General features: G+C 45.2%; 1 protein-coding gene across 3 annotated transcripts; it reads left to right on the top strand.

Annotated features, from left to right (window-relative positions):
* The first annotated feature begins 27,466 nt into the window (after positions 1–27,466).
* Positions 27,467–37,689, top strand: KLF10 (KLF transcription factor 10). Of its 3 annotated transcripts, none has more exons than XM_077270983.1 (4): positions 27,467–27,887; positions 32,715–32,948; positions 33,329–34,166; positions 35,267–37,689. In XM_077270983.1, the coding sequence occupies exons 2-4, from the start codon at positions 32,715–32,717 to the stop codon at positions 35,524–35,526; spliced, it is 1,332 nt and encodes a 443-aa protein (XP_077127098.1). In that variant the 5' UTR covers positions 27,467–27,887; the 3' UTR covers positions 35,527–37,689. The 3 variants fall into 3 exon arrangements, with proteins under 3 accessions (XP_077127098.1, XP_077127096.1, XP_077127097.1); XM_077270981.1 differs by lacking the exon at positions 27,467–27,887 and adding an exon at positions 29,390–29,814; XM_077270982.1 differs by lacking the exon at positions 27,467–27,887 and adding an exon at positions 29,443–29,493.
* Positions 37,690–72,089: the final 34,400 nt, after the last annotated feature.

The raw sequence follows: 72,089 nt of genomic DNA, 5'->3' as shown, positions 1-72,089 counted from the left end.
TGGATTCTACAAATGGATAATGATCCTAAACACACATCAAAATCCACAATAGACTACCTGAAAAGGCGCAAGCTGAAGGTTTTACAATGGCCCTCACAGTCCCCTGGTCTGAACATCATTGAAAATCTGTGGCTAGACCTCAAAATAGCAGAGGATGCAAGACAACTGGGGAATCTCACAGAACTAGAAACATTTTCCATGGGAGAATGGATGAAAGTCCCAAACTTTTGCATTTGACCATTTTCCTTTTTTTGTAATTTTTAAAATGTAAAAGATGAAAATATGCACATTTTTTGCCTAAAATACAAAGGAAATGTGTCATCTGTAATGTTAGGCCTTTTAGAGATCATGTCATCTTCAACTTGCTTAACTGTTCACAATAAGTCATTTCGACCAAAGGTGCCCAAACTTTTACATGCCCCTGTATATATAATTACTGGTGTCACCATTTTCTGAGACCCGTAACCTCTTCATTTTTCAGTCAATATAACTGTGCGAAGACTTCCTTTTTTACATTGTGGTGAGTTGGCATTGTTTATGCAATTTTTTCTCTTTTTATTCCTTTTTTTTTTGTTGCTAAATTGCGGCTACCTAAAAACCACAATTTTAGTGTTTTGATTTTTCTCATTATGTCGTTTACTTATAGTTTGAAAGATCAGACATTTGTGGACGTGGCCATACCTAGTATGTACATTTTTTGTATTTATTTATAAAGTGGGAAAAATGAGAATTATAATTTTTATGTTTTTTATTTTTTTTTTACTTTATTTTGTAGTCCCCTTAAGGCACTTGATCCTGCGATGATCTGATTGCTTGGGGCAGAGACAGACTGACGTATTTCTCGTGCGAGAATCGCATCGTAAACCTTTTACTGGCTGTCGGTTCTCTTGACCTGAGCTTGACCACTGCATAGCAATCCATCACTCTTTCTTGCTCAGGTCAGGAGAGGTGCCAGGCCAGTCCGTACAGTGCGATGCAATTCTCGCACGAGAAATACGGCAGTCTGTCTCTGCCCTTATACAATTTGTATTCCATTGTGCAGCAAAAATCGGTCTCCTAATCCTCAATGAGCACAATCCTGGCAAGTGTGGGGGGCTTCATAGCAACTCATTGGAACCTGCACTCATGTCGCAGGAGCTGGGGGGAGGCGATGGGAGCATGGAGCTGCTTTTCCCCAGATTCACGGGTGTTAAATGCCGCTGCCAAGAGACTGACAGCGGCATTTACGTAGTTGACAGCGGCATATAAGTTAACAGCGGTGAGAGGAGAGGCAGATCCTCCCAGTGTATCACAGTCAGCATCTTCCGGGACCGATGTAGGTTGAGCTCCTGAGATACGTTATACCAAAGCTAAGGATCCAACATAAGACGCAATAGTATGTAATATGTCGGAAAGGCGTTAAGCATCTATGGAGGAAAAAAAAACACTATATTGCACATACATTAAAGAGAACCTGTCACAACCGAAAGCTGCCGATATGAGGTTAATTTGCAGGAAGATAGCATTACATTGCTGTCCCGCAGCTGTACTGAAATTGCAGCTACCAGGAGAAAATTAACCTATTTCCTCCTGGAAGCTGCCGGTTTTCACTTTGAGTTGTGGGATGTGCTTACAGCTGCCACTCACAGTATGGACGCAGTCAAATGGCTGGATAACACGGACGATGACCGCATCGCAATGCTCGGACTGGCCAGCGGCTATCCTGAACTGTGCGTGAAAAATGCATAGAAATATACGTGGTCATGCTTGGGTAAGGAGAGCTGCCGGCCAGTCCGAGCACTGCGATGCGATTGCCGTCCCTGTTATACGGCCATCTGACTGCGCCCTATAGTTTATTTTCTCCCGGTAATCATCCTTTCGGTAAGGCAGCGGTGTAACGCTATTTACCTGCCGATGCACCGCATTATCCGAAGTAACAGGTTCCGTTTAAATTTTTAATTCTGCAATTTTCCTAGCCTAGTGGAGAAAAATGGCTATAAACTGTAAACGCCTTAGACATTAAGCAGCTGTGTGTAGAGTGTTCAGCTGATCTTACTAGATGCCGACAGGACAGGATCTTTCTGAATTCCCCGGTCTGAGCTCCTGGCTGATGTCATGTTTATACTTATACATACAGTAATGAGCATTGTCTGGAGCCGGGCGGCTCTTTCCTGAGATCATCACTAAAGTCTGCGTCATTGTGTTATTTGAAGCCATTACTGTGTCCAAGTATCTTGCACATGTGAGCCGGAGAAGGGACGATACGGTTGCTTCTTATTGCATCAGGTGTGCATGACACCTCACTTCACCTGTAATGAATATGCTCCTGTGTTATCTCCTTAAGGCATGCGTGCTCTTCCACAGTCCTCCTTCATACTTACATAGGTGTCATATGGCTCTACAGAAGCTCAGACTGTTCCTCCTCAGTATACAGCCATTTATATAAGGACGCTCAGTAATTATTTATGTCGTTTGACCTTTTTGTTTAAATGGATTGGTCAGGGACAGACAGCAATGTCTTATAGACGCCTCTCCATTTCTAAGCCATGGGCCTGATATCACCAGGCAATAGAAAGGTGACATCAACCCCACAAATATGAACCCCATTTGTCACCGCCACAGAGCAAGTGGGAAGAGCAAAGCAAAGTGCCAGAATTGGTGCATCTAATAGATGCGCCTTTTCTGGGGTGCAGCAAACTGCTATTTTTGGCTGTGTGGGCCCAATATCCATGGCCTCTTACTGGCCAGAGAACACCAGTCCACAGCTGTCTGCTTTAGCTTGGCTGGTTGTAAAAAATGGGGGGGACCCCGTGCTGTTTTTGTTATTATTTATTTTATTACTTAAAAAATACTCTTTAGTCTTGATAACCAGCCTTACTAAAGCTGACAGCTGAGGGTTGCATCCCACAGCTGTCAGTTTTGATTGATTGGTTATGAAAAATACAGGAGAATTCCACGTAATTTTAAAAAAAAATTTATTTATAGCTCAGGCGGCTGATGAATACTCCCATCAGCCGCTGCCTGATCTTGCTGTTAACAGTTGAATACAACTCTCAACATGATCCCCCGCTCACGTGATCAGCGATGAGAGCTGTCTTCAGCACCTGGCGGCGGGGAACAGAGCTAACTGCACCACTGCTTCCCAGGCACAGGTGCGTGTCACACTGACGACGCACGAATGTCATCCGTGTATCATCAGTGTGCGGAACGTTTTGAGGCCCGTGCAGCTGTTAAAAAATAGACATGTCAGCGTGTTTTGCCCATGGACACATGGTCCGTGGAAACACACTAATGTGCTCTGACCCATTCACTTGAATGTGTCTATGTGTGTAAGTGTCTCCAGTATGTGTGAAAACTGTCACCACACGTACCGGACACACTGAGGCCGGTTTCACACGTCAGTGATTCCGGTACGTGAGGTGACAGTTTCCTCACGTACCGGAGACACTGACACACGTAGACCCATAAAAATCAATGCATCTGTTCAGATGTCATTGATTTTTTGCGGACCGTGTCTCCGTGTGCCAAACACGGAGACATGTCAGTGTTCGTGGGAGCGCACGTTTTACACGGACCCAATAGAGTCAATGGGTCCGCGTAAAACACGGACCTCACACGGACATTCTCCGTCTGGGGTCCGTGTGCGTGCAGGAGACAGCGCTACAGTAAGCGCTGTCCCCCCCACATGGTGCTGAAGCCGGTATTCATATCTTCCCTGCAGCAGCGTTTGCTGTAGAGAAAATATGAAGAATAGTGTTAAAAATAAAGATTTAGGTGTCCGCCGCCCCCCCACCCCCTGTGCGCCCCCCCGCTGGTCAGAAAATACTTACCCGCTCCCACGCTCCTTCCTGGTCTGGCCGCGCCTCCTACTGTATGCGGTCACGTGGGGCCGATCATTTACAATCATGAATAGTTGGCTCCGCCCCTATGGGAGGTGGAGCCACATATTCATGACTGTAAATGATCGGCCCCACGTGGCCGCATGCAGGAGAAGCCGCGGCCAGACCAGGAAGCAGCGAGGGAGCGGGTAAGTATTTTCTGAACAGCGGGGGGGGGGCGCACAGGGGGTGGGGGGGCGGCGGACACATGGATCTTTATTTTAAACACTATTCTTCATATTTTCTCTGCAGCAAACGCTGCTGCAGGGAAGATATGAATCGCAGCTTCAGCACCATGCAGAGTGGGTACCACACGCTCCGTGTGGTACCCACTCGCCATACGGGCGGCACACGTGTGCCGCACGTATGGCCTCCGTGAGTTCCCAGGCACACGGACACGGATAACTCCGGTACCGATTTATTCCGGTACCGGAATTATCTGGACGTGTGGGACAGCCCTGAGAGAGAAAGAGCCCTTAGGGATTGTATTTGCCGAGAGGACACCACATGGTAGTCAGCCTTTGGTATTATATACACCACCCCATCAGTATGGTCATAGGCTTTCATCTAACAAAATACCCAGTAGAAGCACTTCTTATTAAAGGAAATCTGGCAGCAGGTTTTTGCTATATAATCTCAGAGCAGCATGATGTAGGGACAGAGACCCTAATTCTAGTGTTTGGGCTGTGTTTTGCTGTTTCAATACAATCAGTGGTTTCTCAGCAGGAGATTATCACTACAGGACTAGGTATTACATGCCTCCTAGTCCAACCACACTACCACCATTGATTGGTAGCACAGTGTACACAGAAAGCTGCCAATCAGTGGTGTGGGCGGGGCTATACAGGGCTCAGCATTCAGAGCTCTGCTAGATCTACAGCAGAGGAAACTGTGATTCTATCACAACTGCTGCACTCCCTACATTGTACTGCTGTCAGAGTACATATAAAAAAACCCTTATGACGGATTCCCAGTAGGGATACTGAATGTGATATAACACAAAAAAACTCCTTACCCCCTCCACAAAAAAGTTTTCAGAAGTACTAATCTGAATGCATTACTATATGGTCTTCGAAAGGCTCACTGATGCTTCACAGGGGACCTCTCAAACATGGCAACATGGCTGCAGTCTTTATTCATTTCTTAAGTCGCTTACGTTGTGTGCCAACTGAGGGATTTTTTGGAGGTTTTTGGAGCAGAAACTCTCCAAATCCTCCTCAAAAACTTGGAGGCTATGCTCATATTCATAGATAACAGCGTGCGAGCAGGGCCCTCCTTCCTTTTAGTATTCGATTTATATGTTGCTCAGTAATGACTTTCTTGTCTGTACAACTTCCCTCTAAAATGTAAAGTGCTGTGGAATATGTTGGAGCTACAGAAATAAAATTATTATTAATATTATTTTCTGCTCCAACTCTGCAAAAAGACTCTGCGAGCAGCACGCTGCCTTGGATTTAGCATAAAAACCACATCCTTTGCAATTCGTTGCGCAAACCCATTATTGTTCACGAGTAAAGCAGAAATGAGCTGGAAATTGGCATCCAATTGGTAGGAACTGCTGAACTCAGGCATTATCTGATCACAAGTTTCTCTAAGTCACATTGGAATTTGACTTCGTCTCAAAAAACATCTTTGGACAAACAAATTTAGTCTTGACCACACTGACAAGAAAAAAAAAGTCACCACTATACCAGTAAGGAAGAGAAGTGCAGCTTCTCGCTGACATTGCATGTTCACAAGACATTGTATGACATCGGGACCCTATGACCCTGTAGAAAAGGAACGTATCAACAAAAATATATATATATAAAAATGATTCTCAAAATTATTTATATGCTATGTGAGGTATTTTGTGATTGATCTTTAACATCTTCATAACAGGAGCTACAACGTTGTGCCAGTCCCACCGTACGCTGCACCCTCTTGACTTCCAATACGTGTTCTCCGGTTTCTCGCCAAGTAAAGCTCAAGTAGTCTGATCCTAGTTTCCTACTATTTTGTGTCTATTCGAGGGGTGTTTAATAATTTTTTCTACCTGAATATGAAAGCACAATTTTCCTAGAAAATGGAACTTATTAGTTTTCAATGTAATCTCCCTTGACTTCAACGCACTTATTCCACTTTGCCCCAGAATAGGAGACTTCTTGCTGCTGCACGAACCCTGTTGCTGCCTCTTTAACTGCATCATCATCAGGAAATCGTTGCTTGTGTGAAAAAAATGTCAGGTTCTGAATAAAAAAGTCATCACTGGGAGCAAAGTCTGGATTGGAGGGTGGATGGTTGAAGCTCCACAAAGCCATATTCCCCAATAGTAGCTTGTGATTTCCGAGACTTGTGAGCTGATGCATTGTCGTGAAGCAGCAACACATTTGCTGACACCTTCCCACAGAAGTATAGGTGTCTTCAGTAATTGTTTTCTTGTGTGGCATGAATTCTAATAAATAAATAAAAAGATGCCTTCTGTATCACAAAAAAACTTGCCATGATCTTTCCAGCTGACTGCTAGACACAAAATTTCTTTGGAGTTGGTGACACCTTGTGCTTCCATTACATGGACTCTTGCTTGGTCTCAGGATCATGATGGTGGACCCATGTTTTATCACCCGTAATAATTAGAGATTAGACGTCTCCTGGGTTCTCTGTAAGCATGCCTAAATTATGTTGGCTAAATTGCGGACCACACGTTGTTTGTTCAAGCATCAACATTCATGGCACCCATCAGGAACTTACCATTGACATAATCAAAACATCATGAATGATACTGGAGACCGTGCCAACTGAAATACCTAATTCATGAGCTATAACACTGACTTTGACCCGACGACAGGGCCGGACTGGCCATCTGGCAAATGCCAGAAGGGCCCGTCTGGTCATGGGCCGCCTTGTCTGCTATGTTGTTAACAGAATCGGTGTCCTCAAGACACTCATACTGTTAAGAGTTGTGACGGAGCACAAAGTCGCTGACTCCGTCACTTACCCCAGGAGGCCACGGGTATCATTAGAAATATTGGTGTTGTAGTAAATCTTCCTTTCCTCCATCCAGGGTAATACTAGTAATATATCCCATCTGGTTCATGGGCACGGGGACAACATTGGACCTGTGTGATTTCAAATGCCAGGACTGAATTTCAGCCCCAGTCCATACCTGCCCGACAATCTTCCAAAATCATGGCCTCGGCTTTAAGACATATTTCCTTTGAAAATGCTTCAATAGGTCGCCCACAACGGGGTCATCTTTTCAAGGATTTCTTTAGGCTTCTTTTTTTCTTTGCAAGGAACTTAATCATGGAAGGAGCCTCCAAACCCTTCACTTTCTTTGTAGAGCCGCACTGTTCTGCACTTGCCATCCTGTCACTTCTAGTGCTTTCATCAGACTTAAAAGGAACCTATTACCATTGCAGGGCACAAAATGAACTTTCTTCTCCCCAGCAGCATTCCCGTTTCAGTCACGGGGGATGGTGCTGGTTCAGTCACCACTCTGAGTATAGAAAGCGACGGCTGTAACTGCTCCCCCATTTCTGACTGACGGATGGCCATAATGAAGAGCCAGTGTCAGTCAGGGCCGGGGGTGCGGTTTCAGTCACGGGGGAGGTACTGGTTCAGTCACCACTCTGAGAATGCAGAGTGGCGGCTGTAACCGCGCCCTCGGCATTAGGGCTGGCAGTCAACGTCGGAAGTGCGGTTACAGCCGCCACTCTAGACTCAGAGCGGTGGCTGAACCAACGCCGGCACCACCCCGTAATTGAAATGGGAACGCTGCTGGGGAGAAAAAAAATAAGCGTTAGGCAAGTTACTTCACTTTACATTTTAGTATACTTGGAGCAACTTACAAAAACAGTGTGCACAAACCCTAAACAGCAAATCTTGAGAAAACGCATTGTGAGGAATAGCATTTGGCTTTCTGCTCTGTACATTTTTCTGCTCACATTGACCCTATGTTTCTCTCCACACTCTTTGCCAGTGAATGAGATCACTATCACTATTGTTGTGAATTCTGTTTTTGGGCTCCCTCTGGTGGTTACTGGTGGTACTGGCTGACTTTTGTCTTGCACCTGTTCCCATCAGGAAACTGGGAGTTTCCTATTTAGTCTGGCTTCTCAGTCATTCTAGTGCCGGCAATCATTGTTACCAGAGCACCTCTGTTGCTTGCTACCTGCTCCAAGTCTGCAATTCAGCTAAGTTGGATCTTTGGCATTTTTTGTGTTTGTTTGTCCAGCATGCATTTATATTTCTCTTGCTGCTGGAAGCTCTAGTGATCTGAAATTACTACTCCGGTGTCATGAGTTGATAACGGAGTTAAAGTAATTTCAGGATGGCTGTTTAGGGTTTTGAGGTGACCGCGAAGTCCTCTTTTGTATTTTCTGCTATCTAGTCAGAGGGCCTCTCTTTGCTGAATCTATATTCATACTGCGTACGTGTTTTCCTCTTACCTAACCGTTATTATATGTGGGGGGCTACTATCACTTTTGGGGTTTCCCTGGAGGCAAGCCAGGTCTGTGTATTCCTCTACTAGGGGGTAACTAGATCTCCGGCTGGTGCGAGGTGTCTAGGGATAATCGTAGGCACACCCCCTGGCTACTATTAGTTGCGTGTTAGGTTCAGCGTCGCGGTCATCTGAGATTCCATCATTCCTAGAGCTAGTCCGTTTTTGCCTGAGTCCCTGCCATTGGGAACCATGACAGTATTGCCGGCCGCAAATGTATTAAAGGTATTGGCTGAAGAAAGAGAGAAAAGAAGAAGTTTCTGACACTTTTTTTTTTTTTTTACTCAGAAGTTCTGTCTAGCCATAATTGCAATCTGCTGCTTTTTTCTCTCCTCTTAACCCCTGAATGGCTCAGATCTCAGCTGTTGAGAAATGGATATCCAGAGTTTAGCTACAGGCCTGAGTGCTCTGGCTTCTAAGGTTCAAAATATCCAAGACTATGTTATACATGCTCCTATGTCAGAACCCAAGATTCCTATACCTGAGTTCTTTTCTGGAGATAGATCTCGTTTTTTGAATTTTAAGCACAATTGTAAATTGTATCTTTCTCTGAGATCTCGCTCCGCTGGTGACTCCGCTCAGCAGGTTAAAATTGTGATTTCCTTGTTGCGGGGTGACCCCCAGAATTGGGCATTTGCATTGGCACCAGGGGATCCTGCGCTGCTCAATGTGGATGCGTTTTTTCTGGCACTGGGGTTGCTCTATGAGGAACCTAATTTGGAGATTCAGGCTGAAAAGGCCTTGATAGCCCTCTCTCAAGGGCATGATGAAGCTGAAATATATTGTCAAAAATTTCGAAAATGGTCTGTGCTTACTCAGTGGAATGAGTGCGCCCTGGCGGCGAATTTCAGTGAAGGTCAATCTGACGCCGTTAAAGATGTCATGGTGGGGTTTCCTACGCCCACAGGTCTGAATGAATCCATGACTATGGCTATTCAGATTGATCGGCGTTTACGGGAGCGCAAACCTGTGCACCATTTGGCGGTGTCTTCTGAGCAGACACCGGAGATTATGCAATGTGATAGAATTCTGTCCAGAAGTGAACGGCAGAATTATAGGCGTAAAAATGGGTTGTGCTTCTACTGTGGTGATTCTGCTCATGTTATATCAGCATGCTCTAAACGCACAAAAAAGGTTGATAAGTCTTTTGCAATTGGCACTTTACAGTCTAAGTTTATTTTGTCTGTAACTTTGATCTGTTCATTATCATCTATTACTGTGGATGCCTATGTGGATTCTGGCGCTTCCTTGAGTCTTATGGATTTGTCCTTTGCCAGACGCTGTGGGTTTAGCCTAGAGCCTTTGGAAGTTCCTATCCCTCTGAAGGGTATCGACTCCACACCATTGGCTAGGAATAAACCACAATACTGGACACAAGTGACTATGTGTATGACTCCTGACCATCGGGAGGTGATTCGCTTCCTTGTGTTGCATAACTTGCATGATGTCTTAGTGCTTGGATTGCCATGGTTGCAAACTCATAATCCAGTCCTTGACTGGAAAACAATATCTGTGTTAAGCTGGGGATGTCAGGGGGCTCATGGGGAAGTACCTTTGGTTTCCATTGCTTCATCTACTCCCTCTGAAATTCCGGCATTTTTGTCTGACTATTGTGATGTTTTTGAGGAGCCCAAACTTAGTTCTCTCCCCCCTCACAGGCATTGTGATTGTGCTATAGACTTGATTCCGGGCAGCAAGTTTCCCAAGGGTCGTTTGTTTAATCTGTCTGTGCCTGAGCATGCTGCTATGCGGGAGTATATTAAGGAGTCCTTGGAAAAGGGACATATCCGTCCATCCTCATCCCCTTTAGGAGCAGGGTTTTTTTTCGTGGGTAAAAAAGATGGCTCCCTGAGGCCCTGTATTGATTATCGCCTGTTGAATAAGATTACAGTCAAATACCAGTATCCTTTGCCACTATTGACTGATTTATTTGCTCGTATTAAAGGGGCAAAGTGGTTCTCTAAGATTGATCTTCGGGGTGCGTATAATTTGGTGCGGATTAAGCAGGGAGATGAGTGGAAAACTGCATTTAATACGCCCGAGGGCCATTTTGAGTATTTGGTAATGCCTTTTCGTCTTTCTAATGCTCCTTCAGTCTTTCAGTCCTTTATGCACGATATTTTCCGTAAATACCTGGATAAATTTATGATTGTGTATTTGGATGATATTTTGATTTTTTCGGATGACTGGGAGTCGCATGTTCAACAGGTTAGGAAGGTTTTTCAGGTTTTGCGGGCCAATTCTTTGTTTGTAAAGGGTTCAAAGTGTATTTTTGGGGTTCAGAAGATCTCCTTTTTGGGGTATATTTTTTCCCCTTCTTCTGTTGAGATGGATCCTGTCAAGGTTCGGGCTATTTGTGATTGGACGCAGCCTACTTCCCTGAAGAGTCTTCAGAAGTTCTTGGGCTTTGCTAATTTCTATCGTCGATTTATAACTGGGTTTTCAAGTGTTGCTAAACCTCTGACTGATTTGACTAAGAAGGGTGCTGATGTTGCCAATTGGTCCTCTGCGGCTGTGGAGGCCTTTCGGGAGCTTAAGCGCCGCTTTTCTTCCGCCCCTGTGTTGCGCCAGCCTGATGTTTCGCTCCCTTTTCAGGTCGAGGTTGATGCTTCCGAGATTGGAGCGGGGGGCGGTTTTGTCGCAGAGAAGTCCCGATTGCTCAGTGATGAGACCATGTGCATTCTTCTCTCGAAAGTTTTCGCCCGCCGAGCGAAATTATGATGTCGGTAATCGGGAGCTCTTGGCTATGAAGTGGGCATTTGAGGAGTGGCGTCATTGGCTTGAGGGTGCTAGACATCAGGTGGTGGTCTTGACTGATCACAAGAATCTGATTTACCTTGAGTCTGGCAGGCGTCTGAATCCTAGACAGGCGCGCTGGTCGTTGTTTTTCTCCCGGTTTAATTTTGTGGTTTCATACTTGCCGGGTTCAAAAAATGTGAAGGCAGATGCCCTTTCTAGGAGTTTTGAGCCTGACTCCTCTGGTGATTCTGAGCCTACGGGTATCCTTAAGGATGGGGTGATTTTGTCTGCTGTCTCCCCAGACTTGCGACGTGCTTTGCAGGAGTTTCAGACTGATAGGCCGGATCGTTGTCCGCCTGGGAGACTGTTTGTTCCAGATGAATGGACCAGTAGAGTCATCTCGGAGGTTCATTCTTCTGTGTTGGCAGGTCACCCTGGAATTTTTGGTACCAGAGATTTGGTGGCCAGGTCCTTCTGGTGGCCTTCCCTGTCTCGGGATGTGCGTGCCTTTGTACAGTCTTGTGATGTTTGTGCTCGGGCCAAGCCTTGCTGTTCTCGGGCTAGTGGATTGTTGTTGTCCTTGCCTATTCCGAAGAGGCCGTGGACGCACATCTCTATGGACTTTATCTCGGACCTCCCGGTTTCTCAGAAAATGTCCGTCATTTGGGTGGTGTGTGACCGTTTTTCTAAGATGGTTCATTTGGTACCCTTGCCCAAATTGCCTTCTTCATCTGAGTTGGTTCCTTTATTTTTTCAGAATGTGGTTCGTTTACATGGTATCCCGGAAAACATCGTTTCTGACAGGGGGTCTCAATTTGTGTCTAGGTTCTGGCGAGCGTTCTGTGCCAGGATGGGCATTGATTTGTCTTTTTCGTCTGCATTCCATCCTCAGACTAATGGCCAGACGGAGCGAACTAATCAGACCTTGGAGACTTATTTGAGGTGTTTTGTGTCTGCTGATCAGGATGATTGGGTCGCCTTTTTGCCGTTGGCAGAGTTTGCCCTCAATAATCGGGCCAGTTCTGCCACTCTGGTTTCTCCTTTCTTTTGCAATTCAGGGTTTCACCCTCGTTTTTCATCTGGCCAGGTGGAATCTTCGGATTGCCCTGGAGTGGACACGGTGGTGGATAGACTGCACCGGATTTGGAGTCATGTGGTGGACAATTTGAAGTTGTCTCAGGAGAAGACTCAGCAGTTTGCTAATCGTCATCATCGTGTGAGTCATCATCTCCGCGTTGGGGACTTGGTGTGGTTATCTTCTCGTTTTGTCCCTATGAAGGTCTCTTCTCCTAAGTTTAAACCTCGGTTCATAGGTCCTTATAAGATTTTGGAGATTCTTAATCCTGTATCTTTTCGTTTGGACCTACCAGCATCTTTCACCATTCATAATGTCTTCCATCGGTCGTTGTTGCGGAGGTACGAGGTACCGGTTGTTCCTTCTGTTGAGCCTCCTGCTCCTGTGCTGGTGGAGGGTGAATTGGAGTATGTTGTGGAGAAGATTTTGGACTCTCGCGTTTCCAGACGGAGACTTCAATATTTGGTTAAATGGAAGGGATACGGTCAGGAGGATAATTCTTGGGTGATTGCCTCCGATGTTCATGCTTCTGATTTGGTTCGCTGTTGTGATTTTGCTTTTTGCTCCCTCTAGTGGTCATTAGTGATTTGACTCTGGAGCTACTGTCTTTTCCTATATCCTCACCTGGGCCGTTAGTTCAGGGGCGTTGCTATATAAGCTCCCTGGACCTTCAATTCAATGCCTGGCATCGTTGAAATCAGAGCTAATCTGTTGTGCTCTTGTCCTATGATCCTGGTTTCTGTATTTCAAGCTAAGTCTTCTTCCTTGCTTTTTGCTTTTGTTTTGTTTGGTATTTTTGTCCAGCTTGTTCCAATCTGTATCCTGACCTTTGCTGGAAGCTCTAGGGGGCTGGTGTTCTCCCCCCGGACCGTTAGACGGTTCGGGGGTTCTTGAATCTCCAGCGTGGATTTTTATAGGGTTTTTGTTGACCAGATAAGTTATCTTGCTATATTCTGCTATTAGTAAGCTGGCCTCTCTTTGCTGAACCTGGTTCATTTCTGTGTTTGTCATTTCCTCTTACCTCACCGTTATTATTTGTGGGGGGCTTGTATCTTGCTTTGGGGTCCCTTTCTCTGGAGGCAAGAGAGGTCTTTGTTTTCTTCTCCTAGGGGTAGTTAGATTCTCCGGCTGGCGCGAGTCATCTAGCGATCACCGTAGGCATGATCCCCGGCTACTTCTAGTGTTGGCGTTAGGAGTAGCTATTTGGTCAACCCAGTTACCACAGCCCTATGAGCTGGATTTTTGAATCTCGCAGACTTACACGTTCCTCTGAGACCCTGTCCACTGGGGTCATAACAGTATGCCAGGCCAGTATTAAATGTTTAATGCATTGCAGAAGTGGGATTATAAGAAAGAAAATTTTGAGGTTTTTTTTTCCCTCTCTCATTTTTTTTTTTTTCTTTTCCCCTTTACCTCAGAGTGGCTTAAGCTTGCTGCAGACATGAATGTCCAGACCTTGATTACAAGTGTGGACCAGCTTGCCGCTCGTGTGCAGGGTATACAAGATTATGTTACCAGAAATCCTAGGTCTGAACCCAAGATTCCGATTCCTGAACTGTTTTCAGGAGACCGATTTAAGTTTAGGAATTTCAGGAATAATTGTAAATTGTTTTTGTCCCTGAAACCTTGTTCGTCTGGAGACTCTGCTCAACAAGTAAAAATTGTTATTTCATTCTTACGGGGTGACCCTCAAGATTGGGCTTTTTCGTTGGCGCCAGGAGATCCGGCATTGGCTGATATTGATGCGTTTTTTCTGGCGCTCGGTTTACTTTATGAGGAACCCAATCTTGAGATTCAGGCAGAGAAAGCCTTGCTGGCTATGTCTCAGGGCCAGGACGAGGCTGAGGTGTATTGCCAAAAATTTCGGAAATGGTCCGTGCTGACACATTGGAACGAGTGTGCACTGGCCGCTAATTTTAGAAATGGCCTTTCTGAGGCCATTAAGAATGTTATGGTGGGTTTTCCCATTCCCACAGGTCTTAATGATACCATGTCCCTGGCTATTCAAATTGACAGGCGGTTGCGGGAGCGCAAAACCGCAAATTCCCTCATGTTGTTGTCTGAACAGACACCTGATGTGATGCAATGTGATAGAAAAACCGCAAATTCCCTCATGGTGTTGTCTGAACGGACACCTGATTTGATGCAATGTGATAGAATCCTGACTAGAAATGAGAGGAAAATTCATAGACGCCGGAATGGCTTGTGCTACTACTGTGGTGATTCTACACATGTTATCTCAGCATGCTCTAAACGTATATCTAAGGTTGTTAGTCCTGTCACCGTTGGTAATTTGCATCCTAAGTTTATTCTGTCTGTAACTTTGATTTGCTCACTGTCATCTTATCCTGTCATGGCGTTTGTAGATTCAGGTGCTGCCCTGAGTCTTATGGATCTCTCATTTGCTAAGCGCTGTGGTTTTATTCTTGAACCATTAGAAAATCCTATCCCTCTTAGGGGTATTGATGCTACGCCATTAGCAGAAAATAAACCGCAGTATTGGACACAGGTTACCATGTGCATGACTCCTGAACACCGCGAGGCGATACGTTTTCTCGTTCTACATAAAATGCATGATTTGGTTGTTTTGGGGCTGCCATGGTTACAGACCCATAATCCAGTCCTTGACTGGAAGGCTATGTCAGTGTCTAGTTGGGGCTGTCGTGGTATTCATGAGGATTCCCTGCCTGTGTCTATTGCTTCTTCTACGCCTTCGGAAGTTCCGGAGTATTTGTCTGACTATCAGGATGTCTTTAGCGAGTCCAGGTCCAGTGCATTGCCTCCTCATAGGGAATGTGACTGTGCAATAGATTTGATTCCAGGCAGTAAATTTCCTAAGGGAAGACTGTTTAATCTGTCGATACCTGAACATACCGCTATGCGTTCATATATCAAGGAGTCTCTGGAGAAAGGACACATCCGTCCGTCTTCTTCCCCTCTTGGTGCGGGATTCTTTTTTGTGGCTAAAAAGGACGGATCTTTGAGGCCTTGTATTGACTATCGGCTTTTAAATAAGATCACTGTCAAATTTCAGTATCCTTTGCCGCTGTTGTCTGACTTGTTTGCCCGGATTAAAGGTGCCAAGTGGTTTACCAAGATAGACCTTCGTGGTGCGTACAACCTTGTGCGCATTAAGCAAGGGGATGAATGGAAAACCGCATTCAATACGCCCGAAGGTCATTTTGAGTACTTGGTGATGCCTTTTGGGCTCTCTAATGCCCCTTCAGTTTTTCAGTCCTTTATGCATGACATTTTCCGGAACTATCTGGATAAATTTTTGATCGTTTATCTGGATGATATTCTGTTTTTTTCTGATAATTGGGACTCGCATGTGGAGCAGGTCAGGATGGTCTTTAAAATTTTGCGTGAAAATTCTTTGTTTGTCAAGGGCTCAAAGTGTCTTTTTGGTGTACAGAAGGTTCCCTTTTTGGGGTTCATTTTTTCCCCTTCTGCTGTGGAGATGGACCCAGTCAAGGTCCGAGCTATTCTTGATTGGACTCAGCCCTCGTCAGTTAAGAGTCTTCAGAAGTTCTTGGGTTTCGCTAACTTCTACCGTCGTTTTATCGCTAACTTTTCTAGCATTGTGAAACCTTTGACGGATATGACCAAGAAGGGCTCCGATGTGGTTAATTGGGCTCCTGCTGCCGTGGAGGCTTTCCAGGAGTTGAAACGTCGGTTTACTTCGGCGCCTGTTTTGTGCCAGCCTGATGTCTCGCTTCCTTTTCAGGTTGAGGTGGATGCTTCAGAGATTGGAGCAGGGGCCGTTTTGTCGCAGAGAGGCCCTGGTTGCTCTGTTATGAGACCTTGTGCCTTTTTCTCTAGGAAGTTTTCGCCTGCGGAGCGAAATTATGATGTGGGCAATCGGGAGTTGTTGGCCATGAAATGGGCATTTGAGGAGTGGCGTCATTGGCTCGAGGGTGCTAAGCATCGTGTGGTGGTCTTGACTGATCACAAAAATCTGATGTATCTCGAGTCTGCTAAACGCCTGAATCCTAGACAGGCCCGCTGGTCATTGTTTTTCTCCCGTTTTGACTTTGTTGTCTCGTATTTACCAGGTTCAAAAAATGTGAAGGCCGATGCTCTTTCCAGGAGCTTTGTGCCTGATGCTCCTGGAGTCGCTGAACCTGTTGGTATTCTTAAGGATGGTATTATCTTGTCAGCTATTTCTCCAGATCTGCGACGTGTGTTGCAGAGATTTCAGGCTGATAGGCCTGATTCTTGTCCACCTGACAGACTGTTTGTGCCTGATAAGTGGACCAGCAGAGTCATTTCCGAGGTTCATTCCTCGGTGTTGGCAGGTCACCCAGGAATTTTTGGCACCAGAGATCTGGTGGCCAGATCCTTTTGGTGGCCTTCCTTGTCTAGGGATGTGCGGTCATTTGTACAGTCCTGTGGGACTTGTGCTCGAGCTAAGCCTTGCTGTTCTCGTGCCAGCGGGTTGCTCTTGCCCTTGCCTGTCCCTAAGAGACCTTGGACACATATCTCCATGGATTTCATTTCTGATCTTCCGGTGTCTCAAGGCATGTCTGTTATCTGGGTGATATGTGATCGCTTCTCCAAGATGGTCCATTTGGTTCCTTTGCCTAAGCTGCCTTCCTCTTCCGATCTGGTTCCTGTGTTTTTCCAGAACGTGGTTCGTTTGCACGGCATCCCTGAGAATATTGTGTCAGACAGAGGATCCCAGTTCGTTTCCAGATTCTGGCGATCCTTTTGTAGTAGGATGGGCATTGACTTGTCGTTTTCGTCTGCTTTCCATCCTCAGACTAATGGACAGACGGAGCGAACTAATCAGACTTTGGAGGCTTATTTGAGGTGTTTTGTCTCTGCTGATCAGGACGATTGGGTGACCTTCTTGCCGTTGGCTGAGTTTGCCCTTAATAATCGGGCTAGTTCCGCCACCTTGGTTTCGCCGTTTTTCTGCAACTCTGGTTTCCACCCTCGTTTTTCTTCGGGTCATGTGGAACCTTCTGACTGCCCTGGGGTGGTTTCTGTGGTGGATAGGTTGCAGCGGATCTGGAATCTTGTGGTGGACAACTTGAAGTTGTCACAGGAGAGGGCTCAGCGCTTTGCAAACCGCCGCCGCGGTGTGGGTCCCCGACTACGTGTTGGGGATTTGGTGTGGCTTTCTTCCCGCTTTGTTCCTATGAAGGTTTCCTCTCCCAAATTTAAACCTCGTTTTATTGGTCCTTACAAGATACTGGAAATCCTTAATCCTGTATCCTTTCGCCTGGATCTTCCTGTGTCGTTTGCTATCCACAACGTGTTTCATAGGTCCTTGTTGCGGCGGTACGTTGTGCCTGTGGTTCCTTCTGCTGAGCCTCCTGCTCCGGTGTTGGTCGAGGGCGAGTTGGAGTACGTGGTGGAGAAGATCTTGGATTCTCGTCTCTCCAGGCGGAGGCTTCAGTACCTGGTCAAGTGGAAGGGCTATGGTCAGGAAGATAATTCCTGGGTGGTCGCCTCTGATGTTCATGCGGCCGATTTAGTTCGTGCCTTTCACGCCGCTCGTCCTGATCGCCCTGGTGGTCGTGGTGAGGGTTCGGTGACCCCTCACTAAGGGGGGGGTACTGTTGTGATTTTGCTTTTTGCTCCCTCTAGTGGTCATTAGTGATTTGACTCTGGAGCTTCTGTCTTTTCCTATATCCTCACCTGGGCCGTTAGTTCAGGGGCGTTGCTATATAAGCTCCCTGGACCTTCAATTCAATGCCTGGCATCGTTGAAATCAGAGCTAATCTGTTGTGCTCTTGTCCTATGATCCTGGTTCCTGTATTTCAAGCTAAGTCTTCTTCCTTGCTTTTTGCTTTTGTTTTGTTTGGTATTTTTGTCCAGCTTGTTCCAATCTGTATCCTGACCTTTGCTGGAAGCTCTAGGGGGCTGGTGTTCTCCCCCCGGACCGTTAGACGGTTCGGGGGTTCTTGAATCTCCAGCGTGGATTTTTATAGGGTTTTTGTTGACCAGATAAGTTATCTTGCTATATTCTGCTATTAGTAAGCTGGCCTCTCTTTGCTGAACCTGGTTCATTTCTGTGTTTGTCATTTCCTCTTACCTCACCGTTATTATTTGTGGGGGGCTTGTATCTTGCTTTGGGGTCCCTTTCTCTGGAGGCAAGAGAGGTCTTTGTTTTCTTCTCCTAGGGGTAGTTAGATTCTCCGGCTGGCGCGAGTCATCTAGCGATCACCGTAGGCATGATCCCCGGCTACTTCTAGTGTTGGCGTTAGGAGTAGCTATTTGGTCAACCCAGTTACCACAGCCCTATGAGCTGGATTTTTGAATCTCGCAGACTTACACGTTCCTCTGAGACCCTGTCCACTGGGGTCATAACAGTTCGCGCCTTTCATAGGGCGCATCCAGATCGCCCTGGTGGTTCTCATGAGGGTTCGGTGCCCCCTCCTTAAGGGGGGGGTACTGTTGTGAATTCTGTTTTTGGGCTCCCTCTGGTGGTTACTGGTGGTACTGGCTGACTTTTGTCTTGCACCTGTTCCCATCAGGAAACTGGGAGTTTCCTATTTAGTCTGGCTTCTCAGTCATTCTAGTGCCGGCAATCAATGTTACCAGAGCACCTCTGTTGCTTGCTACCTGCTCCAAGTCTGCAATTCAGCTAAGTTGGATCTTTGGCATTTTTTGTGTTTGTTTGTCCAGCATGCATTTATATTTCTCTTGCTGCTGGAAGCTCTAGTGATCTGAAATTACTACTCCGGTGTCATGAGTTGATAACGGAGTTAAAGTAATTTCAGGATGGCTGTTTAGGGTTTTGAGGTGACCGCGAAGTCCTCTTTTGTATTTTCTGCTATCTAGTCAGAGGGCCTCTCTTTGCTGAATCTATATTCATACTGCGTACGTGTTTTCCTCTTACCTAACCGTTATTATATGTGGGGGGCTACTATCACTTTTGGGGTTTCCCTGGAGGCAAGCCAGGTCTGTGTATTCCTCTACTAGGGGGTAACTAGATCTCCGGCTGGTGCGAGGTGTCTAGGGATAATCGTAGGCACACCCCCTGGCTACTATTAGTTGCATGTTAGGTTCAGCGTCGCGGTCATCTGAGATTCCATCATTCCTAGAGCTAGTCCGTTTTTGCCTGAGTCCCTGCCATTGGGAACCATGACACACTATACCCAGTTTTCATGTTTGTCAGCTGTGAGTGGGAGCGCCCCACACGAAATACATAGCACTGAGTAGGATGGACATTTCTGCAATGCAGAGCACCAGAGTATTGCAACAAAGTCCTGAATTACTGGGCAAGAAGTAACTCTACAGGCCGCCTACTCGCTCTATAGTGAATGTATTTAGGAAAACTCAACTAGCAGTAATACAGGGGGTGTGAGCACTTCTGCAATCTAATCTGTAAATGAAAAATCTAATATTATTTTCCAATTGGGAGGCAAAAGGTAAAGTCTTCAGGATGTACAAAGCAACAATATGGTTCCTAAAGAAGAGAATTTGCTGACACCAGTCAAGTTTTAAACAGCAGATTGCTATTGCGTATTTTGTTGCCGGCCCCTGCAAAAAAAAACAAAGAAAAATGCATTTTGAGAACACGGACAAAAGATTCTTATTGCCATACAGCAAGGAGAGATTATGACGTTGGTAGCAAAAGTCTTTATCATTTCTTTGCTGAAACTGTAACACTCCTTTCACCGGTTATTCTCATGATTGCTCTTGCTTCCAACATGCTTATTGGGTGGTGGTGTGTTCTTGATAAATGACAGTTCAGACAAGTGCAATTGTTGTTGGCCGAACAGTGCAATCTCTGACGCTGAAAGAAGGGACAGTGGCTTTGCCTCGGCAGCATCGAAAGAGCGCAGGGGAAATTGAAAGTGGCCAGATCCAGGGATTCTGTCCAGCTTCAGAGTAGCAAAGCGCTTGTAAGCGCTGAGCTCTCTGCTTACAAGAACAGCCACCTCTGCTAGACTGCAGAAGTAGCTGGTAAACTAGGCAACAAGCTGTAAACTATAGAATAAAAAAAAAATTATGCAGAAAAAATCCCCTTTATGGCATTTTTGCTACAATTGGAAACTTATTCCAATAAGGACATAAACAGGACATAAAAAGGGAAAGGGATTCATTGAAGACTTTTCATCATACAAGTGAAATGCACACTATGATTGCAGATGATTGCGATTCTGTTTCTCAGTCATCTTGAGATATTTATATGTTGAATAACATTTCCGAGAAAAAAAGGCACCTTGGACAGTTTATTCTGCAATGGACCCCACCATGCCACCATTACAGGTGTCCGGTAAACATGTAATGGTCACAAGTTTTTCCCAGAATCATTTGCACAACACAGTAACACAAGATCCAGTTGTCCGCTTCTCCCGCCAAACCGATCCGGGTTCTCCTTATAAATACCGTACTTCTTGTTTTTGTCTTGTTCCTTCAGTATTACAGCAGTGTTCTCTCCTCTGTGGAAAACACGTCTCCCCAGACATTCATTTACTCTCAGTGTAGGGTTTGCTGAACATTACATAAGCCAGGCATTCATCCCGCTCCGCCTCTGCATGTCCCCTCGCACACCACCTCTGCACACCCCCTCGCACACCACCTCTGCACACCCCTTCGCACACCCATCCCCTCCCACATGCACTGGCTTACTGCAACCTTACAAAAATGCCACTTTATTTTCTTTGTAACCCGAGAAAAGCTAAACTGAGCTAAAATAGTTGTAAAGATTCTAAGCCGATAATAACGCCACATCACACTCCATGTATCGAGCTCTGTGCACATCTGCCATTTTGCTGTGTTTTCACGCCGCAGTTTTGCCGCAGCAAGGAATACTTCAACTGGGGTTAATCAGTCCGACCTTACCAGTTTGCACGCACAGATAGTATGTTAATATAGGACTAATTGTCATCCCCCTAATCATTAACGATCATCCAAAAATAAACACTTTTTTTATGCCTTTAATATCTACAACGAAGGAACTCCAGAGAGGCAAATCTGCACCTAATCATGAGGATCTTGCTGATGATTACCCTGCGGACTTTGGCAGCAAACAAAGTAAAACAAAACCTTTTTTTTTCACAGATTGTGGAACTATTGCTATTATTCATACATGCCATTCTTCCCTTGATAAATCCCTAGTCGCCGGCTACCTTCCCACACGCAATCTGTGGTCCTCTCAAGACCTCCCTCTCTCATCCACACTTACAGGTCCTTCTCAAAAAATTAGCATATAGTGTTAAATTTCATTATTTACCATAATGTAATGATTACAATTAAACTTTCATATATTATAGATTCATTATCCACCAACTGAAATTTGTCAGGTCTTTTATTGTTTTAATACTGATGATTTTGGCCTACAACTCCTGATAACCCAAAAAACCTGTCTCAATAAATTAGCATATTTCAACCGTCCAATCAAATAAAAGTGTTTTTTAATAACAAACAAAAAACCATCAAATAATAATGTTCAGTTATGTACTCAATACTTGGTCGGGAATCCTTTGGCAGAAATGACTGCTTCAATGCGGCGTGGCATGGAGGCAATCAGCCTGTGACACTGCTGAGATGTTATGGAGGCCCAGGATGCTTCAATAGCGGCCTTAAGCTCATCCAGAGTGTTGGGTCTTGCGTCTCTCAACTTTCTCTTCACAATATCCCACAGATTCTCTATGGGGTTCAGGTCAGGAGAGTTGGCAGGCCAATTGAGCACAGTAATACCATGGTCAGTAAACCATTTACCAGTGGTTTTGGCACTGTGAGCAGGTGCCAGGAAGCATGAAGTGCTCCAAAATCTCCTGATAGCTAGCTGCATTGACCCTGCCCTTGATGAAACACAGTGGACCAACACCAGCAGCTGACATGGCACCCCACACCATCACTGACTGGGTACTTGACACTGGACTTCAGGCATTTTGGCATTTCCTTCTCCCCAGTCTTCCTCCAGACTCTGGCACCTTGATTTCCGAATGACATGCAAAATTTGCTTTCATCAGAAAAAAGTACTTGGGACCACTTAGCAACAGTCCAGTGCTGCTTCTCTGTAGCCCAGGTCAGGCGCTTCTGCCGCTGTTTATGGTTCAAAAGTGGCTTTACCTGGGGAATGCGGCACCTGTAGCCCATTTCCTGCACACGCCTGTGCACGGTGGCTCTGGATGTTTCCACACCAGACTCAGTCCACTGCTTCCTCAGGTTCCCCAAGGTCTGGAATCGGTCCTTCTCCACAATCTTCCTCAGGGTCCGGTCACCTCTTCTCGTTGTACAGCGTTTTCTGCCACATTGTTTCCTTCCAACAGACTTACCATTGAGGTGCCTTGATACAGCACTCTGGGAACAGCCTATTTGTTGAGAAATTTCTTTCTGGGTCTTACCCTCTTGCTTGAGGGTGTCAATGATGGCCTTCTTGACATCTGTCAGGTCGCTAGTCTTACCCATTATGGGGGTTTTGAGTAATGAACCAGGCAGGGAGTTTTTAAAAGCCTCAGGTATCTTTTGCATGTGTTTAGAGTTAATTAGTTGATTCAGAAGATTAGGGTAATAGGTCGTTTAGAGAACCTTTTCTTGATATGCTAATTTATTGAGACAGGTTTTTTGGGTTATCAGGAGTTGTAGGCCAAAATCATCAGTATTAAAACAATAAAAGACCTGACAAATTTCAGTTGGTGGATGATGAATCTATAATATATGAAAGTTTAATTGTAATCATTACATTATGGTAAATAATGAAATTTAACACTATATGCTAATTTTTTGAGAAGGACCTGTATTTGTTCCTCACCCAATCCCCTCCAAGACGTCTCCCCCGAGTGTTCCTCATCCTCTGGAACTCTGTGCCCCAACACGTCCAATTATCAGCCAGTTCCGGAACTTTCAGATGGAACTTGAAAATGCATCTCGTCAAGAAAGCTTACAGCCTGCAATCACCATGCTGCCCCTTCACCACCACGAGCTGTCGCAAAGCCTCCAACCTACTGTCTCCTTCCCCATCATCCTGTAGAATGTAAGCCCGCAAGGGCAGGGTCCTCGCCCCTATCAGTCTACCATTGTTAGTTTGCTCACTGTAATTTATATCTGTATTTTGTATGTAACCCCTTCTACAGTACAGCACCATGGAATCAATGGTGCTATATAAATAAATAATAATGGGGTAACGTTTTGCCCCGTGTGACTGCTACGGCCTCCAATTGGCATAGAAACAGTAATAAAAATAGCAAAAATGGTCTAAGGTTTTTTTTTAACTTCGACCTTACAGAAGTGTCAGAGATTTATATACTTTGCTGCTACTGTAAACTGCTGCAGAATTTTTCTTCCAAACAATCCAGATGGAAAATCCAGAGTGATTCTGAAACGTGGGTGGGTGGGTTCTAAAAGTGACAAAATGTACAATTTGTGGAGAAAGGTTGAACTTGATGGACCTAGGTCTTTTTTCAAACTGTGTAACAACTATGGACGTACCTCAAGACTGATTTCGATCAAATAAATTGACCATTTATGCACAATTTGTTCCGATATTGGGTTGAATGGTCAGATAAGTGTAGGTAAAGGCACCATATTTCACGGTCAGGGTATAGACAGTCCTCGGACCGACTTCACTTTCAGGACAGAATAGAATCGCTCTACGCTATTCTCTGAATCCGATGAGACCATGAGGGCTACACCATAAAGAGGCCTTCACAAGTGAATGGGACGCCAGACCTACTCCCAGGATAATGGTTTGTGATGGCATAATGTAGAGTAGTCGGACCCCTCTACTCTTCATTCCAGGTACACTAACCACTTGGCGTTACATTGATTTTGTCATGGAACCGGTGGTACGGCAATTTCTCCAAAGTGTCCCAGGAGCCATTTTTCGCATGTTGGTAATGCTACTGTGAGCAGCCTGCATGGCCTACACATACTACCACTGTCTGCGGCATCTCTGGACTTGTTTCCCAGGTCTGCGATGTCATTGGTCGGCAATTGCACAGGAAGCTGCCAGCAGCAGATCTTGATGATTTTACGAATTCCTCATTCATAGCAGACTAGGCTGTAAGTGCGGGGATTCCTGCACGCATTGCTCATACTTGATGCTGAATAAATCGAGATGTATCTAAAATTTAATTTCCACATTTTTCACCATTTGCATGTCAGTAACTTGCCTATCCGTCTTGTGATTCGGATAATTCTACAACTTTTCCTTCTTGGTGATGCAATTTCATCACTGTAAATGCCTTTAGAAAAATTGATCTATGCTAAAAAAAAATGGCTGTCCACAAAGGGTTAGTTAGCACTGATAGATTTATTATACTGTTTCCGAGAATTAGATCCTTTTTGAGCAAAGGCAGCTGAAGCACAATTTTTATCCTGCCCTAGACTTTAGATTTTCAGCTCTTACTACGCAGATTCCAAGCAGCAATCATTCTGCTGTGTGGTCAGCACTATGGGTATGTTGAGATTTTTTTTTTTTTTTTATAGTTTTTGAGTATGGTTGTGCTCAGCATTGGAGCCGAGTCCTATTTACTCCAATGGGACTGAGCTGCAGTAACGGCACCTAGCAAATGCACACAAAGGCAGACAGGGGGGCGAGCACTTGCTGAAATAATGCATCCTCTTCACTCTGCTCCTTGATGGAGGTGCCAAGGAGTGAACCCCCCGATCTGATATTGATGACCAGGACTATAAACAGTCCATCAATGTAACAGACCTGGAAAACTCCTTTCCTCACTTGCTCCGGTGCTCAGGATTCTTGGGAGTGTAGTATTTACATCATTTAATATCCAATAAATGCAGTAAAAATACGCTGCAAGACGACACGTGGACACTTACAAGAAAACTGGTGGTGGCCCGTCCATGCTGATGATTTCTGTTACTTTCCTAGGAATTCAGTGTTTGCGCCAATTTATTCCCCGGTAATTGTCAGGTCGGCGGTTTCTTTCCAGTTTTTACATGGCCTTCCACAAATCATTTTATCTCATGGACATCAGAGGCAAAATGTGTCCTCGTCCATACACTGATACGAGGGGTCACAGGGGGCAGGAACATTTTCTTCCGCGTCTCCATTACTCCATGGACAGCCAGGGTCATTTTGGAAAATGTTTAAAACAGCAAATAAAATACGGTAAGTAGAGAAAATATACATTAGTATTTGCCATCGATGGATTTGTATGAGGACTTGTTTTCTGTGTAGTTTATATACTTTTTTTTTGGGGGGGGGAGAGAGGTACATACAATGTTTTCATCACTTTATTGCATTTTTCTGTGGGAGGAACAGTGACTGAAAAATTGCAGTTCTAGCGCTGACATTTTTTTGTTTTTGCTTTCCGGTGCTCATCTCACAGGTTAATTAAAGGGAACAAGTCATTACATTCATGCTGCCTGAACCATAGGGACAGTAGGGAATCGGAGTTTCAGAGAAAACATGGTAATGAAAAGCCATCCAGGTATGATAGGAGAGCTCTGATTAGTCTGATGCAGCCCCCTAGCCGGCTTCTCTCCACCCTGCTCAAGTTGATTGACAGCTCTCTCCTGTGTGAGCATAAATGGGAGAGACCTGTCAATCAACAGGCCACGGACGGAAATAGTCACGCCCACACTGGACTACTCAGATCTCTCCCTATTGTCCCCAAAGGACGCTCACTGATTCCGATATGGACGTCCAAACAACCCCTTTAAAAATTAATGGATCTTTCCAAAAAAGTAAAAAAATATAAATATATTTTTTTACATATGTTATGGTATAAAATAGCAAAAATTCTTTAAGCAGTTTTGATATTTTCTGCTTACATCACGCTGAACACCCAATGCATGGTTAGCTCGCATTACGGCTGCAGTAAATGTGGGCGGGGCCTGCTCGTGTGTGACATCACTCCTCCCCTCCCCCTCTGGGAGTTCCTAAAAGGATAAGGGAGGACAAAGTTTAGGATCACAGCTTAGGAGATATGTTTGTTGATGACTTCAATAGGCTGCAGGCGACGATTTGTGCTTTCCTGCTGAGCAGAAAATTTAAATGGTGACCTCCCCACCGTGCCATAAAAAAAACATGCAGTGAATAAATGCAATTCATCATTTTTGTGTGTGTGTGGGGGGGTATAGTGGAAGGTGGTAATTTACGCCATTCATTGTATGACAACAATGAAATGGTTATGGAAACATGATTTCCAGGGTCAGTGTGATTCCAGTGATGCCAAATGTGAAAAAAGTAAATAAAAAAAAAAAAAAAATGCTTTTGTGCACTATTTTTGGAACGCTATAATTATTTTTCTATCGACATAGATATGATTAGTCTTTTGGGTTTTTTTAGCTGGTGTTTTTATTAATACTATTTTGGCGTACATAGAATAGATTTTTTTTTTAAAGATGACATTGATAATTATTTTCCCATTTATAGCATTTACTGTATTGGTTAATGTTATATTTTGATAGACCGGACTTTTATGGAAGCGGCGATATCAATTTTTTTTTTTTAATTTAAAATGGTGAAGAAGGAGCAAGGGGTCATTCAAAACTTGCACAGCACATCCGGACATCAGGCCGGCTTCTGATCAGCGCTGTATTGGAGCCTTAGGCTATGTGCACACAATGAGCTTTTACCGCGTTTTAGACAAAAAAAAAACGCAGCGTCTTACAGTTCAGCAAAGTGGATGGGATTTATAGCGCTCTCCTCACCGCTGCGTAAACCCACCAGCCGGGCGGTTTTTACGTCCGCAGCACCAGGGCGGTGGAGACGGAGCCATGGAAATGTCGGAGTCGGAGGTTTGGCTCACCGACTCCACAGCCCTGCGCAGCACGGCAATTTCTCTTGAGGGTACGTGGAGTTTTCTATGCAGATTTTCACCATAGACTTCACATAAGATACGGAAAATCAGTAGATAAAAAAAACCCGCACGTGTCGTTAGTGCATTTCCGCAGCAGAAATTGATCAGAAACACAAGTAATCCGCCCGTACGTATGTCAATAGAGTTCAGTGAAATCAAAATACCACAAAGATTCAAAAACAAAGCAGCTTTATTAAAAAAATTACACAAAGACACAAACCGCAGGGCAAAAAATGCGATAGAAACACATAGTAAGAAAACCCACTGTAATGAAAAACGTGAGTAATAAAGGCAGAAATTCTACATCAAAAGCTCCTCTTGGGCACATGGCCTTATAAGTGCTGCGCTCCACTGCTGAGGAAACACCACTGCTAATAAAGTGGCCGGTCACCTAGGCAACAAGCGGCAAGCAACAGGATTTGTCCTTTTTGACAAGTAAATGGCAGTTATTAATTTTGACAACTATTTTGCGCTTGTACGCACTGAATATTAATGAGATTAACCCCTTATGGAATGCCAGGTGAAAGCACAACAATCCCAGGTCTGTGTATCATCATGTCCCATCGCCCTTGATGCCCCCGGAGAACAAAGGCTGCAGGGCCGGCGATCACACAGCGAGTCCTGGCTTGGTGGGAGGGAGGGGGAAGGGAATGGGACTGAGCAGTATTGAGACGTGACGATTAGTCACGCTGCCTCCCCGCCCGTCCCCTCCTCCCGGCCTGGATGAGTGCGGAGATGCCGGGGATGCTGCATCACTATGGGACTTCCCGGCCGCGCTGCTGCTGCTGGACCACGCACTGACTACAGGGCTACCACGCCGCTTGGCAGCAGCTGATCACGTGCGGACTGCATTCTGATTGGCTGCCGCTTTACACACCTTTGTCGCTGATTGGCTGAGGCTTTCCCCCGCCCGGGTCTACGTTCCATGAGCAGTAGCAGTGGTGAATGGAGCAGCTGTGTACAGACAGAGCAGCACCGAGCACACTGCCCATCACACCGAGGTGAGTGCCGGCACCGGCTGTACCGGGGCGCGCAGGAGGCCTGGGAGACAGTCTATGAGCTATCCCCTGCTCCAAATGCATCTCAATGTGAGGGGCTCCTGGTCCCTGGGGTGGGCTCCGGGTCACTGGGGTGGGCTCCAGACCGAGCACACTGCCTGCATGAGGAACTAAACATTGGGACAGTGAGATTGTTAGGGGGGCACTTATAATGAACCATCCACAGTGCCTGGGCAGCCTCCATGTCATATGCTGGGAGTTGTAGTCCTCCCAGAGACTCCTGGGGTGGGGTAAAGTGATGATGGCGGTGAGAGTGCAAAGGGGGGGGGGGGGGGTCACTTATGATACTAATAAACACTGCACTCATTGGATCTGATGTTTTGAAAACTCCTAGACATGCTGGGAGTTGTAGTTCTTGCCCTAGGATTATTAGAGATTGTGATGGTGCTATTGTGAGGTGAAAGGGGGGGGGGGGGGGCACTTATTTATGATACTAGTAACTAGTGCATGGATTGGATCTGGTATTTTGCAAACTTCTGGACATGCTGGGAGTTGTAGTTCTTGCCCTAGTAGGATTATTAGAGATTGTGATGGTGCTATTGTGAGGTGAAGGGGGTGGGGGGGGCACTTACTTATGATACTAGTAACTAGTGCATGGATCTGGACTGGTATTTTCTATTTTGCAAGCTTCAGGGCATGCTGGGAGTTGTAGTCCTGCCACCGCATCCTAGGATGGGCCAATGGTTATTGTGCTTTTGGAAGGGGGGGCACTTACTTATGACACTAGTGAATATTGCCTGCATTTGCATTTTAGTTGGTTGATGGTTTGCAGCTTGCTGGGAGTTGTAGTCCTGTCCCAGCCTCCTGGGGTGGGTGATGATAGGTGTCGGGGAGGGGGCACTTACTTATACTGTCAGTAAATAGTGCATGCTTTGGATGTGATGGTTTGCCATCTCCAGGGCATGCTGGGAGTTGTGGTCCTGCCAGACACTTGGGGTGAGGTGCTTCTTCTAATACTAGATGGCGAGGACATGCTGGGCCTTGTAGTGTCACAGCCCTGGGTTGCTAATAATGCCGTTTTTGCAGCCAGTCCGGTGATCACGTGACGTATCATGCACACTAGTCCCCGCTGGCCACTATACAGGGCAGTGTGGCCACTGCTGCTGTGCGGTTATTCCTCATTACTGCGCACATTACCTGTGATAACAGCGCTGCCCGGTGCACACGGTCGGCGGCGCGCCAGCCTGTGTGTGTACCGCGTGCACGTGCGGCGGGGACGCGCCCTGACAGAAACTGGGTGAAAGGTGACTGAGCGGCGGGTGCCGGAGTTCACGCTTCCTGAGGGTTGTAAAGCAGCAGCTGATCACGCTTGCTTCACGTGTACGCCCCGGAGACCGCTGGCCAATCGCAGTGCGACCTAGTAGACTTTTGTAGCCAATGGGCGTCGTCGAGGGCGTTGATTGGCTGCGGCTGTGTGTTTGTGTAACTGAGGGGGAGAGGAAGGCGTGTGTGTGTGTGAGAACAACACAAAGGCTGACGTGCCGTCACCGCTGGATGGCGGGTCCTCACACACATGACCAGGGCTGGCCGCTCGCCCACTAGGCCGGGGGTAGGGGTGAAAAAGCCCTGTAATAATAACGGAGCACATAAAAAGTGCTCATAGAAACCCTCACAAAGGGTCAGCAGGGCGTAGGCAAAGGCAAAACTACAAGTCCCAGCATGCCCTGCCAGGAATGAGCCCTGTGCAGCTGCAGTATGAGGTGTATGTGGCAGACGTGTAATGTGAACAGTCCCAATACCGCACACTGTGAGGCAACTCATCTACGCTCAGCGAGTGCGCCGCGCCTGGTGTAATAATGCACGGCGTACTTGGCGTTGGACGATTACCATGGTAACAGCACCGGCCGGCGGGCACAGCTGGCTGTCCACGGTGTGTATTTAGGGCAAAAATTATATTTTTTGGCCTTTGGGTTTTATTTAATATTTTGCCCCGTTTTTGGCTTTTCCAGGTTCTTTGTTTCCTGGCCCATTATACACTACTGACAAAATGTTCTGGATATTTGTTTTTCGGGTGACATTTCAGGATTACCCTAAAGTCCCCTCTAGCCCTTTCAGGTGGACTTAATGTGACCTTCTCTAAACTTTTGGATGCACCCGTCCAACTGTTCAATATTTCAGTACGATTTTTGCACAACTTGCTGTTCTCTAACACGGAGCTTAAAGCAAACCTGTCACCCCCAAAATCGATGGTGAGGTAAGCTCACCGGCATCAGGGGCCTATCTACAGCATTCTGTAATGTTGTAGATAAGCCGCCGATGTTACCTGAAAGAGGGGAAAAAGACGTTAGATTATACTCACCCAGGGGCGGTCCCGCTCCGATGGGCGTCTCAGGTCCGGTACAGTGCCTCCCATCTTCATTCCATGGTGTCCTCTTCTGGTCTTCACGCTGCTGCTCCGGCGCAGGCGTACTTTGCCCTGTTGAGGGCAGAGCAAAGTACTGCAGTGCGCAGGCGCCGGTAAGGTCAGAGAGGCCCAGCGCCTGCGCACTGCAGTACTTTGCTCTGCCCTCAACAGGACAGACAAAGTACGCCTGCGCCGGAGCCGCGGCGCAGAGACCAGAAGAGGACGTCATGGAATGAAGATAGGAGGCGCCGGAGCGGACCTGAGACACCCATTTGACGGGACCGCACCTGAGTGAGTATATTATAACCTCTTTTTCTCCTCTTTCAGGTAACATCGGGGGCTTATCTACAGCGGGGGCTTATCTACAGCGTTACAGAATGCTGTAGATAAGCCCCTGATGACAGTGAGCTTACCTCACCATCAATTTTGGGGGTGACAGGTTCCCTTTAATGGCAAAATTCACAACAGGCATTTGATCCATGGATTAGCCAATACATTTCGGGGTTCAGTTAGAATTGGTATTACACAGTCCTCATTGTCACATTCTGACACCATGAGACCAAGACGACCCCTAACAATTGATCAGCAGGACCTCGCCATTGTGAGGCTTCAGGGAGGACGATCTCAGGCGGAAGCGACCACTGAGCTCAGTCATCAGCAGGAGGCAACAGAGATGGAGGAAGAGTCACAGAAAGGCAGAGAAGTGGACGTCCTCTGCCACATCCCACACTGATGACTGCTGAACAAAGCCCTTCAGAACCAGATGATGAAAGTCACACAACTCCAGGCACATGTAAGGGAGGTGAGAGGCCCCCAAGTGTCACGTCAGACCATTCAAAACCATTTACATCAGCGTGGTCTGTGTGCTAGACGACCTACAAGTGTACCTGACCCCACTATCAGGCACAGGAGTCATCGTCTTGGATGGGCCAGGGAGCATCTACGCTAAAAGAGGGCCAGGAGGCCTCAGTGCTGTTCACCGATCAAAGGTGATTCACTCTGAGCAGAAATTATGTCCGCCAACTATGTATGGGAGCGCTATGCATCAGCCACTGTTGTCACCAGACGAGCCTTTGGCGGTGATGTTAGTGTGGGCCGATGTGTCTGGTCAATACAGGATTCCTACACTTGGTGAATGGTACAGTAACAAGCCCCTACTACTTGGATAACGTCATTCATCCAGTCATTGTGTCTCTGCACGAACACAGGTCTAATTTGATCTTCATGGAGGACAATGCTCCAGCTCATCGAGGTCTCATCATTAGGGAACGGCTGCTGGACACTGGGGGACCTCAAATTCAGTGGAATGCACTTTCTCCAGACCTGAATCCCATAGAAAACCAGTGGGATCAGCCGAGTCCCCGTGTACAGGCTCGTAACGCTGCACCCCAGAACCTCAATGACCTGAGGACCGCCCTGAGATGAGAGGGACGCCATGTCTCAGCAGACAATGACTCCACTTGTGAACAGCAGGAGACGTCGCTGTCAGCTGTAATTGATGCTCAAGGCCACACGACAAGTGAGACAGTGACATTTTTGTTAGGAGTGTACCAGCCCTGTTATTGGCTATTTGTGTTAATAAATAGATTGAGAGGAGGAAATCACCATCGCTGCTTCTACGTGAATACCCTACTATCATTATACTTTTTCTGCTTTCCATAAATTGTGCACGAAAGCTAAATATCCCTAACTTTTTGTGAGTAGTGTAGTTTGATGTGATATGAGGCCACTCAGAAAGTGTCAGAAGGAGCTCACTGACTGACTCCCAGATAGCTCTCTGCAGCCAGTAATAGAGCAACACAGAGGTTGGAGGAAGCAAGTTTTAATGAAACCCAATTGCAAAAATGATGGTCCTGTATTGTACGTTTTGTCCCATGTGTTCTGTATTCACACAAGAGTTGTTGTTTTTTTTTGTTTGGTTGTATTTTGTAGTGTTCAGGAAACTTTTTTTTCTTGGACAGTTGTTTTCTTTTTCTGAAAAGTATATTCCTGCTGCCTTTTTTCAGCCTATTGATTGGACGGTGTCCAGTTTTGAGTGGATACCATGAGGATCCGCTTCAAAGAAATTACATCCCTTTTGTTTTTCCAATATTTTTTTTTTCTTTTTTTACACAAGACATGTATCAAAATCTCTTCAGGTTGAAAAAGAATGCCCCAAAAACTCCTTATATGAATAGAAAAGTGAAACTCTAGGACAGCCACTGTGGGGAGGAGTTGTCCGGATTGTATAGAAACAATTGCATTTCTTTGCAAATTTCACAATAAAATGCCAAAACCACAACATATCACCGCACTGTGTGAACACAGCCTAAGCAGAAATAGCGGCGTGAGCGTGGCCATGTGACAGAACCCTCATTTAAAAACACCATGATTGATATTAAAGCTGTAATCATATGAGTAAATATGACTTTTTCTCTTTCTAACAGATGGATAAAATGGAAGTTCTTGTAAATTATCCCTATGGTAGCTCTTCCTGGAAATCTGCTCCAGAAAAGGATGACTTTGAAGCTGTGGAGGCTCTTATGTACATGAGCAACCGCTGGAAGTCGGCGTCTAAAATTTACACTGATTTAAGACCGATCACCCCGGCATCTGACCTCTCGGAGGGAGAAGATAACCTGACCACAGCGGAGTTCAGCAGCGGCGTCATGCCGGCCTTTGTAAGTGTGCAGAAATGTGATTGTGAGACCATACAGATATAGGGCCGTGAGTCATCAACTTATTTTTCATTTTTCCTTTTTTTTTTTTTTTGCGTTGTACTATTGATATTTTTTAAGATGTCTATTACAGCATTTTTTATTTACCAAAAATGTATGTTTTTGTGAGCATTTTCCACTAATCATTTTAGCCATACATAAAATCAAACATTTCTGCAAAATTTTTGCAAGCTTATAACAAACAGTTGAGCTCACACATAAAATAGATAAAAAAAAAAAAAATTGTGAAAATTTCTGATTAAATGTAAAAATTCTTTATTTTGTGAATTACGCATTTTTTGGACTTGTCAGATGCACTTACTGTCCCTCTTGTGCCTTTTCAGTGCCTCACCCCACCGTACAGCCCTTCTGAGTTCGAAATGTCTCATTCCCCCGGCATCACCTCTCCGTATTCAGTACCGACTACTGAGATAATCAGGTCTACAGCTGACATGGGCCAAAGTAATTCAGGCCCAACCCAACCGAAAGCCCAGGTGACTAGCGTCATCCGCCACACTGCGGATGCTCAGCTCTACGATCAACATCCAGTTTCGCCAAAGAATTGTGAACGTCCAAAGTGCAATATTCAGCCGAAAGCTTCGCCTGGCATTGTAGTGCCAATCGGTGAAAAGTCTGAGCAGATCAAGTCTGAAACGCAGACAGAACCCTTTGTCTTTGCTGCACACAAAAACTCTCCGAACAGCGCCCTAAATTGCGCTGGCAAAGCAAATTCTGATGCCCGCTTTATTCCAATGCAAATGCCATCCCCACCGCTGCTTGTGTCCACGCCATTACCTGCCAATGCCATGTCACAGGTGCCCGTCTTGTGTCAAATGGTTCCCTTCTCTTCTAGCAACTCCATGGTGACGACAGTAGTCGCAAACACCCCTGCCCAGTCTCCGGCAGTCATGCAACCTTTGTTTTACATGGGAGCGCAAGTGCCAAAAGGGGCAGTGATGTTTGTAATGCCCCAGCCTATAGTGCAGGGTACAAAGACTGTAGTGTCCAGTGGTCATCGACTGTCGCCAATTGCACCAGCGCCAGGCATTGCACCTTCAGACGGAAAGGCCTCCTTGCACCTCGACACCTCTCGAATTAGAAGTCATATCTGCAGCCAGTCCGGGTGCGGCAAGACTTACTTCAAGAGCTCACATCTGAAGGCACATATGAGAACGCACACAGGTAAGATGCCAGCCTCACGTGTCCTCCATCTCCGGTGGCTACTTTACTATGGTCACTAACTTTTTTTGTTTGTGGACGTTGATAGGTGTAGGTTACCAAAATTACTATAGTGCTCACTGCAGCACATAGTATTTCAGGAAGCAACAACAAAAAGAAAAAATAGTCTGTGGTGTGGCGATTGCACTACTTAGTTGTACAAATAAAAAAAAAATAAAAAAAAAAATAAATATATATATATATATATATATATATATATATATATATATATATATATATATATATATATATATAAAATTTCAGTTTCCAGATGTACTAAATTTCTAAACTGAAGGAAAAAATTGTCATTCACTGAAAAATATAAATGTAGTATTTTTTATTTTTATACCACCGTGTTAGAGGGGCTGTCCATGATTAGAAAAACATGGCTGCTTTCTTTCCCTTGAAGTGAATGGAGCTGAGCTGCCATACCATGCACAACCCATCGAGCCTGGCACTGTTTCTGTAAGAAAGCAGCAAATTTATTTATTTTTTTTTAATCCAGGGAAACTCCCTTTTAAATGGGTTGTCCCCTCCGAACCCCCTGTCAATGAGTTGTTATCGCTGTAGGAAATAGCCGTTGACTGCTTTTTACTCCTACAGCGGCCTCTACAGGAGAATTGAGACATTACAGGACACCAATACATACGAATGTGAAACCATGTAGTGTACAGACGCACCGAGTCCTCCTGAGGGAACTGTTCTTTGCAGCGACTCGCCACTTTTTTCTTTGGCCGTACCGCACTGCCTAGATTGACCACATATGAGGCTGTATATTTAGTTCGGGAGACCCTCGGTCATTTCGGACATTGCTGACTGTGAAATAAGCTTGTCTGAACCTGGCCACTGGCCGCGAGGATGTATAACTCATACATACTCTCCATTCTCAGGTCTGAAACCAGCGAATCCCCGCAGCGCAGTCTGCAGTCACTCAGAATGACTGCAGACGCATTGACTTGAACCAGACAACCCCTTTAAGATTTTAATTTTATTGTGCATGTGTTAAAAATCTCTGCTCTTCCATGTATTCAGCTTGTTTAATTCTCTTCTTTATTTTCTCACAGGAGAAAAACCCTTCAGCTGTAGTTGGGAAGGCTGCGAGAGAAAGTTTGCCCGCTCGGATGAACTATCTCGGCACCGTCGAACGCACACGGGAGAGAAGAAGTTCGCGTGTCCAAAGTGCGACCGTCGGTTCATGCGCAGCGATCACCTGACCAAGCACACACGGCGCCATCTCTCAACAAAAAAACTTCCTACCTGGCAGATGGAAGTGAGCAGGCTGAGCGACGTGGCCGTGCCGCAGGCCTCAGCGCCTGTCCAGTGAAGGCACCCGCAGAGCTTGCATCTCTCGGGGGTAAAAGTGGTCATGGTGTCAACCATGATGAAAGATTACGTCCTCGCCGTTATGGATGTTGAGTCTGGGTCGAACCACCTTTCTCCAGAAGGAAAGCACGGTCCGTGAAAGAATGGTAGACTTTGACGAGGACTCTGGTTCCTATATTTGTCTTTTTCTGCATTGTTTAAAATATGTCCAAGTGCAGATAGTTTTGTGCAGAGCTATCGAGAACACAATGTAACCAGGAAGATACCAGGCGTAAATATGTATACTGCTTGCAACGTTGTGTTAGCTCGGAGAAGATTACTTACCCTGACATAACGCACTGGTTACTCATCTGCCGACATAACACAGGGCTACCCAGAGCCCACACTGACTAGTAACCAGTGCCCGACTTACTAACACTTCTAGTTAAATAGAAAACCTAGTTAATACGCATCGGATATACTAAAAAGATAATGACGCTATTCCTAGGTATTAGTAGAGACCGTAGTGATGAAAACACAAAATATACTTTTCATTGTGTTTAACGGTTATTCTCAGGAATGATACATATTTTACAAGATCTCCAGTTTACCAAAAAAAAAGGATATTTTACGGAGAGCTCTATTTCTATTGTGTGTGTTTGCATAGTTTTGCCTCTTTTGGCAGTGCAGGAATAGGATTTATGTCCTCCTGTTTCATGACTTTAACCCAAGTTCACGGGTATCTTGATGCCATTCCAATCAGATAACTATGCACTAAGGTGAAGATCCCGGGAAGGTGAAGTGTTTTTTTTTTTTTTAGATTGACCGGTCTAGTCTGACAAAGCAGATCTGGATCTGTTCCGAGGTGAGCGAAAATAATATGCATGATCCTGATCCATCATTCACGTCGTTACTAGAGCAGATCCGGGGCGACTCCTGTGATGTACTAGGCCCCCATGATGTCACGTCCATTCACCAAGTCTGAAACGCGTCAAGATGCAACGTCATGACATTGCAAGGGTCTAGTAATCTCAGGAAGTTGGCACTCGATGTTTGCAGTTCTGGTACCGATGGGTCTTAGTACTGCAAATCTTATCTGCTCAACTCTAGTCGGTAGTTAGTTTGAAAGACGGTAAAGTCGTAAGGAATTGTTTAAAGTTAGAATTTAGAAAAAAAGAAATAGCGCCACTCTTGTACATGGGCTTTGTGTGGTATCACACTTGGCCTCATTCACTTGTGGCTTCTGTTTCCGAAGTAAAAACAAATCTATAAAATTCTTTTTACAGGATGTGAGATTTTTTATTTTTTTGCACTCTTGCTATAGTGCAATTCCCCAATGTGTTGCTCACATTTGACTGGAGCTACATGCGAGCTGTATGAATCCACTCCCTTCATATAAGTGCATTGCATCTGGCACCCAGGGGAGTTTGTCCAGATCCAGTTTCTCCATCCTATACCTATATATGTGTGTGAACACTGGATTTTTTTGCCTCCGTCAAGGGATACCTGATGCAAAACAAAATCCCTGACTATGCACAACGTCGGGCAATTTTGAGTTCTGTTACTTTTATGTAGCATTATTTGCATATATGTAGTATATCAGAAATACATGCGTGTGAGCCTACATGTGCTTATTGTCACTGACAGCATAACTTCATGTCAGGATTTATGGCTCTGACATCCTTTTTGGGGCATAGGTAACATTTTCAGACCCTCTAAAATGTTTATTAAATCCTTTACTACTTAATTTGATGTACTAGGTTAAGAGCAAAAGCTGCAGGTTTCAGTTGCTTACGGTGCATCTTTTTTTTTTTTTTTTCACTTGTCTGTTTTTTGTTTTTTTTATAACTGCACTTTGGTCACAAATGTCTGTAAAGATGCGGACGTAGCTTTGTACAGAGGTAATATTTAATAATGTGTATTAAGACCTTCATAATTCCGCATGTTCATGTACCTATTTTCTACATCTAATGGCATCCAGTGGGCTATATACCAAAAAAACAATTGCCACCTACGATTGCTGTAGGTACAGAGAGCAGTGACGATTTCTCAGATATTACACTGCAAAGCTCTAATTTACTGTACGACCAGAGGGGGCATTTCTGTGACTATTTCATATTTTTGCACAGTATTTCATATGTTGTACTTTATACACTTTTAAGAAATAAAGAACAATTTTGTATTATTGGTGATCGGACAGCATTTTTTATTACCACACGTGTACTAAATGTATATAATTTTCCAGTGACATAGTAAGTCCCTTTCCATATTGGTTTTGTTTTGTTTTTTTGGTCTTAGTTAGTTTTTTTTTTTTCTTTTTGCACCAGGTGCTTCAAAATACGCACGCCATTCATGAATTTGGCGCAAAGTAAAACATTTTTTTTCCGTTCTCGAATTGTTCAATGAAAAAACATTGCACGTTGCGCCAAAATAATGGCTTATTCAAAAAATATATAGGAAAGGAGGAGGACTGCAGTCGAGTTGTGCCAGATTTCACGACCTTTTAAAATTGTCAGCCGTGATCGGCCTCACACTCTCTTCCGAGCTAAGCTCCCCTAACTTTGAAAAACGTTGCTGGTTCTGAACGGGAAAGGCGTAAAACTTTCGAAGAGCAGCGCAAAAATTTTACAACATGTCAATCTGATAAATCGACAGAAATTGGATTGAATGAGTTAATTCTGCGCTGCCGGTAAATGATGATGGAAGCGGAAGGAGAAATACAAGAATGGGGGTTTTTTTTGTCTACGTCTTTCGAGGATCGCACTTCTTCTTGAGGACAACCTGAAGGGTTTCTTTAATTTCATATGGGCTAAAGAGAGAGAGAATAAGGTCAGTTCAGATGAGCCCATAATCGCAAGATCAGTTCGTTACCATTCGTTTTTTTATCTGCTCATATAAGCAGGTCGGTAAACGAACATTGTGATAACGGTACCGATAGACTCCTATGCAGTCGATGAGTTCTGGTAAATTCTGTTTGGGTCCTTCATACAGATAGGAGGGAGTTGGATGAGTCGCGAGAGATTACAGAAGTGTCACCGATAAACCGTGGAAAAGGAAGTGGCGTATTATCATATGGTCGGCCATAGCGCCCTCAATCAGGCACTGTGCCAGTAATACCTCATCATCCTCGCTTCTGACCTGACGCTGATGGTGTCCAGAGCTGAATAAGAGGCTTGGAGCAAGGAGGATGAGTATAATGCCCGGTGGGGACTATGCAGCTGATATGCCTGGCACTTATATGGGTGCAATGTCACTAGTAGTGATGAGTGAACGTGCTCAGATAAGGCGTTATCTGAGCATGCTTTTGTGCTAACCGAGTGTCTTTGGCGTGCTTGAAAAATATGTTTGAGTCCCTGCGGCTGCATTTCTCATGGCTGTGGGACAGCCACAACACATCAGGGATTCCCTGTTTGTTAGGTAATCCATACAAGTGTTGCGGATGTCAAACATCGGCGAGACATGCAGCCGCAGGGACTTGAACATATTTATTGAGCACGCCAAAGACCCTCGTGTAGCACCCGAGCATGGCAGATAACACCTTATCTGAGCACGTTCGCTCATGACTAGTAATTATTGGGGCACAAAGGCGTTATGTTCTTATAGGGGTGCTGATCAGTACTACCCTGTTACGGTAGGTGAAATGCCCTGTAAGAACACATTCCTGCATACATCATATAGTACAAGAACAATTCGCATATCCACGGATGGTTTCCGGCTGTCAGATGTTGGCAGGCACATCTGCACCTAATGCCGCTCGCTATTAATGTCCGCGCTGCACAACATGTCCTAATTATAGACACATTGCCTCAATCATTGTACAGGGCACCGCGGGCACGTACACCCAGCAATTCACTATCAAATGTAAACAAATGGCAGAACATTGCTCACAATCCGGTCATCCAGTCTCTGCGCGCCGGGCGCTACTGCAGCCACAAATCAAAACAGATGATGCAATGAAAGAAGCTAGGATTATCGTCTGTTTCTAAAACTTTCTGTACTTTAAAAATATCGTGATTTTGGGCTTCAAGGGATTGTTGTTTTTTTTTATTTATAAAATGCATTTATTTTTGGCTACAAAAAAATATATTTTTGTAATTTGGATTACGTTAAAATTGTTGCTCTGATTGCCTTCTGTAGCCTCAGTGTTGCACTAGTTATCACTGGCTGCAGAATGAGTTGACTGAGATCCATCAGTGAGCTCATTCTGACAGTTCAATGGGATAATTTCTAAGGGTAGGCTCACATGAGCATATAAAAAAATCATTCACAGTTTCATGCAGAAAACTCAAGAGTATTTCTTTACAGCAGTAGCTATTAATCATTTTTCTATGTTACAGAATTGCAATGTATCCATAAAAAAAAAAAAATGGATGCTGGACTGTGGCATCCAATTTTTTTTACTCACCCATTGAATTGGATGGGTGAGTCTCATCCGACATACGGAAGAAACTAGCGGTTTTATGTCTACAGATCGCATCAAGCTTGAATGTGCAGGAACATAGGGAGCCTTTATAAGTATTTCAGAGGAAAACATGCTTTAAAAGCTGCCGGTGACGAGCCACACTGGGGACTAGTCAGACAGGCGGGTCCCCAGCAGCTTCTCCCCGCCTGCTGCTATTGATAGGCCAGCCGAGCTTGGTATTACCCAATGTGATCAGTGATATTTATTGTTACAGCCATGACCAACGCTAAGACTTATCACTGGAATACACACCAGGAAGACCTTTGACACAGTTGTCTGCTCTTTGCTAAGGTTGTGTTCAGACATCCTCTTTCTCTGTTCCAGACGTATGGATGGGATAAGAGATCTGTTACATCAGAGGGGCCTATTGATTATTATGGGGTCTGTTTAGGTTCAGTTTTTTTTAGAACAGGAGAAAAAGTTCTGCATACCAAATGGAACAAATATCAGAACAAAACGCTCAAAATATTGAAAAAAATATTCAATGACTAGGAATGGGTGTTTCAGCTCTGTTTTCAGCGATACTTAATTTATTTTTTAATAGCAGATCTGCTCCTAAAAACTCATGTATGCTCATATTCTAAAGGCCCCAGAAATCTAAATGTTCAAGTCCATAACAGTAAAGTTAGAAAAACACTAACAAGTATGGCTTGTTTGGAGACGTTAGAAGCCTCTAAAGAACAAGACATGATGCCTAAAATGTGCAAAACTTCTTCTGGACAAATCACAAGACTTTTGGAATAATGTCCTCTGGACAGAAGTGACCAGAAGAGGCGTTTGGCTATAATACCCTATGCTATATTGGCAAAAACCTAACACTGTATATCAGCGTAAACAGGGGTGATGGGGATCAAGTATGGACTGGGGCTGAAATTCAGTCCTGGCATTTGAAATCACACAGGCCCATGATGTCCCCGTCCCCATGAACCAAATGGGATATATTACTAATATTACCCTGGATGGAGGAAAGGAAGATTTACTACAAGACCAATAGTTCTAATGATACCCGTGGCCTGCTGGGGTAAGTGACGGAGTCAGCGACTTTGTGCTCCGTAACAACTCTTAACAGTATGGGTATCTTGAGAACAACATGACCAGTCCGGCCCTTCGGGCATTTGCCAGATGGCCAGTCCGGCCCTGACAGGGATGATTTAGGTTTGTATTGCAGCAACAGAACCTGTGCATCTTGCAGATGTCAAGCCAGCCATAAACTCCTCTGTATCCCAAAGTGTTCTAGAGTCAAATGCGAGGCCATCAATCCAAAAGCTAAAGCTTGGCCAAAAGCTGCGTCATCCAACAGGACGATGATCCTGAGCGCAGCGGCAAATCTACATGAGAATGGATGAAAAACAAAAGAATCAAGGTGTTACAATGGCCGATTCACAGTCCTGACCTTAACCCAATAGAAATGCTATGTCGGGTCCTGTGCATAAATTAGAGCCAACAGACCTCAATGACCTTAAAGGGATCAAGTCAGCTCGTTAATGCTGCCCAAACCACAGGCTGGCTGCAGCGTCTCAAATAAAAATGATGGACACATGATGTAGCCAAGGACCATAGACAAAATGAGTCACTCCGTCTCTACCCCTGGCCGGTTTTTCCCATACCACTCCAGGTGATTGATAGTTCTCTCCCATCACAAGAGACCTGTCAATCACCTGGAACGTGCTAGGAAAAGCAGGCCGAGGCGGCCCTAAACTACTCTATGAGGCTGCCAAGTGCATGTTGTGAGACATGAGGCCGGTCCGTGAATCACTGAGGCTTCCAGTGGTCATGTGATAAGACAATGTAGTGGACAACCCCTTTAAGAAGAACATTTTATGGCCCAAGTTAAAAAGTGAGAGAGATCATGAGCGTAAGTGTATTCCATCTTCACCCAAACTGACTGACATCTCAGCATCAGGAAGGAGTTACACGGAGGAGCTGCCAATCAGACTACGCGGGCAGGGATTGAGTCTAAATCTGCAACCATTCTGACATGGATTCTAAATATAAAAACATCTGCTTCATCAGGTCTCACAGATCTATTCAATAACGTGTGCTGTTTGTATTGTGATATCTACTGACAGATCCACTTTAAGGGTTGAGCCATAAAATATGGGCAAGGGCTATTGGTGGCGTTTTATTAAAAGTAGACTAGTATGACGAGACTTACTGTACTTACACTGTACATATCGCTCATGGACTATGGGGACAAGGAAATTACAAAGCTCTTCAGTGACTATTTTTCTCTTTAATTCAGACTTTTAAACTCCAACCAAAATCACCATGTGGTTTCCAAATCTGCGAAACTTGCAGCTTTTCTGAAACTCAGCGAGTAATGAATCATCAACAGTTCAGGAGCTGATCCTTGCAGACCAGACAAACATTACACTCAGACGATCCAAAATAGCGATGCTGACGAGATGAATTCTTATCCCTCCAGCTTTCTGGGAGACTCATTCTGTCATGGTTTCACCGGTGATAATCTTCATTGTCAGGGTAGGTTCTCACGACCTTTTTCTTTCCATCCAAGTAAAACGGATCCAATTATGTTAATCACACCCTGATCAGAGTTTTATCCGAGTGGGATCCATTTTTCTCTGTCAAAACCACAGATAGCACTTGTCCATTGTAAACAGAAGTCACAGTAACAATATATATTGTAATCTGCATGTGACTTGTAACCTGCAGCCATAAATCCGGCAAGTTTAGGGTATGTGCACATGTTGCAGATTTGCCTGTGGAATTTTCTGCTCAGATTCTGCATATCTTGGCAGAAAACGCAGGTAAAAATTCACGCAGATTTGATGCGTTTTTATGCTGATTTTCATGCGTTTTTTTTCATGCGGATTTGTATGCGTTTTTGCAAGCTAAATAAAGATCTATTAATTAACAAACAAAAAAAAAGAATTGTGATGTAATTTCTTGTCCAACCTCTTCCTTTACCTACTCCATTGAAGAATAATGTTTACACACACAGGTAGATAGAGAGATAGATAGATCTATAGATCGATCTATCAATCTATAGATCTATCTATCTATAGATCTATCATCTATCTATCAATATATCTATCTATAGATATATCTAACTATCTATCTATAGATATATCTATCTATAGATCTATCATCTATCTATAGATCTATAATCTATCTATCAATAAAGTCTCCAAGCTCCTCTCCTCTGCTCGTCCGACTACATGCACCACCGACCCCATTCCCTCACACCTCCTCCAGTCTCTCTCTCCAGTCGTCACAACTCACCTAACTACAATTTTTAATCTCTCCCTTACCTCTGGCATTTTTCCCTCCTCCTTCAAACACTCTATCATTACTCCATTACTAAAAAAAACCACCCTTGACCCATCATGCACAAATAACTACAGACCAGTCTCCAATCTCCCCTTCATCTCAAAACTCCTGGAGCGCCTAGTCTACTCCCGCCTTACCAGTTACCTCTCCACCCATTCCCTTCTAGACCCTTCACAGTCTGGTTTCCGCGCCCTACATTCGACAGAAACTGCACTCATCAAGGTGACCAATGACCTTCTGACAGCAAAATGTAACGGTGACCACTCTCTGCTCATTCTCCTCGATCTTTCTGCAGCTTTCGACACTGTTGACCACCCTCTCCTACTCTCTAGGCTCCAGTCACTAGGCATTAAGGACACTGCTCTCTCCTGGTTCTCTTCCTATCTTTCTGAACGCTCCTTCAGTGTTCTGTTCTCTGGCTCCACTTCATCTCCTCTTCCTCTCACTGTCGGGGTACCTCAGGGCTCAGTCCTTGGCCCCCTTCTCTTCTCCCTCTACACGGCCCCAATTGGACAGACCATCAGCAGATTTGGTTTTCAGTACCATCTTTATGCTGATGACACACAACTATACACGTCATCCCCTGACCTTACCCCCGCTGTACTACAGAACGCCACTGACTGTCTGTCTGCAGTCTCCAACATCATGTCCGCTCTCTATCTGAAACTCAACCTCTCCAAAACTGAACTTCTTCTGCTCCCGCCTTCTACTGACCTCCCTAAATCTGACATTTCCCTCTCCATGGGTGGCACCATCATAACACCCCGGCAGCAGGCACGCTGTCTGGGTGTTATGTTTGACTCCGATCTCTCCTTCACCTCCCACATACAATGTCTTGCCCGCTCGTGCCGCTTACACCTAAAGAACATCTCTAGAATCCGCCCTTTTCTCACCATGGAGACAACAAAAACTCTCACTGTCGCCCTAATCCACTCCCGTCTGGACTACTGTAACGCTCTATTAATTGGCCTCCCCCTCACTCGACTTTCCCCTCTCCAGTCTATCCTTAATGCAGCAGCCAGGGTCGTCCATCTGGCTAATCGTTACTCGGACGTGTCCGCTCTTCGCCAGTCGTTACACTGGCTGCCCATTCATTACAGGATACAATTCAAAGTACTTGTTCTCACCCACAAAGCTCTCCATAGTGCGGCACCCCCTTACATCTCCTCCCTCATTTCTGTCTATCGGCCTAACCGACCTCTGCGCTCTGCAAATGACTTTCGACTAACCTCTGCACTAATCCGTACCTCCCACTCCCGACTCCAAGACTTCTCCCGTGCTGCGCCAATTCTCTGGAATGCTCTACCCCAAGACATTAGGACCATCCACAACTTGCATAGCTTTAGGCGCTCGCTCAAAACACATTTGTTCAGAGCGGCCTATCACGTTCCCTAATCAAACTCATTTTATGTTTTTGTGCGTGTGTAGCCCATTCGCTATCTCCATCTACCCCCACCCCCGGAAGATGGCTGGACCATCACTGTAAATACACCATTGTAAATACACACCTGTACTTTGTATCTCCCCACCTCATTGTAGATTGTAAGCTCTCACGAGCAGGGTCGTCTTATTTTGTCTTATTTTTGCTTTATTACTGTATTGTTAACGTTGTTACCTATGACTGTTGTGTTTGAAACTGTTAAACTGTAAAGCGCTGCGGAATATGTTGGCGCTATATAAATAAAGATTATTATTATTATTATTATTATTAATATATCTAAAACTTTTTTTTTGTGCTGCTTTCCTTTTTTTGATTATATCATTGGAGACCATTGGATTGCTGGTTGGGAGAGCTTTGCATGATATTTGAGGTATTTTTTGGATGCTGTTCCAATTTTTTCTATATCAATATATCTAACTATCTTTCTATAGATATATCTATCTATATATAAGTAGAAAAAAAAGAATTTAAGCACAGCACAGCCAATGCTGCAAAGTCTCATAGGCATATACCAAACCTTATAAGTATAACCAAAAATCTGGCGACGTTACGGTCCTGGATGCAGGCTTCAGAAAGGTCTGCATCCAGGACCAAAACGTCGCCACATGGGCCAATAAAGAGCACCTTATAATTGCAATATGGAGTGCTGTTTCAACTTTTTTGATTCTATCTATAGATATATCTATCTATAGATAGATAGATTTATCTATAGATAGATATATCTATAGATAGATGGATCTCTACATCGTCCCCCAGCACCTCCTTCCTCCCCTCTCATTTCTGCTGAAGACTTTGCCTCTTTCTTTAAACAGAAGATTGATACGATCAGAGAAAGCTTTGGCCCGCAGCGCCCAATGCCCCTCTTAGCTGCTCAACCCTGTTCCTCAAAAACCAGCTTCTCCACCATGACAGAAGATCAGCTCTCCACACTCCTGTCTAGATCACATCTCACCACTTGCTCATTTGATCCGCTCCTGTCCCACCTCATCCCTAAGCTCGCCACAGTCTTCATCCTAACCCTAACACACCTCTTCAACCTCTCACTCACAAGTGATGTCTTCCCCTCATCTTTCAAACATGCCTCAATCACACCCATCCTCAAAAAGCCCTCCCTCGACCCATACTCTGTGTCTAGCTATCACCTGATATCTCTTCTCCCTTATGCCTGAAAACTACTGGAACAGCATGACCATCTTGAACTGTCCTCCCACCTCTCCCCCTGCTCTCTCTTTGACCGGTTACAATCTGGCTTTCGTCCCCATCACTCAACTGAACCTGCCCTAACTAAAGTCACCAATGACCTACTAACCACCAAGAGCAAGCAACACTACTCTGTCCTCTTTCTCCTGGACCTGTCTTCTGCCTTTGACACTGTGGACCATTCCCTCCTGCTACAGATTTTATCATCTCTTGGCATCACAGACTTGGCCCTATCCTAGATCTCATCATATCTAACAGACCGAACTTTCAGTGTCTCCCTCTCCCACACCACCTCCTCACCTCGCCCCTTGTCTGTCGGTGTCCCTCAAGGCTCAGTTCTAGGACCCCTACTCTTCTCCATCTACACCTTCGGCCTGTGACAGCTCATAGAATCCCACAGTTTGCAGTATCACCTCTACGCTGATGACTTGCAGATCTACCTATCTGGACCTGACCTCACCTCCTTACTCACCAAAATCCCACAATGTCTGTCTGCTATTTCAGCTTTCTTTTCTGCTTGCTTTCTAAAACTGAACATGGACAAAACAGAATTCATCATCTTTCCCCCATCTCACTCTACCCCTCCACCAGACCTATCCATCAAGGTCAATGGCTGCTCACTTTCCCCAGTCCCGCATGCTCGGTGCCTCAGAGTGATCCTCGACTCTGCCCTCTCTTTCAAGCCACATATCCAAGCCATTGTCTCCTCCTATCATCTCAAACTCAAAAATATTTCCCGGATCCGCGCATTTCTTGACCGCAACACCACAAAAACACTAGTGCACGCCCTTATCTCCCGCCTTGACTACTGCAACCTCCTACTCTCTGGCCTCCCCTCTAGCACTTTGGCACCACTCCAATCCATCCTACACTCTGCTGCCCAACTAATCCACCTGTCTCCCCGCTACTCCCCAGCCTCTCCCCTATGCCAAGCCCTTCACTGTCTTCCTATCGTTCAGAGACTCCAGTTCAAAACCCTTACTATGACATACAAAGCCATCCACAACCTGTCTCCTCCATACATCTGTGACATGGTCTCCCGGTACTTACCTACACGCAACCTTCAATCCTCTTAAGATCTTCTTCTCTACTCCCCTCTTATCTCTTCTTCCCACTACCGCATCCAAGACTTCTCCCGTGCTTCCCCCATACTCTGGAACTCTCTACCCCAACACATCAGACTCTCGCCTACCATAGAAACCTTCAAAAAGAACCTGAAGACTCACCTCTGCTGACAAGCCTACAGCCTGCAGTGATCCTCAACTTACTGAACTGCCGCACAACCAGCTCTACCCTCTCCTCACTCATCCCCTGCAGACTGTCAGCCCTCGTGGGCAGGGTCCTCCTTCCTTCTGTACCTGTGTGTCTTGTTTTTTGCTCATGTTTAATGTATTTGTCTATATTTGCCCTTTTCACATGTAAAGCGGCATGGAATAAATGGAGCTATAAAAATGTATAATAATAATAACAATATATCTATAGATAGATAGATAGATCTATAGATACTGTAGATATATAATACCAAGCCCGATGTTTAGTAATAAACATAATAAAATGGTACATAGTTAAATAAAGACACATACACACACACAAAATCTGCGTTAGGCCGGGGTCACACTTGCGAGAAACTCACACGAGTCTCGCACCTCAGTACCAGGCACTGCAGCCGGCACTCGGACTGGAGCATTCAGCTGCGTAGAAATACATGCAGCTGCACACTCCGGTCCCGAGTGCCGGCGGCAGTGCCGAGTATTGAGGTGCGAGACTCGTGTGAGTTTCTCACAAGTGTGACCTGTTGTGAAATTGGATTCTGGGCTCCCCCTGTGGCCACTTGGGGAATTTAACTTGTGTGCATCATCCCCTCTGTTCACCTGCTCCTATCAGGATGTGGGAGTCGCTATATAACCTTGCTCCTCTGTCAGTTTCATGCCGGTCAACAATGTAATCAGTAGCCTTTCTGTGCATGTTCCTGCTACTAGACAACTCCCAGCTAAGTTGGACTTTTGTCCTTGTGTGTTTTTGCATTTTGTTCCTGTTCACAGCTGCTGTTTCGTTACTGTGTCTGGAAAGCTCTTGTGAGCGGAAATTGCCACTCTGGTGTTATGAGTTAATGCTAGAGTCTTAAAGTAATTTCTGGATGGTGTTTTGATAGGGTTTTCTGCTGACCATGAAAGTGCCCTTTCTGTCTTCATGCTATCTAGTAAGCGGACCTCGATTTTGCTAGACCTATTTTCATACTACGTTTGTCATTTCATCTTAAATCACCGCCAATATATGTGGGGGCCTCTGTCTGCCTTTTGGGAAAATTTCTCTAGAGGTGAGCCAGGACTGTCTTTTCCTCTGCTAGGATTAGGTAGTTCTCCGGCTGGCGCTGGGCATCTAGGGATAAAAAAACGTAGGCATGCTACCCGGCCACTTCTAGTTGTGCGGCAGGTTTAGTTCATGGTCAGTATAGTTTCCATCTTCCAAGAGCTAGTTCTCATATATGCTGGGCTATGTTCTCTCGCCATTGAGAATCATGACAGTTTGACCGGCCCCAAAAAAGGGTTAAATTTCTGGCTGAGAAAGGAGAGAAAAAAGAAGTCTGCTACAATTTTTTTTTTTTTTTTTTTTCCCTCTAGTTCTGAGTGTGCTCTTAATTGAATCACTTGCTAGTCTGCCTATACTGCAGCCTTCCTCTCTTCCTCTCCTTCTTATCCTTGAATGGCTCTGTGTTCACCTGTTTCAAATGGATCTTCAGAGTGTAGCTACAGGTTTGAATAATCTCGCCACAAAGGTACAAAATTTGCAAGATTTTGTTGTTCATGCACCTATGTCTGAGCCTAGAATTCCTTTGCCTGAATTCTTCTCGGGGAATAGATCTCACTTTCAAAATTTTAAAAATAATTGCAAATTGTTTTTGTCCCTGAAGTCTCGCTCTGCCGGAGACCCTGCACAGCAGGTCAGGATTGTAATTTCCTTGCTCCGGGGCGACCCTCAAGACTGGGCTTTTGCATTGGCACCAGGGGATCCTGCGTTGCTCAATGTGGATGCGTTTTTTCTGGCCTTGGGGTTGCTTTATGAGGAACCTCATTTAGAGCTTCAGGCGGAAAAGGCCTTGATGTCCTTGTCTCAGGGGCAAGATGAAGCTGAAATATACTGCCAAAAATTCCGCAAATGGTCTGTGCTTACTCAGTGGAATGAGTGCGCCCTGGCGGCGATTTTCAGAGAAGGTCTCTCTGATGCCATTAAGGATGTTATGGTGGGGTTCCCTGTGCCTGCGAGTCTGAATGAGTCCATGACGATGGCTATTCAGATCGATAGGCGTCTGCGGGAGCGCAAACCTGTGCACCATTTGGCGGTGTCTACTGAGAAAACGCCAGAAAATATGCAATGTGATAGAATTCTGTCCAGAAGCGAGCGGCAGAATTTTAGACGAAAAAATGGGTTGTGCTTCTATTGTGGTGATTCAACTCATGTTATATCAGCATGCTTTAAGCGTACTAAGAAGCCTGACAAGTCTGTTTCAATTAGCACTTTACAGTCTAAGTTTATTCTTTCTGTGACCCTGATTTGTTCTTTGTCATCTATTACCGCGGACGCCTATGTCGACTCTGGCGCTGCTTTGAGTCTTATGGATTGGTCCTTTGCCAAACGCTGTGGGTATGATTTGGAGCCATTGGAGGCTCCGATACCTCTGAAAGGGATTGACTCCACCCCATTGGCTAGTAATAAACCACAATACTGGACACAAGTGACTATGCGTGTTAATCCGGATCACCAGGAGGTTATTCGCTTTCTGGTGCTGTATAATCTACATGATGTTTTGGTGCTGGGATTGCCATGGCTGCAATCTCATAACCCAGTCCTCGACTGGAGAGCTATGTCTGTGTTAAGCTGGGGATGTAAAGGAACTCATGGGGACGTACCTTTGGTTTCCATTTCATCATCTATTCCCTCTGAGATTCCTGAATTCTTGTCTGACTTTCGTGACGTTTTTGAAGAACCCAAGGTTGGTTCACTACCTCCGCACCGGGAGTGCGATTGTGCCATAGACTTGATCCCGGGTAGTAAATACCCTAAGGGTCGTTTATTTAATCTGTCTGTGCCTGAACACGCTGCTATGCGAGAATATATAAAGGAGTCCTTGGAAAAGGGACATATTCGTCCTTCGTCATCTCCCTTAGGAGCCGGTTTTTTCTTTGTGTCTAAGAAAGACGGCTCTTTGAGGCCGTGTATTGATTATCGACTTTTGAATAAAATCACTGTTAAATATCAATATCCGTTACCACTGCTTACTGATTTGTTTGCTCGTATAAAGGGGGCCAAGTGGTTCTCTAAGATTGATCTCCGTGGGGCGTATAATTTGGTGCGAATCAAGCAGGGGGATGAGTGGAAAACCGCATTTAATACGCCCGAGGGCCATTTTGAGTATTTGGTGATGCCTTTTGGTCTTTCAAATGCCCCTTCAGTCTTCCAGTCCTTTATGCATGACATTTTCCGCGATTATTTGGATAAATTTATGATTGTGTATCTGGATGATATTCTGATTTTTTCGGATGACTGGGACTCTCATGTCCAGCAGGTCAGGAGGGTTTTTCAGGTTTTGCGGTCTAATTCCTTGTGTGTGAAGGGTTCTAAGTGTGTTTTTGGGGTTCAGAAGATTTCCTTCTTGGGATACATTTTTTCCCCCTCTTCCATCGAGATGGATCCTGTCAAGGTTCAGGCTATTGGTGATTGGACGCAACCCTCTTCTCTTAAGAGTCTTCAGAAATTTTTGGGCTTTGCTAACTTTTATCGTCGATTTATTGCTGGTTTTTCTGATGTTGTAAAACCATTGACTGATTTGACTAAGAAGGGTGCTGATGTTGCTGATTGGTCCCCTGATGCTGTGGAGGCCTTTCGGGAGCTCAAGCGCCGCTTTTCTTCCGCCCCAGTGTTGCGTCAGCCTGATGTTGCTCTTCCTTTTCAGGTTGAGGTCGACGCTTCTGAAATCAGAGCTGGGGCGGTGTTGTCGCAGAGAAGTTCCGACTGCTCCGTGATGAGACCTTGTGCTTTTTTTTCCCGTAAATTTTCGCCCGCCGAGCGGAATTATGATATTGGGAATCGGGAGCTTTTGGCCATGAAGTGGGCTTTTGAGGAGTGGCGTCACTGGCTTGAGGGGGCCAGACATCAGGTGGTGGTATTGACTGACCACAAAAATTTAATTTACCTTGAGTCTGCCAGGCGCCTGAATCCTAGACAAGCGCGCTGGTCGTTGTTTTTCTCTCGGTTTAATTTTGTGGTGTCTTACCTACTGGGTTCTAAGAATGTTAAGGCGGATGCCCTTTCTAGGAGTTTTGAGCCTGACTCCCCTGGTAATTCTGAGCCCACAGGTATCCTTAAAGATGGAGTGATATTGTCTGCCGTTTCTCCAGACCTGCGGCGGGCCTTGCAGGAGTTTCAGGCGGATAGACCTGATCGTTGCCCACCTGGTAGACTGTTTGTTCCTGATGATTGGACCAGTAGAGTCATCTCTGAGGTTCATTCTTCTGCGTTGGCAGGTCATCCTGGAATCTTTGGTACCAGGGATTTGGTGGCAAGGTCCTTCTGGTGGCCTTCCCTGTCACGAGATGTGCGAGGCTTTGTGCAGTCTTGTGACGTTTGTGCTCGGGCCAAGCCTTGTTGTTCTCGGGCTAGTGGATTGTTGTTACCCTTGCCTATCCCGAAGAGGCCTTGGACGCACATCTCGATGGATTTTATTTCGGATCTGCCTGTTTCTCAGAAGATGTCTGTCATCTGGGTGGTGTGTGACCGTTTCTCTAAGATGGTCCATCTGGTTCCCTTGCCTAAGTTGCCTTCTTCTTCCGAGTTGGTTCCTCTGTTTTTTCAAAATGTTGTTCGTTTGCATGGTATTCCGGAGAATATCGTTTCTGACAGAGGGACCCAATTCGTGTCTAGATTTTGGCGGGCATTCTGTGCTAGGATGGGCATAGATTTGTCTTTTTCGTCTGCTTTCCATCCTCAGACTAATGGCCAGACCGAGCGGACTAATCAGACCTTGGAGACATATTTGAGGTGTTTTGTGTCTGCGGATCAGGATGATTGGGTTGCTTTTTTGCCTTTGGCGGAGTTCGCCCTCAATAATCGGGCCAGCTCTGCCACCTTGGTGTCCCCGTTTTTCTGTAATTCGGGGTTTCATCCTCGATTTTCCTCCGGTCAAGTGGAATCTTCGGATTGTCCTGGAGTGGATGCTGTGGTGGAGAGGTTGCAACAGATTTGGGGGCAGGTGGTGGACAATTTGAAGTTGTCCCAGGAGAAGACTCAGCTTTTTGCCAACCGCCGTCGTCGTGTTGGTCCTCGGCTTTGTGTTGGGGACTTGGTGTGGTTGTCTTCTCGTTTTGTCCCTATGAGGGTTTCTTCTCCTAAGTTTAAGCCTCGGTTCATCGGCCCGTACAAGATATTGGAGATTCTTAACCCTGTGTCCTTCCGTTTGGACCTCCCTGCATCCTTTTCGATTCATAATGTTTTTCATCGGTCATTGTTGCGCAGGTATGAGGTACCAGCTGTGCCTTCCGTTGAGCCTCCTGCTCCGGTGTTGGTTGAGGGTGAGTTGGAGTACGTTGTGGAAAAGATCTTGGACTCTCGTGTTTCCAGACGGAAACTCCAGTATCTGGTCAAATGGAAGGGATACGGTCAGGAGGATAATTCTTGGGTCACTGCCTCTGATGTTCATGCCTCCGATCTTGTCCGTGCCTTTCATAGGGCTCATCCTGATCGCCCTGGTGGTTCTGGTGAGGGTTCGGTGCCCCCTCCTTGAGGGGGGGGTACTGTTGTGAAATTGGATTCTGGGCTCCCCCTGTGGCCACTTGGGGAATTTAACTTGTGTGCATCATCCCCTCTGTTCACCTGCTCCTATCAGGATGTGGGAGTCGCTATATAACCTTGTTAATCGTCCCCCAGCACCTCCTTCCTCCCCTCTCATTTCTGCTGAAGACTTTGCCTCTTTCTTTAAACAGAAGATTGATACGATCAGAGAAAGCTTTGGCCCGCAGCGCCCAATGCCCCTCTTAGCTGCTCAACCCTGTTCCTCAAAAACCAGCTTCTCCACCATGACAGAAGATCAGCTCTCCACACTCCTGTCTAGATCACATCTCACCACTTGCTCATTTGATCCGCTCCTGTCCCACCTCATCCCTAAGCTCGCCACAGTCTTCATCCTAACCCTAACACACCTCTTCAACCTCTCACTCACAAGTGATGTCTTCCCCTCATCTTTCAAACATGCCTCAATCACACCCATCCTCAAAAAGCCCTCCCTCGACCCATACTCTGTGTCTAGCTATCACCTGATATCTCTTCTCCCTTATGCCTGAAAACTACTGGAACAGCATGACCATCTTGAACTGTCCTCCCACCTCTCCCCCTGCTCTCTCTTTGACCGGTTACAATCTGGCTTTCGTCCCCATCACTCAACTGAACCTGCCCTAACTAAAGTCACCAATGACCTACTAACCACCAAGAGCAAGCAACACTACTCTGTCCTCTTTCTCCTGGACCTGTCTTCTGCCTTTGACACTGTGGACCATTCCCTCCTGCTACAGATTTTATCATCTCTTGGCATCACAGACTTGGCCCTATCCTAGATCTCATCATATCTAACAGACCGAACTTTCAGTGTCTCCCTCTCCCACACCACCTCCTCACCTCGCCCCTTGTCTGTCGGTGTCCCTCAAGGCTCAGTTCTAGGACCCCTACTCTTCTCCATCTACACCTTCGGCCTGTGACAGCTCATAGAATCCCACAGTTTGCAGTATCACCTCTACGCTGATGACTTGCAGATCTACCTATCTGGACCTGACCTCACCTCCTTACTCACCAAAATCCCACAATGTCTGTCTGCTATTTCAGCTTTCTTTTCTGCTTGCTTTCTAAAACTGAACATGGACAAAACAGAATTCATCATCTTTCCCCCATCTCACTCTACCCCTCCACCAGACCTATCCATCAAGGTCAATGGCTGCTCACTTTCCCCAGTCCCGCATGCTCGGTGCCTCAGAGTGATCCTCGACTCTGCCCTCTCTTTCAAGCCACATATCCAAGCCATTGTCTCCTCCTATCATCTCAAACTCAAAAATATTTCCCGGATCCGCGCATTTCTTGACCGCAACACCACAAAAACACTAGTGCACGCCCTTATCTCCCGCCTTGACTACTGCAACCTCCTACTCTCTGGCCTCCCCTCTAGCACTTTGGCACCACTCCAATCCATCCTACACTCTGCTGCCCAACTAATCCACCTGTCTCCCCGCTACTCCCCAGCCTCTCCCCTATGCCAAGCCCTTCACTGTCTTCCTATCGTTCAGAGACTCCAGTTCAAAACCCTTACTATGACATACAAAGCCATCCACAACCTGTCTCCTCCATACATCTGTGACATGGTCTCCCGGTACTTACCTACACGCAACCTTCAATCCTCTTAAGATCTTCTTCTCTACTCCCCTCTTATCTCTTCTTCCCACTACCGCATCCAAGACTTCTCCCGTGCTTCCCCCATACTCTGGAACTCTCTACCCCAACACATCAGACTCTCGCCTACCATAGAAACCTTCAAAAAGAACCTGAAGACTCACCTCTGCTGACAAGCCTACAGCCTGCAGTGATCCTCAACTTACTGAACTGCCGCACAACCAGCTCTACCCTCTCCTCACTCATCCCCTGCAGACTGTCAGCCCTCGTGGGCAGGGTCCTCCTTCCTTCTGTACCTGTGTGTCTTGTTTTTTGCTCATGTTTAATGTATTTGTCTATATTTGCCCTTTTCACATGTAAAGCGGCATGGAATAAATGGAGCTATAAAAATGTATAATAATAATAACAATATATCTATAGATAGATAGATAGATCTATAGATACTGTAGATATATAATACCAAGCCCGATGTTTAGTAATAAACATAATAAAATGGTACATAGTTAAATAAAGACACATACACACACACAAAATCTGCGTTAGGCCGGGGTCACACTTGCGAGAAACTCACACGAGTCTCGCACCTCAGTACCAGGCACTGCAGCCGGCACTCGGACTGGAGCATTCAGCTGCGTAGAAATACATGCAGCTGCACACTCCGGTCCCGAGTGCCGGCGGCAGTGCCGAGTATTGAGGTGCGAGACTCGTGTGAGTTTCTCACAAGTGTGACCTGTTGTGAAATTGGATTCTGGGCTCCCCCTGTGGCCACTTGGGGAATTTAACTTGTGTGCATCATCCCCTCTGTTCACCTGCTCCTATCAGGATGTGGGAGTCGCTATATAACCTTGCTCCTCTGTCAGTTTCATGCCGGTCAACAATGTAATCAGTAGCCTTTCTGTGCATGTTCCTGCTACTAGACAACTCCCAGCTAAGTTGGACTTTTGTCCTTGTGTGTTTTTGCATTTTGTTCCTGTTCACAGCTGCTGTTTCGTTACTGTGTCTGGAAAGCTCTTGTGAGCGGAAATTGCCACTCTGGTGTTATGAGTTAATGCTAGAGTCTTAAAGTAATTTCTGGATGGTGTTTTGATAGGGTTTTCTGCTGACCATGAAAGTGCCCTTTCTGTCTTCATGCTATCTAGTAAGCGGACCTCGATTTTGCTAGACCTATTTTCATACTACGTTTGTCATTTCATCTTAAATCACCGCCAATATATGTGGGGGCCTCTGTCTGCCTTTTGGGAAAATTTCTCTAGAGGTGAGCCAGGACTGTCTTTTCCTCTGCTAGGATTAGGTAGTTCTCCGGCTGGCGCTGGGCATCTAGGGATAAAAAAACGTAGGCATGCTACCCGGCCACTTCTAGTTGTGCGGCAGGTTTAGTTCATGGTCAGTATAGTTTCCATCTTCCAAGAGCTAGTTCTCATATATGCTGGGCTATGTTCTCTCGCCATTGAGAATCATGACAGTGACCCCTGCCTTAAACGAATATCTGTTTAATTTAAAAAAATGAAAACAAAAGGCATGGGCTCCAGCGCAATTTTCTGCCCCAGAGAGGGAAAGCCAGCGACTGGGGCCGATGTTTATAGCCTAGGAAGGAGTTAATAACCATGGATCTTCCCAGGCTATGAATATCAGCCCGCAGCTGCATATTTAGCCTTTACTGGCTATTAAAATAGGGGTATCCCCCCAAAAAAACAGCATGGGGTCCCCTATAATTAATAGCCAGAAAAGGCTAAGCAGACAGCTGCGGGCTGATATTCATCGCCTAGGAAGGGACCATGGATATTGCCCCTGCCTGGCTACAAACACCAGCTCACACCCGCCCCAGAAATGGCGCATCTCTAAGATGCACCAATTCCGGCACTTAGCCTCTCTCTTTCCACTTGCCCTGTAGCGGTGGCATATGGGGTAATATTTGTGGCGTTGATATCACCTTTGAATTGTAAGGTGCCATCAAGTAATGGAGAGGTGTCAATAAGGTACTTATGCATTACTAATCCTATAGTTGTAAAGGGGTTAAATAAACACACAGCCAGAATAAAGTATTTTAATGAAATAAAACACTACACATTTTGCCCAAATTTATTGTTCTGCCAATCCATGCGACGCCCTCGATCTCCTGCAAAAAAAAAAAGAAATAATAAGCCAACACAAATACTCCCTGGTCCGATGTTAGTCCATTTAACAACGAGTGTCCCACGACGATCTCCCCTATAGAGCAATCACATCAGGAGATGTGACCGTTCTACAGGGCCTCCAGTGACACACTGACAGGAGACAATGGCTCCTGCAGTGTTATCACTGAGGGTTCATTGAATTCATTCTCTCACTTTACGGCACTCCTGCGTGATAATTTTCCCACACAGCGGTGCCGCAAGTGACAGTATGAACTCTGCTGAACTCACGGCAGCAGAGGGATACAGTGTGGAGGATTATCTCCTGGCATTGTATCACCGGAGCCCCTGGAGAGCGGTCATATCTGCCAATGTGACAGCGCTCCACGGGAGATCGTCATGGGACACGCGTTATTAAATGGATTACATCAAAACAGGGAGTATACTGTTGGTTTATTATTATTTTTTTTACAGTTGATCAAAGGTGTCAGGGACTATGTGACTGGTGAGTATGTACTGTATATGTGTGTTTGTGTTTTGGTTTTTTTTACACAGTAGCCGGATGATGGGATTACTACTGTTTCATCATCGGCTAGCTGTCACTGTGGCAGGCATAGCCGGATGGGACTAGTAGTTCCATCGGATAATGCCTGCCTACATACAGCCGCACACACACACATACACAGCCCTGCAGACTCCCGAACACACACAGACACACACAAACTCCCGCACACAGACATGCACATCTTCTCCGCACACACACAGTCTCCACCCACACACATAGCTTCCACCCACACTCTGCCCACACACACACTCTTTCTCCTCCCGATCTACAGCGTTTCTTGCACCCAACTCCACAGCAAAACCACAGATCTTTTTAAACCTGCAGTTTTGCTGCGGATTTGCCTGACTCAATGGTAGCCAATGGGTGCAGAAACGCTGCAGATCCGCAAAAAGAATTGACATGCTGCAGGAAATAAAACACTGCAAATCCACACGTTTTTTTTCTGCAGTATGTGCACAACAATTCTCAATTTCCCATAGACTATCACTGCTTGTGCACTACACTGCGGATTTGATGCAATTCCGCACGTCCAATAACGCTGCGGAAAGGCATCAAAATCCGCAACGTGTACACATAGCCTTAGATTTTGTTTTTTTGGTCTTATTTTGTCACATGCTGCAGTGTAACCACATAGGTAATCATTAGATTTGAAGTCACAACGTGACATTTCGTTCTTTATGTCGCCCAACTAAAGTCCTATGCTAGTTCTGGGCATTGGTGACAGCCATCTTCTGGTACAATACTCAAAAAATGGAATAGCTGTTGTACCAATAGGTGCTACTCTTAAGGCCCTATCCACCAATTGGCTAACGTTGGACGAACTCACCGATATTTCAGCTGACAGTCTATGGGGGTCCCCGACAGATGATTGTCAGGGAAGATATGGTTCTGGCATGTCTGATTTCAGAATCTTTTTGTTCTCGAGGAGATAAGTAGTGGCCAGAGATATCTGGTAGTGGCTCTCTCATAGAAAACACAGGAGCGCTCCTATGTATAGAAGAATTGGGTGAGATAGCTGCCATGTGAAGAAAATACATGACTGCCAGCTGTGGGTCTCTTCACCGGAATTCATCAGCCTGACTTATGCCTATTGAGGCTGCTTTGTTCAGGTCAGGAGACCAAGGGCCAGTTTAGAGATCACAATCCGTAGTCATAATGAATGTTGGATGGCCTTACCCAGTATTTTATGTAGATGGTTTTTTGCACATATGTATCAGTACAGGCTCCCATACATATTAGAATAAAGTGATCCGAACCTGCCAAGATTGTCAACAGGTTTGGACAACAGTCTGTTACCTTTAGGGGTATTCCGATTCTCCCTCGACAGATGACGTCCAGGGAGCTACTGACCTGGCATGTCTGATTTTGTACTTTCGATCCTTATTGTTCCAGGCAAAATAAGCATCTGAAAAAATGTTTGGCAGCGGCTCTCTCATAGAGAACACAGGAACGCGCACAGTGGAATCGAAGACTTGTTGTAGGAGTAAGTGGACCAGCCCTATTTACTGTATGCGTAAGGATGGTGGACTGTGCTGTCGTGTTACTACCCCTGAAAAGTCACCAATCGTGTTGTGTTGTATCATATTGTGTATTAAGTCATGTTTCTTTGTATATATTGTGTAGTGTGAATTGTAAGGTATTGTGATATGGTCATGTACAGTGTGAAGTAATGTTAATAATGTACAGTATAGGATGTGATAATATAAGGCATCATGTGTAAGATAGGTAGTGTAAGATGTGGATACTGGACTGTAGAATAGGTAGTTGCAATAGGATAAATTAGGATATAGTTAATGTTTGGTATTATACTATGGCATGTTGGCTTAGTGCTAGGGAAAATGACTGAGTTCCTGTTAGTTGGTTAGATAGGATTTGGATTGTAAAGTAAGCAGAGCTGCATGAATGGGGAGACTAAGGACGAGGGATAGTGTGATCGTGAAGAAAAGAGATTGACGAGACAGAGTGGCCTTCCAGAGAGGAGTCCTTGGATAGGACACTGAGTCACGAACCCCAGAGCTTGTAACGCAGAAGGTAATGGACATAAGCAAAACTGAGTATGACGGACTAGTAGGGGTCCTGAGTGCAAGGGTTCCAGGGCGCCAGTAGTGGAAGAAATAGGAAACAAAATCGAAGAGGAAGTAAAGAGACTTGCTGATCAGGACTGTAGCCTTCAAGCTGGGTTGTGGCGAAGTAGGGAGAAACAGTGGATATAGAAAGCCCTGGAGTAAACTATAGAAGAAGGACACTGTATGGAAAATGTTTCATACTGTGAAGGAATTACCCGTAAGACTTTGTACCCCCTATACTAGTATATAACCCTAACCGAGTTACCACTCAGTAAATACTGTAGTTTGTTTTGGAACGGAAGTATCCCTCATTGAACTGTGAAACACCTGGTCCTGTACAGCCTACACCACCGGCTACATACGGCCTGCAGGGTGTAGGGTCCTCACAGCACAAGTCCACACACCCAGCCAGGACCCCCACTTTCATGTAGTGTGCTGTGGGTAAAAGGAGACTAGTGCCTCGCCCACGGCTATCGCCCTGCGTAACATATAAGCTGCCTTTGTTCCCTTTTTATAATGAGCCAATAGAATACATACTTTGTTCCCTACTGGAACCAGTTACTGTTGTGTTTGTGGAATGATTTTCTTTTTTTTGTTTTAACTCTTTAATTTGTTAGTTTTTTTAACGTCTTTTTGCTCTTCTGTATTCTGTAGTCGCTGCCATATACATTTGTGTATTGGCCAAGTTACACATAATGAGGGTTTTCCATCTATATTGTGATCCGCCTGCCTCCCAGTGGTCCAACTGCTCTGCCCCTTTGATTCGTTTGTCTCCTATGGAAGCGATTCTTCTATCTATATTAATTGACCCCTGGACGAAGTATTTCAATGCCGGGTGTGGTGGATGTCTGGACAATTTATCTTCTAAATATGAAAAAAAACCACATTCCTCATTCCTGTTCCCCTGGTCGTCTGCTACGGTCTCTGTTGCACTGGTTTTAGGCAAAGCGGGGCCCTTGGCAAAAGTTTAAAATGTGGCCCAAAATGCTCACATATTGCACCATCACACAGAAACATTTCGGTTGCAGTTACAAGCGCTGAGTTCAGGCCGCTAAACGAGCACGATCGACAATATTCAAGTCGTTCGATGCTTGTTTCCCGGCCTCTTTTCATCGGCCCCATACTATGTGCCCCATAGTCTTCCATATAGTATAATACTCTCCCCATAGTCCTCCATATAGTATAATACACTCCTCATAGTCCTCCATATAGTATAATACACTCCTCATAGTCCTCCATATATTAAAATACACTCCTCAGTTCACCATATAGTATAATACACTTCTCATAGTCCTCCATATAGTATAATACACCCCCATAGTCCTCCATGTAGTACAATTCACGTCCCATAGTATAATGCACCCCATAGTTCTTCATATAGTATAATGTATTCCTCATAGTCCTCGATACAGTATAACATAAGTCTCATGTAGTACATGTAGCATAATGCACTGCCCATAGTCTGATAGAGTATAATGCAGCCCCCATATAGTATAATGCAGCCACCCCATAGAATATAATGCAGCCACCTCATAGGGTATAATGAAGACCCCCATAGAATGTAATGTAACCCCCTCAGAGTATAATGCCGCCACCCCCATAGAATATAATGTAGCCTACTCATCGAATATAATGCAGCTCCCCCTCACATAGCATAATGCAGCCCCAATAGAATATAATGTAGCCCCCTCATATAGTATAATGCAGCCACCCCCCATAGACTATAATGTAGTCACCTGATAGGGTATAATGCAGCCCACCCATAGAATATAATGTAGTGCCCTCATAGGGTATAATGCAGCCACCATAGAATATAATGCAGCTCCCTCACAGAGTATAATGCAGCCCTCCCCATAGAATATAATGTAGCTTCCTCATAGAATATAATGCAGGACCCCTCACATAGCATAATGCAGCCCCCATAGAATATGATGTAGCCACCTTCATATAGTGTAATGCAGCCCCCTGTATAGTATAATGCAGCCCCCCTCATATATTATAATGCAGCTCCCACATAGAACTTAATGTAGCACCCTCATATAGTACAATATAGCCTCCTCAGAGTATGATGAAGCCCCCTCATAGAATATAATGTAGCCCCTCCCACCTTCCCGGCTATAGAATATAATCCAGCCCACAGTCCAGTACTCACTTACTGATATAGTTAAAAACACACACACACACACAATCCTCACCTCTCCTTGTTCCCCGCGCTGCTCCAGGCTCTGCTCTGGTCTCAGCAGCTGCACTGACCTCTGCCCGGCACACAGCGGGTACGCAATGAAGTGACGTCATTGTGCACCCGCAGTATCAGATGCAGAGGAGAATGATGGGAGAGGGAGAGTCACATGATGCTCTCTCCTCCATCATTGCTTTCAACTGTATCGGCGTCTATGATGCCAATACAGTTGAATGCGGCGGGCGTGAGGTGGGTCGGCGCTGGGCGACTCCCCTGACTCATGGGCCCCATAGCAGCTGTGTGGTGTGCCACTATTAGCAGCATGCCACTGGCTGGAGGCCCCTGAGGGAGCGGGGCCTTAGGCAGCTGCCTAGTTTGCCTGCTGCTAACACCGGCCCTGCACTGACTGTTCGCAAGGCAGACGCGATGTAGTACTGCCATTGCATTTGCTGTCTCAGTTGCACATGCTGATTGGTGGAAGAAAGGACCCAGCAGAGTCCCTCCGTTCTCCACCAATGTATTCAACACTATCTGCATCCTCAGGATGCGAATAGTGGAGGTATCAAGATGTGGGGAGCGGAGGGCATGGTGCGGCCCATGGGCCACTGTTTTCAGCCCTTTGGCTGTCTTGGTCCGCTGGTGGGACTGGAACAGTTGGAGAAATAGAGGTGATATCGGGACGCAGAAAGCAGAGGGCGTAGTGCGACCCATGGGCCAGTGTTTTCAGCCCTTTGACTGTCTTGGTCCGTCGAAAAGTTGAAGGGCGGAATGTGCCCAGGTCTGCTGTAATTCATATATAAAGAAAGTAGATGTGTCCATGTATCTCTATGTGGTAAATAAAGCCCAACCAATTAGCTCATACAATTGATGACACACAAGGAAGAGTTTGTTTTGAAATATGAAACATCACCTATAGCAAAGGAGGTGTCAATCTGATTAATGACCTGTATATGTCCAACACTACTGTGGTTAAAAGCTATGCTGCTCAGTTAGCTTGGGAGATATGTACTCGTTTGTCATGCTTTCACATACATCAGCTCTGACATGTCTGTCTGTTCCTAGAAAGAACATTCCTGCAACTGTACCTCTCTTACTGCTGAATATCCAGCCCTACTAGTAAGGTGCAGGCTCTCTCCAGGCCTGTCTGCTCTGGACTGTAGGTTTTGAAAGCAATAAAACCTTTAGCATATGTGCGCACTTTGAGTATTTGCTTGCAGAAATTTCTGAAAGGATTCTGCATCTCTTGGCAGAAAAAACGATGCTGCAAAACGTTGCTTTTTGCCGCTTTTTTGGTGCTGTTTTGTACGCGTTTTCGTACAGCAACAAAGGCTTTTTTGAGCTAAGTAAAGATATTTTAAAAAAAGTTTTATGATGTAATTTCTTGGTTCAACACCACCTTTTTCATTCTGATGCAGTGTGGCATCAGGGTAATGGGATTAGAGCTTGGTGTCAGCAGCTGTCATTGACACCAAGCCCTAGGTTTAGTAATGAAAAGGTGTCAGCCAGACACCCTCATTACTAAACTGGTAAGTAAATACAAACACACACATTGTAACCAGGCTATGTAGGAGCGTTAACAGAATGAACCTACATAGGCTGTAACTAAACGGCAACTGTTAATTAAAAAAAATAAAATAAAATTGCGTGGGCTCCCGCGTAATTTTCATAACCAGCAGAGGTAAAGTCAACAGCTAAGGGCTGATGTTAATATTCTGAGAAGTACCCAATAGCCATAAAGGTTCCCAGGCTATTTATATCAGCTCACAGCTGTTTGCCTAGCCTTTACTGGCTAGTTTACATGGGGACCCCAGAAACAAATTGATATAGAGTCTCCCTATAAAATCTAAGTAGCAAAGGCTAGGTAGACAGCTGTGGGCTGATATTACTAGCCTAAGAAGGGGCCATAGATATTGTCCCCCTCCCAGACTAAAAACATTATCTCTCAGCCACCCCAGAAAAAGGAGCATCTATAAGATGAGCCAAATCTGGCGCTTAGCCTCTCACTTCCCAATTGCCCTGTAGCATTGTCAACTGGGAAAATGGTTGGGATTGATGTCACCTTTGTATTGTCAGGTGACATCAAGCCCGCAGGTTAGTAATGTAGAGGCATCTATAAGACACCCCCATTCCTAACCCCACAGTGATTGTCACAATTCCTCTGCTCAGAGTGTCTGAGACTTAGTGATGGACAGCTCTGTCATCCTATCCTGTGCTGGGGCGTGCTGAGCTGTCAGTGCTTTGATTGACAGCTTGGTTGAACTATCTGAGACTGGAAGGTGCAGAGATTTCCACAGGTGCTCCCTGTTCTTGGAAATTGCCCTGCTATTTAGGTGAGCTGTCTGGCCCAGATCACTGCCAGTCAAAAGCTTGTTCTAAACCTGGTGTCTGGTCGCCTGATCCCTGTGCTGTAAGTTCTGATCTTCTACTGCTGAGCTTTGGACCGTGTTCTGACTACCCATTTGTTATTGCCCTTTTGCATCTGATATTCTGCTGCTGACCTTTGGACCGTGTTCAGACTACCCGTTTGTTATTGCCCCTTTGCATCTGATATTCTGACGTTGACTGTTTGACCGTGTTCAGACTACCTGTTTGTTATTGCTTCTTTGTTTATCCACTATTTCTCTGGTATTCTGACACTGGCATGTGACCTGACTTAAGACTTAATTTTTTTCCCTTGGTTTACTACTTGCTCTTTTGGTATTGACCCGGAATGTTTGACTTTGCTGACTCACGGCCTGTCCATGGGTTGTGACTAGTGTCACAGTGATATTTAAAAAAAAAAACACACATCCAGAATAAAGTCTGTTATTTCAAATAATGACACAGACTCCTTTATTGAATCTAAATTAAACCATACTCACCGAACATCTAATCTACTGAAGCCAACGTCTCCTGCAACAAAAAGAAAATAATAAACCACAATATTCCTCACCTGTCTGCCAAAAAGATAATAATCCATAATGTACCACGACGATCCTGACGACTTTGAGAACAGTCACTGATGTGATTGCTCTGAAGAACATCTGAAGGCATCTATGATGCTACGATCCCCTGCTTTCCATTCATTCCCCAACGTTTACAGGCAGGAGCACAGCTGCATTAGCAGAGCTCCTGCTTGTAAATTAATTTAACCCCTTCAGACGGATTTACATCGTGGGACATGACTGAACGACGGAAGGTATGGGATATTGTTGTTTTTTTATTTTAACTTTGTTTCAGGTGACAAGGGTCTTCAGTTGGATTGAGAGTTAATAAACTATTACAACACCATGTGTCTTTATTTCGTTAAAATAATTTTTCCCTAATGTGTGTGTGTTTTATTAACCTTTTACTACTACTGGATTAATAATGGATAGGTGTCTTATTGACACCTCTCCATTATTAACCTGGCTTAATGTCACCTTACAATAGCAAGGTGACATTAACCCTTTATTACCCCATATCCCACCGCTACACGGGAGTGGGAAGAGAGAGGCTAAGTGCCAGAATAGGCGCATCTTACAGATGTGCCTTTTCTGGGGTGGCTGGGGCAGATGTTTTTAGCCAGGGGAGGGGCAATAACCATGGTACCTCCCTAGGCTATTAATATCTGCCCTCAGTCACTGGCTTTACCACTCTGGGGGAGAAAATTGTGCGGGAGCCCACGCCAGTTTTCTCCACGATTTAACCCTTTATTTTAACAGCTAGAGCCCAAAATTTTGCACACATACACTTCTAATATTAGTAGTCAGGAATATGTAATAAAATAAGGGATATGAAATGGTTTACTGTATGTAAACTATGTCTCATATCATGTCGGGTTTGGGAAGGTGAAAGCAAAAGCTGGCAATTGAATTACTGGCTTTTCTGCTATCTAGCGCTGTATGAAATATAAATATATGTATATGTGTCTCACCGACATATATATATATATATATATATATACAGTTAGGTCCATATATATTTGGACAGAGACAACATTTTTCTAATTTTGGTTATAGACATTACCACAATGAATTTTAAACAAAACAATTCAGATGCAGTTGAAGTTCAGACTTTCAGCTTTCATTTGAGGGTATGCACATTAAAATCGGATGAAGGGTTTAAGAGTTTCAGCTCCTTAACATGTGCGACCCTGTTTTTAAAGGGACCAAAAGTAATTGGACAATTGACTCCAAGGCTATTTCATGGACAGGTGTGGGTAATCCCTTCGTTATTTCATTCTCAATTAAGCAGATAAAAGGCCTGGAGTTGATTTGAGATGTGGTGCTTGCATTTGGAAGGTTTTGCTGTGAAGTAAACATGCGGTCAAAGGAGCTCTCCATGCAAGTGAAACAAGCCATCCTTAAGCTGCGAAAACAGAAAAAAACAAGCCGAGAAATTGCTACAATATTAGGAGTGGCAAAATCTACAGTTTGGTACATCCTGAGAAAGAAAGAAAGCACTGGTGAACTCATCAATGCAAAAAGGCCTGGGCGTCCACGGAAGACAACAGTGGTGGATGATCGCAGAATAATCTCCATGGTGAAGAGAAACCCCTTCACAACAGCCAACCAAGTGAACAACACTCTCCAGGAGGTCGGCGTATCAATATCCAAATCTACCATAAAGAGAAGACTGCATGAAAGTAAATACAGAGGGTTCACTGCATGGTGCAAGCCACTCATAAGCATCAAGAATAAAAAGGCTAGACTGGACTTTGCTAAAAAACATCTAAAAAAGCGAGCACAGTTCTGGAAAAACATTCTTTGGACAGATGAAACCATGATCAACCTCTACCAGAATGATGGAAAGAGAAAAGTATGGCGAAGGCTTGGTACAGCTCATGATCCAAAGCATACCACATCATCTGTAAAACACGGCGGAGGCAGAGTGATGGCTTGGGCATGCATTGCTGCCAGTGGCACTGGGTCACTAGTGTTTATTGATGATGTGACACAGGACAGAAGCAGCCGAATGAATTCTGAGGTATTCAGAGCCGCCATACTGTGTGCTCAGATCCAGCCAAATGCAGCCAAACTGATTGGTCGTCGTTTCATCCTACAGATAGACAATGACCCAAAACATGAAGCCAAAGCAACCCAGGACTTAATTAAATCAAAGAAGTGGAATATTCTTGAATGGCCAAGTCAGTCACCTGATCTCAACCAAATTGAGCATGCATTTCACTTGTTAAAGACTAAACTTCAGACAGAAAGGCCCACAAACAAACAGCAACTGAAAACCACCGCAGTGAAGGCCTGGCAGAGCATCAAAAAGGAGGAAACACAGCGTCTGGTGATGTCCATGAGTTCAAGACTTCAGGCAGTCATTGCCAACAAAGGGTTTTCAACCAAGTACTAAAAATGAACATTTTATTTAACCCCTTCATGACCTTGCCGTTTTTTGCAATTCTGACCAGTGTCCCTTTATGAGGTAATAACTCAGGAACGCTTCAACGGATCCCAGCGATTCTGAGATTGTTTTTTCGTGACATATTGGGCTTCATGTTAGTGGTAAATTTAGGTCGATAATTTCTGAGTTTATTTGTGAAAAAAACGGAAATTTGGCAAAAATTTTGAAAATTTCGCAATTTTCACATTTTGAATTTTTATTCTGTTAAACCAGAGAGTTATGTGACACAAAATAGTTAATAAATAACATTTCCCACATGTCTACTTTACATCAGCACAATTTTGGAAACAAATTTTTTTTTTGCTAGGAAGTTATAAGGGTTAAAATTTGACCAGTGATTTCTCATTTTTACAACAAAATTTACAAAACCATTTTTTTTAGGGATCACCTCACATTTGAAGTCAGTTTGAGGGTTCTATATGGCTGAAAATACCCAAAAGTGACACCATTCTAAAAACTGCACCCCTCAAGGTGCTCAAAACCACATTCAAGAAGTTTATTAACCCTTCAGGTGTTTCACAGCAGCAGAAGCAACATGGAAGTAAAAAATTAACATTTAACTTTTTAGTCACAAAAATGATATTTTAGCAAAAAAATTTTTATTTTCCCAAGGGTAAAAGGAGAAACTGGACCACGGACGTTGTTGTCCAATTTGTCCTGAGTACGCTGATACCTCATATGTGGGGGTAAACCACTGTTTGGGCGCACGGCAGGGCTCGGAAGGGAAGGAGCGCCATTTGACTTTTTCAATGAAAAATTGGCTCCAATCTTTAGCGGACACCATGTCGCGTTTGGAGAGCCCCCGTGTGCCTAAACATTGGAGCTCCCCCACAAGTGACCCCATTTTGGAAACTAGACCCCCCAAGGAACTTATCTAGAAGCATAGTGAGCACTTTAAACCCCCAGGTGCTTCACAAATTGATCCGTAAAAATGAAAAAGTACTTTTTTTTCACGAAAAAATTATTTTAGCCTCAATTTTTTCATTTTCACATGGGCAACAGGATAAAATGGATCCTAAATTTTGTTGGGCAATTTCTCCTGAGTACACCAATACCTCACATGTGGGGGTAAACCACTGTTTGGGCACATGGTAAGGCTCGGAAGGGAAGGAGCGCCATTTGACTTTTTGAATGAAAAATTATCTCCATCGTTAGCGGACACCATGTCGCGTTTGGAAAGCCCCTGTGTGCCTAAACATTGGAGCTCCTCCACAAGTGACCCCATTTTGGAAAGTAGACCCCCCAAGGAACTCATCTAGAGGCATAGTGAGCACTTTAAACCCCCAGGTGCTTCACAAATTGATCCGCAAAAATGAAAAAGTACTTTTTTTTCACACAAAATTTCTTTTAGCCTCAATTCTTTCATTTTCACATGGGCAACAGGATAAAATGGATCCTAAAATTTGTTGGGCAATTTCTCCTGAGTATGCCGATACCTCATATGTGGGGGTAAACCACTGTTTGGGTGCACGGCAAGGCTCGGAAGGGGAGGCGTGCCATTTGACTTTTTGAATGGAAAATTAGCTCCAATCGTTAGCGGACACCATGTCGCGTTTGGAGAGCCCCTGTGTGCCTAAACATTGGAGCTCCCCTACAAGTGACCCCATTTTGGAAACTAGACCCCCCAAGGAACTTATCTAGATGCATAGTAAACACTTATAACCCCCAGGTGCTTCACAGAAGTTTATAACGCAGAGCCGTGAAAATAAAAAAATAATTTTTCTTTCCTCAAAAATGATTTTTAGCCCAGAATTTTTTATTTTCCCAAGGGTAATAGGAGAAATTGGACCCCAAATGTTGTTGTCCAGTTTGTCCTGAGTACGATGATACCCCATATGTGGGGGTAAACCACTGTTTGGGCGCACGGCAGGGCTCGGAAGGGAAGGCACGCCATTTGGCTTTTTGAATGGAAAATTAGCTCCAATCATTAGCGGACACCATGTCGCGTTTGGAGAGCCCCTGTGTGCCTAAACATTGGAGCTCCCGCACAAGTGGCCCCATTTTGGAAACTAGACCTCCCAAGGAACTAATCTAGATGTGTGGTGAGCACTTTGAACCCCCAAGTGCTTCACAGAAGTTTATAACGCAGAGCCATGAAAATAAAAAATAATTTTTCTTTTCTCAAAAATGATTTTTTAGCCCACAATTTTTTATTTTTCCAAGGGTAATAGGAGAAATTGGACCCCAAAAGTTGTTTTCCAGTTTCTCCTGAGTACGATGATACCCCATATGTGGGGGTAAACCACTGTTTTGGCACACGTCGGGGTTCGGAAGGGAAGTAGTGACGTTTTGAAATGCAGACTTTGATGGAATGCTCTGCGGGCGTCAGGTTGCGTTTGCAGAGCCCCTGATGTGCCTAAACAGTAGGAACTCCCCACAATTGACTCCATTTTGGAAACTAGACCCCCAAGGGAACTTATCTAGATGTGTAGTGAGCACTTTGAACCCCCAAGTGCTTCACAGAAGTTTATAACGCAGAGCCGTGAAAATAAAAAATGTGTTTCCTTTCCTCAAAAATATTTTTTTAGCCCAGAATTTTTTTATTTTTGCAAGAGTAACAGGAGAAATTGGACCCCAAAAGTTGTTGTCCAGTTTCTCCTGAGTACGCTGATACCCCATATGTGGGGGTAAACCACTGTTTTGGCACACGTCGGGGTTCGGAAGGGAAGTAGTGACGTTTTGAAATGCGGACTTTGATGGAATGCTCTGCGGGCATCAGGTTGCATTTGCAGAGCCCCTGATGTGCCTAAACAGTAGGAACTCCCCACAAGTGACTCCATTTTGGAAACTAGACCCCCAAGGGAACTTATCTAGATGTGTGGTGAGCACTTTGAACCCCCAAGTGCTTCACAGAAGTTTATAACGCAGAGCCGTGAAAATAAAAAATGTGTTTCCTTTCCTCAAAAATATTTTTTTAGCCCAGAATTTTTTTATTTTTGCAAGAGTAACAGGAGAAATTGGACCCCAAAAGTTGTTGTCCAGTTTCTCCTGAGTACGCTGATACCCCATATGTGGGGGTAAACCACTGTTTTGGCACACGTCGGGGTTCGGAAGGGAAGTAGTGACGTTTTGAAATGCAGACTTTGATGGAATGCTCTGCGGGCATCAGGTTGCATTTGCAGAGCCCCTGATGTGCCTAAACAGTAGGAACTCCCCACAAGTGACTCCATTTTGGAAACTAGACCCCCAAGGGAACTTATCTAGATGTGTGGTGAGCACTTTGAACCCCCAAGTGCTTCACAGAAGTTTATAACGCAGAGCCGTGAAAATAATAAATGTGTTTCCTTTCCTCAAAAATATTTTTTTAGCCCAGAATTTTTTATTTTTGCAAGAGTAACAGGAGAAATTGGACCCCAAAAGTTGTTGTCCAGTTTCTCCTGAGTACGCTGATACCCCATATGTGGGGGTAAACCACTGTTTGGGCGCACGTCGGGGCTTGGAAGGGCGGGAGCACCATTTGACTTTTTGAACGCAAGATTGGCTGGAATCAATGGTGGCGCCATGTTGCGTTTGGAGACCCCTGATGTGCCTAAAACAGTGGAAACCCCTCAATTCTAACTTCAACACTTACCCCAACACACCCCTAATCCTAATCCCAACTGTAGCCATAACCCTAATCACAACCCTAACCCCAACACACCCCTAACCACAACCCTAACCGCAACACAACCGTAACCCTAATTCCAACCCTAATCCTAACCCTAATCCCAACCGTAACCCTAATCCCAACCCTAACCACAACTGTAACCCCAACACACCCCTAACCCTATCCGTAACCCTAACCACAAGCCTATTCTTAACCCTATTTCCAACCCTAGCCCTAATTCCAACCCTAACCCTAAGGGTATGTGCCCACGTTGCGGATTCGTGTGAGATTTTTCCGCACGATTTTTGAAAAATCTGCAGGTAAAAGGCACTGCGTTTTGCCTGCGGATTTACAGCAGATTTCCAGTGTTTTTTTGTGCGGATTTCACCTGCGGATTCCTATTGAGGAACAGGTGTAAACCGCTGCGGAATCCGCACAAAGAATTGACATGCTGCGGAAAATACAATGCAGCGTTTCTGCACGGAATTTTCCGCACCATGGGCACAGCAGATTTGGTTTTCCTTAGGTGTACATGGTACTGTAAACCTGATGGAAAACTGCTTCGAATTCGCAGCGGCCAATCAGCTGCGGATCCGCGGCCAATCCGCTGCCAATCCGCTGCGGATCCGCGGCCAATCCGCTGCAGATCCGCGGCCAATCCGCTGCGGATCCGCTGCCGATCCGCTGCGGATCCGCGGCCGATCCGCTGCGGATCCGCGGCCGATCCGCTGCAGATCCGCGGCCAATCCGCTGCGGATACACTGCGGATCCGCTGCGGATCCGCGGCCGATCCGCTGCGGATCCGCGGCCGATCCGCTCTGTGTGCACATGCCATAACCCTACCCCTAACCCTAACCCTACCCGTAACCCTAACCCTACCCCTAGTTCTAACCCTAACCCTAGTGGTAAAAGAAAAAAAAATATTTTCTTTATTTTATTATTGTCCCTACCTATGGGGGTGATAAAGGGGGGGGTTTATTTATTATTTTTTTATTTTGATCGCTGTGGTAGAACCTACCACAGCGATCAAAATGTACCTGTAACGAATCTGCCAGCCTGCAGATTCGGCGGGCGTACTGAGCGTGCGCCCGCCATTTTCCAAGATGGCGGCGCCCAGCGAGGAGACGGCCGGACACCGGGAGGATCGGTAAGTATGAGGGGGTGGTGGGGGGGTGGATCGGAGCACAGGGGGGGGGATCGGAGGATGGGGGGAGCGGACAGGAGCACGGGGGAGCGGACAGGAGCACGGGGGAGCGAACAGGGGGACGGAGAGGACCGGGCCACATAACGGATGACTGGGGAGGAGATCGGGGGCGGTGGGGGGGGCCAGTACATGATTTCCAGCCATGGCAGATGCTATTGCAGCATCGGCCATGGCTGGATTGCAATATTTCACCATTTTCATAGGTGAAATATTGCAAATTGCTCTGATTGGCTGTTGCACTTTCAACAGCCAATCAGAGCGATCGTAGCCACGTGGGGGCAAAGCCACCCCCCCTAGGCTGAAGTACAACTCCCCCTCTCCCTGCAGATCGGGTAAAATAGGAATTAACCCTTTCACCCGATCTGCAGGGATGCGATCATTCCATGACGCCGCATAGGCGTCATGGGTCGGGAAGGGGTTAAAATTATTGAATCTGTCCAATTACTTTTGGTCCTTTTAAAAACAGGGTGGCACATGTTAAGGAGCTGAAACTCTTAAACCCTTCATCCGATTTTAATGTGGATACCCTCAAATGAAAGCAGAAAGTCTGAACTTCAACTGCATCTGAATTGTTTTGTTTAAAATTCATTGTGGTATTGTCTATAACCAAAACTAGAAAAATGTTGTCTCTGTCCAAATATATATGGACCTAACTGTATATATATATATATATATATATA

Source organism: Ranitomeya variabilis, chromosome 6 (genome assembly GCF_051348905.1).
Source record: "Ranitomeya variabilis isolate aRanVar5 chromosome 6, aRanVar5.hap1, whole genome shotgun sequence".
In the NCBI taxonomy this organism is placed as follows: Eukaryota; Metazoa; Chordata; class Amphibia; order Anura; family Dendrobatidae; genus Ranitomeya; species Ranitomeya variabilis.
Note: the sequence above shows the minus strand (reverse complement) of the source record. Positions and strands in the feature narration are given on the sequence as shown.

Coding starts and splice junctions, on each gene's coding strand:
- KLF10 (XM_077270981.1), top strand. CDS start 29,773: ATGGTAACAGCACCGGCCGGCGGGCACAGCTGGCTGTCCACG. Junction 29,815..32,714: donor GGCACAGCTGGCTGTCCACG/GTGTGTATTTAG, acceptor TCTTTCTAACAG/ATGGATAAAATGGAAGTTCT. Junction 32,949..33,328: donor GCGGCGTCATGCCGGCCTTT/GTAAGTGTGCAG, acceptor GTGCCTTTTCAG/TGCCTCACCCCACCGTACAG.